The following is a 72,089-nucleotide window of genomic DNA, read 5'->3' on the forward strand; positions in this document are numbered from 1 at the left end:
AGGCTGAGGTGGGTGGATGGCTTGAGCCCAGAAATTAGACACCAGTCTGGGCAACATGGTGAGGCCCTGTCTCTACAAAAAATACAAAAATTAGCCAGGTGTGGTAGTGCGTGTGTGTAGTCCGGGGTACTTGGAAGGCTAAGGTCGAAGAATTGCTTCAACCCGGGAGGTGGAGGCTATAGTGAGCCGTGATTGTTTCACTGTACTCCATCCAGCCTGGGTGACAGAGTGAGACTCTGTTTCAAAAAAAAAAAAAAAAGAATTCATTTTTTTTACTAAATAATATTTTTTATTCCTAAACTCTAGTCATGTTAACATCAACTTAATTTCAACTTTGGTACTAAAACAAACTTGAGCTAGGTGTGGTTAAGGATTAGGAAAACTAATTTTAAAACCTCAAATGAATTCTAAAGTTAAAAACTTGCCTTTGCAGCATGGAGAAATTATAGTTTCCTTTTGTAATAATCCACAAATTCTGTGTATCTTTAAAATATTGATTTAATTTACTAAATAGTCAATAAAACCTTAATATCTTGAACCAATTTGGCCACTATAAACTCACTTTTTGAAAGAAAAACATGAATTCTTTTATACTTATATACAGATTCTGTGTCAGACATTAGGGTTATAAAAATTGAAAAATACTCCTGAAGTCTAGTGATAAGATAAGCAAAGCCAGCAGAAGGTTTATAATAGACATGATAAATGCTAAACTAGAATGTCTAATTTTCTGATCTTATATTGATTGTTCTTTCTTCTTGCTCACTATAGTCCAGTCACATTATTTCAATCACAACCTCCCTATCTCTTGAACATCTTCAGGTATTCATGTGTGAGTACCTTTGCACTTACTTTCTCCCTCTGATAGGAATACTCACTGATATGGTTTGGCATTTGGCTCTGTGTCCCCACCCAGATCTCAGTCAAATTGTAATTCCCAATGTTGAGGAATAGACCTGGTAGAAGGTGATGGGATCATGGGCGTAGATTTCCCCCTTGCTGTTCTTATGATAGTAAGTGAGTTCTCTCAACATCTGGAGGTTTAAAAATGTGTAGCACTTCCCCCTTTACTCTCTTTCTCCTGCTCCACCATAGTAAGACGTGCTTGCTTCCTCTTCGCCTGCTGCCATATTGTAAGTTTCCTGAGGCCTCCCAGCCATGCTTCCTGTGCAGCCTGCAGAACTGTGTGCCAATTAAACCTCTTTTCTTCATAATTTTCCCAGTCTCAGGTATGTCTTTATAGCAGTATGAGGACAGATGAATACACCCTACTCCCCCAATATCTTTCAACTTTTGCTTCTTATTCAGGTCCTAGCTCAAGTGCTGCCTCAAAGAGGCCTTGCCTAAATACCCCTTTCCTCACCGTCCCCCCAGGCATTCTTTGCCGGGTCATTTTGTTGTTGTTGTTGTCATTAATTTTCTTTATCTGAAAATGCCTTGCTTACTAATTTCTTTCTTGTGCCTTGGATTTGTGATTGTAATTATAGAATTAAGTTCCATTAGGACAGTGCAGGGGTCTATCTTGTCCACTGCTCTAACACTGGTGCCTAGCATTTTGCCTTGCAAATAGCAAGCAGATGCTCAATAAATATTTATTGAAGATGAAGGAACAGTTCTGTGGGGAGTAACCACGGCCATCGGGGAAGCTTCACGGTAATGCTTACACCAATGCTTGATGGATCCCATTTAAGATACAGGATTAACATCAAAGAAATGCCAATCAAAAACCACAGTAAGATGTCATCTCACACCAGTCAGACTGCCTGTTATTAAAAGTCAAAAAACAACAGATGTTGGCAAGGTTGCAGAGAAAAGGGAATGCTTTGACACTGTTGATGGGAAAACAAATTAGTGTAGCCACTGTGGAAAGCAGTTTGGAGATTTCTCAAAGAACTTAAAACAGAACTACCATTCGAACCAGCAATCCCGTTATTGGGTATATATCTGAAAGGAAACAAATGGTTCTACAAGACAGATACATACACTTGTATGTTAATTGCAGCACCATTCACAGTAGAAAGATATGCAACTCAATCTCCGTGCTCATCAAAGGTAGACTGAATAAAGAAAACATGGTACATATAAACCACAGAATACTACACAGCCATAAAAAATGAAATCATGTTCTTTGCAGCAACCTAGATGCAGCTGGAGGCCATTATCCTAAGCAAATTACTGCAGTAACAGAGATTCAAATACCACACCTTCTCAGTTATAGGTGGAAACTAAACATTCAGTACTCATGGACATAAAGATGGCAAAAATAGACATTAGGGACTACTAGAGGGAGCAGAGAGAGGGGAGAAAGGGTTGAAAAACCAACTTTAATGTACTGTGCTCATGACCTGGGTGGCGGGATCATTCATATCTCAAACCTCAATACCATGCAATATAACCAAACCTGCACATGTATCCCCTGAATCTAAATAAAAATTGAAATTATAATAAGAGCAAACAACAAAAGCAAGATGTGCTTCCAAAACAAATCAAACAAACCAAAAAGGCACAAAGTAAAATCTGTAATCTCCTTCTGCTCCTATTTTCTTGAGGCTACCACTGTTGACCCCCGGTATGTCATTCCACCTGGTTCTCTACTCTCTCACCAATTCCAGCTCACAGACATACAGAGAGGGGCAGCTTCTTTTTGTTTCTTTGCTTTAAACTGTTGTTAATGCCATCTTACAAAGTCTGATTTGTAATATGCATATTATCCTATAGATTTCTTTTCCCTCTTGACAAAAGGACATCCTTGTGGACATCCTCTAAGACAATAGATATAGTTCTAACTAGAATTTTAAATAGGTGCATTATATTTCATATTAAACATGTACCGCAGGCTAGGCACCATGGACCACACTTATAATCCCAGCACTTTAGAAGGCTGAGGCAGGAGGATCACTTGAGTCCAGGAGTTGAGACCAGCCCAAGGAAAACAGGGAGACCCATCTTTAAAAAAAATTAAAATATAAGCCAGGAAGGGTGGCACAAACCTGTGGTTCCATCTACTCAGGAGGCTGAGGTGGGAGGATCACTTGAGACTGGGGGGCAGAGTCTGCAGTGAGCTGTGATTGTGCCACTGCACTCTTGCCTGGGCTACAGAGCAAGACTGTATCTCAAAACAAAAAACAACCAAAAAGCAGCCATAATTTTTTAAAAAACACACAGCATTAGCACAAATTGGGGACAAGTGGAAGAGGGAGTTGAAGGTTTTCACCTTGATGGAGTACATGGGTGTGAGACCATTTGCATAAATAGAGAACAGAAAATAGTCCCAGCTATCCAAGGGAGATGGTAACCAGTTTTGGATTCGCTGAGTTTATGATACCTGTGGGTCCTTCAGGTAGAAATGTGCTGTGGACAATTAGACAAAGGGAAAGATGTTTATGTTAGAGAGGTTTCTGCTGCTGTTAAGCTACTCAGGAGAGCTGCCAGTGAACTACATCTGTGCATAGATTCTTCAGAAACTAAAAATAAGATTTATTTTTGGTGGGGAGGGGTAATTTATGGTACGTTTCGTGAAAATTACTGAAAGTGTGCTCAGACTTTAAAACATGAAAGTAAACTTTTAAAAGCTTAAATCCAGTTTATCTCGCTAATTTCTTTCCTAAATCTTCCTTCATATTCTGTCTAACCTCAGATCAGCCTAACTCAAGTTGAGCTCAAAGTTTTTGACTGCTTAGATTCCTGAAGATGTGTTTATGTGTTACCAGTTGAGGCTTTCTTCACGTGTGCATTCAAATTCTTAGGGTGGGAGGAGTGTTAAAGTAAATTGCAGTTTATGAAAAGTAGACAAAAAGAATTCAGGACATTTAAAACTGTATAACTGTACAAAGTAAATTTGTTGACAGAAGGAATGAAGAAGTTTCAGAACTTAGCAACCAATGAAGAATTACCACCCATATGATTTATGACCAAGAAAAAATACTTTCCTTGCCAAGCCCTTCCGAGGAAAATTCACTCACCCACCCTTTCTTGGGCCTTTGGCCCTTCTCCCTCACCAGAACCAGAAGGAAACCCATTTCCATGGAGGAGAAATCAGTGAACTGACAATTTGAACCTGAGGTTATGAGAAGGAAACAGCAGAACTCTAGGGGATGGCAGGAGAAAGAGGGAAGAGACAGAGGGTTAGGATGGCCTAGTTGACAAAGGGAGCAGGGGACTCAAGAAGAGAGATTTTTGGATATCTACCTGAAGTAGACTCGGAATGTGGGAAGCAGCTGAAGGTGGATAAGAGGGAGTAACATTGCCCTTCCCTTCACGCTTGTGTTCTTGGTTCTCTAACCATAAGATTTGTCTCTCTAATGAATAGCAGAGGCCTTTCATTACCCTTTCAACTCTTCAGGGCACAGTTAAGGGATTATAGCTGGAAGTTTTAAGACACTGCCATTTTCGTGCAAAATGAGGCAAATCCATGCAAATGGAAACTTGACAATTTTTCTTGGAACTGTCCTGATTTCAACTTTTGATATGAACAGTCTCAGAATTCTCTTAGGTCTTCCCAACCACAGAGTCAAATTCTTACTGCTTTATTTTGATGTCTTTGAGGATCAACCAAAGTAAAACTTTACAATGTTTTTAAAAAAATGATGAGGACACATGTTGACTCACAGCAAGTTGTGTAATTTAGAATGAAAAGGCTATATGCAACACTGAAATCAAGATGAACTTGAAGTTATGAAGTGCACTTTTAAAAGGAACTGTAATAATATGTAAATAATTATGTATGTGTAAAGTGGGGAGAAGGAACCTCAGTTTTTTAGTTCTGTTTTCTAACACTATTTCATTATCAGTATGTGGTGGAGTAAATGGCAAATGGTGTGATTCAAAACCAGTCGTGAAATAAATTAATCACCTAAAAAAAAAATCACAGGCTGATTTAGGGAGTGTAGGTGCCATTTTTACAAATTGTTCTGCCTGAAGAACCATTTCATACCTGGAAAATGCTAGAATTTAATGGATAGTAAAATGAAGATGAGTCAGCAAAAAAAAATCAAGAAGGAGAGGTCAAAGAAGAAACCAAGAGAACCAAGTGAAGCCAAGAAATAAAGAGACATCAAGGATGAAGCCCTAATCATGTCCATTGGATCTGCAAATTTCTAGGCTTCTAGGCACAGCAATGAAGGTGAGCATGATGGTTAATTCTCGAGCCAAACTTCTCCAGTGGAACTGGGTTCACATCCCAGCTCCACTGCTTACACTGTGTTAAGTAATGGGTTGGCTTAACCTTTCTCCACCTCAGTTTCTCATTTGTGAAGTAAGGATACTGACGATACCTATGTCACATAATTGGCACATAGGCTATATAGTTCTTGAGCTAACAGTGCCTGTACATGGAGGATGACTGCTTTAAATGCAACTTTATGAGAAATGAGGGCTTATGCAGTCTAGTCATGATTTAGATCTGGGGTCTCCAACCCCGAGGTACAAACTGGTTCTGTTCTATGGCTTATTAGGAACCAGGCCATACAGTGGGAAGTAAGTGGTGGGTGAGCAAGCGTTACTGCCTAAGCTCTGCCTCCTGTCAGATTAGTGGTGGCATTAGATTCTCATAGGAGTGCAAACCCTACTGTGAACTGCACAAATGAGGAACCTAGCTTGTGCATTTCTTATGAGAACCAAATGCCTGGTGATCTGAGGTGGAACGGTTTTCTCCCAAAACCATACCCCCAACCTTCCATGGAAAAACTGTCTTCCAGGAAACCAGTCCATGGTGCCAAAAAGGTTGAAGACTGCTGATTTAGACAGTCCAATCAGTGTTATTAACTAGAGCTGTGATCCTACATAAATCCCTTCATTTTTTTCTACCTCTGTTTCCTCATCTGTGAAATAGGAACAATAAAATCAGGTTCTCATAGCTTGTGAGATACATATTGAAATATTTTTATAAGTTAGTGCCACAAACATGAAATTATTATTAAAAGCAAACACCTTCATAATTCCTTATGTGTGTACTTCTATGAATTCCAGGGGACCATGCCATCTAATGTCTGAAGTTTCTGGCAGGGGTTTACCTTCTTGGGTATCATTACAAGAATAAAAATGTTACCCTAACATTTGAAAAGAAAAACCTCATTATTATTTTTTTAAGAACCTCATTCTAAAGGGAAATATTTTTTGCCTTTGATATAGTTTGGTTGTGTCCCCATCCAAATCTCATCTTGAATTCCCACATGTTGTGGGAGGGACCTGGTGGGAGGTAATAGAATCATGGGGGCAAGTCTTTCCTGTGCCGTTCTCGTGATAGTGAATAAGTCTCACAAGATCTGATGGGTTTATAAAGTGGAGTTTCCATGCACAAGCTCTCTCTTTTCCTGCTGCCATCCAAGTAAGATGCGACTTGCTCCTCCTTGCCTTCTGCCATGATTGTGAGGCCTCCCCAGCCACGTGGAACTGTAAGTCCATTAAACCTCTCTTTCTTTTGTAAATTGCCCAGTCTCAGATATGTCTTTATCAGCAGCATGAAAACAGACTAATACAGCCTTGAATCAGCCCTTTCTTTTTGGATCAACCTCCTCCTTCCATCTCTGCCTCTGAACTGAAGCAAATTCACAACTAGTGGTTGGCTGAAGAAGGTGTCTAAATGGAGTGCCTGAAACCGTAACCCTGGATGCTGCAGGCCCTATTGAATCCTAAGATCTGAGGCTAAGGTCAATGGAACAGGATAGTATTTTGCTTAGCTGTCAACATGCTTGAGTTAACTTCAAAATTATCTTTAGTATGTATGGAATTTGTTTTAACCATGGCATCGTATCAGGGGATATGTAAATCTAGAAGTATTTTTTGTTAATCCACCTCTGGGTTGGTAAGACAAGCACTACCTTGTCTATAACCAAACAGTATATATGTTATCAGCTTCTTAGAGCATGTTTTTGCATTTCCCCGGTGTTACAGAAAATACCCATTTGTAATTGTAAAATTCAAAAATCTTCTGGGGGGAACAAACATTCTCCTTTGTTAAAGCAAATTCGTAAACACAAATAAGCATGTGCGTGTGCACACACACTCACACAAACACACACATACACGCACAGACGTACTGGGTTTTTAAAATAATGTCTTTTTCTTGTTTTAGAACAGCATTAACTACCAGTATTATTTTTACAGTTTTGTACCATGATGCAGATCTCTTTTAAGGCAAGCAGAAGGATAATTTTAAAATATGTTTCATATGTTCTGTTTTGCGTGGTAGGATAATCTGGATAAATCTTCCTTTGAGACATTCCTTTCATTTATCTCTTTGTTTCTGCAACAACCTCCTTGTTCTTCACCTCCAGGAGGACAAACTTTACTTTTCCAGGGATTTACAATTATTTCCAGATGTTGAGTAAAATACAAGATTGAGAGCACCATAATTTTCAAACGTTCCTCACCTCTTACATTTGTCCTTTATCTTTTAAATGCACTGTTCATCATATTTTAGAGTTATGTAGCTTGTAAGTCCTCCTGTATTTGCTTTTGCATTCATATTTCAGTTTGCTAAGTTTACATCTATTTTTCCTCCTCTCATTGTCAGCATCCCCCATGTCAATGGCTGAGTTCTTGATATTTTGTGTTCCTCCCTGAGACTTACTGAATTCTCTAATACGAAGGCGCTGAACATACTCTTGGTGTGGGTTTCTCAGTGGTGAAGGGGAGAATCTCTCATCTGTGCTGCCTTCAGCAGCTGTGTAAATACAGCTGGAAACTTGAAAGTGGACAGGGTCAATTGTAAATCGGTTTCCTTTCCCTTCTGTGTTTTGGAATGCTGTTCTGAGAAAAACGAGCCGTGAATTTGAATTGAGCCCTCCCGACTTCAACTTTTATACACATATGTAAGCGACCTTCTGGGTTTGGGTAAAGGCCTGGACATATAGCTTCAGGCTCTTCCTCAGACTTTGTTTTGTAGAAAACAGAAAATACAGGAAAAGTGCCTATGGGAGGATCAGTGGGTGACACTGAGTTCAATTTTATACCTGTTGAGTATATAACCCACATATTCAATGATGTTCTAGTAGCTATCTTTGAGTAATTCTCTGATCACCAGCTCCCTTTTCATCATGCTTTCTTCCTGTTATGGGCTGAATTGTGTACCCTCCTCCCACACACCACCCCCAAAATGTACATGCTGAAATCTGAACTCTCAGTACCTCAGATTGTGACTGCATTTGGAGATAGGGTCTTTAAAGAGATAATTAAGGTAAAATGAGGTCATATCCAAAACCTTATGACAAATGCAAATATTACAAATCCTTTACTCTTCCACATGTTTGCTACAAGGGCGGTCTATTGGTTTCCCAGGGTTGCCATAAGAAAGTACCACAGACCGGGGGACTTAAACAATAGGCATTTATTTCTTTACAGTTCTAGAGACTTGAAGTCTGAGATCTAAGGTGTCGCTGGGGTTGGTTTCCTTGGTGTTAGATATCTTTCTTCCCATGTCTTCATGTGGTCTTCCCTCTGTATGTGTCTGTGTCCTAATCTCTTCTTAGAAAGACACTAGTCACTTCAGATTAGAGCCCGACCATATGACCTCATTTTACCTTAATTATCTCTTTAAAGACCCTATCTCCAAATGCAGTCACAGTGTGAGGTACTGAGAGTTCAGATTTCAGCATGTACATTTTGGGGGTGGTGTGTGGGAGGAGGGTACACAATTCAGCCCATAACAGGAAGAAAGCATGATGAAAAGGGAGCTGGTGATCAGAGAATTACTCAAAGATAGCTACTGGAACATCATTGAATATGTGGGTTATATACTCAACAGGTATAAAATTGAACTCAGTGTCACCCACTGATCCTCCCATAGGCACTTTTCTTCCTGTATTTTCTGTTTTAGGAAATCCCATCATCATCCAAGCAGTCACAAAGCCAGAATCTAGAATCATCTTAGATTCTTTTCTCGAGCTAATCTGCCATGCTTTGTGAACCCATAATGAGTCCTGCAATTCTACCTCCATAATGCAACTTGACTCCTTCCCTCTCTTCCTTTCCCATGGCCTCTATCTTAATTTGGGCCATTCATAATTACTCACTTGAATTGCTCTAATATTCTCCTAAATTGAACTAATTTCCTCAATTCTGCCCCTTCTTCATGCTCAAATCCATCCTCCAAATTACTCTCAGAATAACTTTCCCTGGAAAAAAAAATCTTGTCATATCACTTTCAGATTACATTTCTTCAACAGTTTTGTATTACTTTAATAATAGCATTCAAATTTCTTAAGCATGAAGTATAAATCTTTCCCTTCAGTCTGATTGGTTGAACTTAGGTCACCTGCTTATTAGCCCATTATCAGATCCAAGTAATTCAATACACTGATTTGCTAAGATAATTAGAATCTACTCCTCGGGGTCACCATCCCTGGATCTAGCAGGCTATATGGGGATGGATGGAGATGAGGACAAAAATCAAGATTTCGTTAAGGAGAATGAAAGGGATAATGGATGTTACATATGCGATGAACAATGTATACTGCAATCTGTTCCTTCATGGAATTTATAGTCTAGTGGTGAAGACAGAAAAATAAAGTCCAAGTTCAGGTGTAGAGTGATAAGGACAAGTGTAGAGTTCTGTACATGGTGCACTGTGACCACAAAGACTCCTTTCTAAATGAGATCAACAGTTCAAAGAAAGTTTCTTAAAAGGATGGTGATGCCTAAACTGAATTTGAGAAGAAGGAGCAGGAGTTAGCATATTGAAGAAGTGGGAAAGGGACCTTCCAGCAGGAGGAATAGCATATGGAAAGGCTCAAGGGTTGTGCAACAGTGTAACTCACTGCAGAAGTGCCCTCATTCAGTCTGACCAGAGAGGACAAGAGATGAGGCCAGAAGGAGAGGCGGGGTCCATCAGGAAACATCATATAAGTTTTGTCCTATAAAGCAGTCTATAATACCTATTGCTACTGTATATGTAATGTTAACTTATATGCTAAACACTGTACACAGTCTCACATAATACAACAATTGGGCACTATGGTATAAACTCCTATTGAAAGATGAAGAAACAGACTAAAAGGTTAAATGACTTATCCAAGGCCACGTAGAGCTGGCTCTAACCACTTTTCTACTAACCTTTTACCTGGAATTCAAACTCACGGAACTGGTTACCCCAAGCAGTGACACTGACCAAAAATTGATGAAGTTGCAGGAATATAAAGATTTGAGATACATTTAGCTATATTCAGGAAATACTTGAGAATGAAATAGCTGAGGGAGAAGAAAAATCCTATGTCTAAAGTACATCCTCTTCTACTATGCAAATCCTCTGAGGGACTATGCTTTGGCATACTTGCCAGGGACAGAACTCAAGAATCAGGTTCTGACCCAGAGTTTTTATTTTCTTATACCATCTGGATGTCATCAGTTATCAGTCAAATTTCCTAGCTCATGATCTGCCTCTGCCTCTGCTCAGAAGGCCCCTTTCCTCCTTCAACTTGCTGACTCTTTCTCATTCTTCACAAATTCAGTTTAGGCCTTACCTCCCTTACGAAACTTTCTTCGAACTGCTGGTATGATTTAGAAAGGAAACCTTGCATCCACAGTGAATACTGTGTAGAACTCTACAATCATCCTTATGATACTGTACCTTAACTTTGGCTTTGGCTGTCTCTCTACCCCTTCACCCCAGACGACAAATTCCATGAAGATAAGGACATTGCCTACTTCCCCTTCCTCCTGCCTACGAAAATCCTGATTTGGGTTAGGTCTCTGTCCCTCTTTGAAGGAAGCACACATAACTCAAGGGAGGCTACCTCTTTCCACCTCAGGAAATGGATCTGATTGTTAGAGCCAGTGGTTCTCAATCAAGGATGAGTCTCCCTTACCCCTTAGAACATTTGACAGGGTCTGGATACATATCTGGTTGTGACAACTGGTGTTTCCTACAGGCATCTGATGGGTAGAGGCCAGAGATGTTGTTAAACATCGTACTATGCACAGGACAGCCTCACCCTCCATCCTCACCCCGTTAAAGAACTATCTGGCCCCAAATGTCAATATAACTGAACGGTTGAGACATCTTAGCTGAAGTCAGTCTTTGTGTGACTTTGCTTCCTGACTGGTAATGGTTTAGGGATAATTATGTGCCCTAAATGATCAATCACAGTGAAGTGAAGGACTGATATTCTATGATTGAGAGATAGATGGTGAGGTTAGAAAGTCGGACCGTAGTCACCTTGTGGCAAAATACGGCCTTTATCCTGTAATGGAGCAGGGGATACCATGATGAAAAAGAAATTTTAGAAGAGTGGGTCTACCATACCACCTACAGGATAGATGGAAGGGGGCAGAACATGGCAGCTAGGACTGTGAGACAGCTATAGCTACAGTTTGGGTGAGGTGACATGGCATGAGTTTCTTATATATCCTTAAGTGATTAGCACAGCCTCCTACACCTAGAGGAGACTCAAGAATGTTTCTTGGATAGTTGGATGACAACCGTTTTCTGGAACACAACAGATAAATAAGCTATGAATCTGACCCAGTGTTCTTTTTTGTTTGTTTTGTTTTGTTTGTTTGTTTGTTTGTTTGTTTTTGAGACGGAGTCTCGCTCTGGAGTGCAGTGGCCGGATCTCAGCTCACTGCAAACTCTGCCTCCCGGGTCCACGCCATTCTCCTGCCTCAGCCTCCTGAGTAGCTGGGACTACAGGCGCCCGCCACTACACCCGGCTAATTTTTTGTATTTTTAGTAGAGACGGGGTTTCACCATGTTAGCCAGGATGGTCTCAATCTCCTGACCACGTGATCCACCCGCCTCAGCCTCCCAAAGTGCTGGGATTACAGGCGTGAGCCAACATGCCTGACACAGTGTTATTAATACTTAAAAATCTGTCACTGAATGTCTATGGTAACAACGAAGAAAAATTGGCCAAGAGAGGTGACTTGTGCCTGTAATCCTAGCACTTTCGGAGGCCATAGTGAGGATTGCCTGAATCCAGGAGTTTGAGACCAGGCAACATGGTAACTTGGTGAGACTCATTTCTAAAAAGAAAAAAAAAAAGAAAAAAAAAAAACAGGAAAGAAAGAGAAAAATGAACATTTCTCTGTGTTTTGAAAGAACATCTTAGGGAAGTTTTACATAAACGTTAAAGTCCCTGTATATGTATGCATGTATATGTATGTTTCCTCATAGATGCACCTTTTGCATAAATATTACTGGGATAGATTTTTGGTAGTCTTTGATTTGACGATGTGCCCTTGGGGTTCTTTTCCGGCCTGACCCTGAGGTGAATGCCAAAGATCTCAATGTTCAGGTGCCCTTGAGCAGTGTGTTGGGATTCCAGACTTGCAGAGCAGCCCCCAGGCCTCTCCCCTCTCCCACCACCCAGCCTATGCCTTACACCTTCCTTCCAGTACTTGCCTGGATGGTGAACTGACCTGAAGGGGTCAAGGGAATTTGTTGAATTTTATATTTCTTCCCTTTGTTCCTAGCTGTGACTGCCAAATAATCTTATTTTTGCAGGAAAATGACTGTGAAGTTTTAGATTAATTCAGAGAAGCTTTTAGTGTGCTCCTTAAACATCACACCCAGTGCAGTCTAATAGGCATTTGTTGTGGCAATGGCTTTGTAGTTTTTAAGGCGACCTAGAGTCCCAGCAACAAGCATAGAGAATTCAATGCATTCTTTTAGAATTGTTGAGTGTAAAGTATTGCTTTTTAAGGTTTGCTATTTCGGTACCTAGTATGTGAAATCCAAAACATCAAGACATTCTGTAAACACATGTTTAAAAATTGAGTTTCATAAATTTGCCTTATTTTCTTTGTTACAACGGAAAACATTGCTTCAGTGATTGGGGGAAAAGTGGATAGCAAATTCAGAAAACACTATGATCCTTTATATCTCTTTTTCTTGGCAAGGCAATTTAATTAGGAAATAATCTTCTCCTTTAACATCTGACAGTTACCATAAAATGATATCTTGCTTTGTTGGCAACAGAACCAGTTTATTTGAGTTTGTTGCAAAATTTGAGCTATTACATTACTATGAAAATACAGATTTTAAATAAGAAAGACGAGTTTACAAAAATCAGAAATGGCAAAGCACTTTAGTTTTCAAAGCAATCCTCGATTTTAAAAAGTACAATTTCAGAGGGACAGGCAGTGGGGGAGCATGTAGGGAAGGAGAAGGAAGCCACAGGGGAGTATGTCTTGGGCCGATCATGCCAGGCCGCAGCTCTGGCTGGCTGTGCGCGTGTGACTGTGTGCACGTGTGTGTGTGCACGCGCAGCCACAGGACCTCTGGGCCTGGCCTTCGGGGGCGCTCCCCGCCCCGGGCTTCCCCGCGGAAGGGAGTGGGGCGCGCGTACCCTGCCCAGGGGCAGGGTCCGACCTGGGCCGTGTGCAAATGCATGCAGCACGGGCTCTTTGTGTGTGTGCGTGCGGCTCCGCGCCGCCGCGGGCACCATTTTCTGCTTCGCTCAGGACAGGCACATAAAAGGAAGGCGGCTGCCGCCCGTCGCCGTCCTCTTTTCCTCAGATGCCCTCTGCTGCAGGTTTATTATTACAGTACGGGCCGCGCCGCCTCTCCCCACGGCCCTGGCGGGCCGCCGGACTGTGCAGCACCCTGGCCGCCTTCACGCCTGGCGCGCCCCCAAACCGCCTCCTCCGCCTCCTTATTTGTCTGAAAAGCAACCGCACGTCGAGGCGGAGAGGCTGGCCGGGGGTGGGGAGGCAGGCCGGGGGTTTGCGCGCGCCGTGCTCCCTGGGCGGGGCCGGAGCGCAGAGCTGCGGGTTCGCTTTGTCTCCCTGGGGCGCTGTGCGGCGCAGTGGGGGCAGCGCGGCGAGCGGGGCGCCTGGGGCGCGGGTGCAGGGTGTCGGGGCGCGCGCGCGCCTGTTGGCCGCTCGCCGACGGGGCCCCGAGCCGCCGATTCCTGCCGAGTAAGCAGTCTGGCTCCTAGGCGGCTGCACAGTGGCAGCAAGGCTGGGGCGCTGGCTCTGCGCCAGCTCCATCAGAATTAGCTCATTGTTCACTAGCACACTAGCGGGAGAGAGAGGGAAAGGGAGAGAGAGAGACTGTTAGAGAAAGAGAGAGACACACACACACTCTTGGAGAGAGAGCGCGAGGCAGGGAGATCATCTCCTCCTCTTTTTTCCAAGGCTGCACTTCTTGGAAGTGAAGCCGGTTTGGGTTTTGTTTCCCTTCCCCCTCCTCCCTCCTCTTCCTCCACCCCTTTCCCCTCCCCCCTCCCTCCCCCAATCCCCCCTCCCCCCCAAGCTGTCTTTCTAGCATGTTGCCCTTTTTCAACCACATTTGTGTTTCAGGTGTAGAGAGGAGAGAGTGAACAGGGAGCGGGGCTTTTGTCTGTAAGTATATGCCATTCCTATCCCCGGCTGGGAGCGCTGCTTTCTCTTTTGTGTGGATTCCTTGCCGTTGCTCTTAGCTGGACCCTTCAACCCTGCAGAGTTCATGCTTCTTCCCTCTAAATTTTAAAGACCTGAAGCGTGTACCTTGGAGAAATTTTGGCATTTTGGTCGTGCTGCATTCAGGCTGGAATTTGACTTGGGTTTTTTTTCTGAAATGTACAAGTTTAGAGGGATAAATGAATTCTTTTGGGAAGGGGTGGGGTTTTGTGCTTGTTGGTATGGTTAATTTTGTTCCTCTTGCTCCTAAAGCATTGTTAGAAACTGTTGTGTTTCTTTGCATTAAATGCACTTTGGTGCATGCAAGCTTTTCCAACCCTTTTATAAAATGAATTTGTGCCCCTCCGTCCTTACACTTGATTCCTCTTTCAATGCTGCTGCTTCCGAGGGTCTTCTTAGGCATTCGATCTTGCAGCACTTTTTTCTGCATTTTCTTATAAAGCAGTTGAACTTTGGGGGGGAGGGCCTTAAAAATAAATGACTGTTTTCTTCTTGGTGATGGTAATAATCTGATTTGCATTTATGTGTATCTATAATAACGTTATAGGAAAACTCTAAGAGCGAATGATACCCTTTTTGAGAACTTTTAGTTTCTCCATTCATCTTAATTTTTGTCATAACTGTGTTAACAAAAGAGCTGCCTTCTGATAACATAAAGGTTGAGGGTAAATCACTGCAGCAGTATGTACATTAATGTTTATTTGGTTTAGGGAGAAGGACAAATGGTGTATATTCCTGACTCCCCCCACCCCCCCGCCGTGTAGGGTTTTTTTTTTTTTTAAACACGGAAGGTTATGTAATGCAGTGCCATTTCCAAAAATATCCACTCTGAGGCATTACACTACACGGTGGAAGGCTGATTCCTATTCTGTCGTCTTGATTGCAAATATACTGCCAGTAGTATGTCTGGGAACAAAGAGCAGTCAGAAAACAATCTATTTTTATCACTTGGTTCTACTTTTAAGTTGCTAAACCTTTTGAACTCATGCAATTTAAAGATGAACCAAACACTAAGAATAGCCCAGGACTCTGCAAAGCCAAGTACCAGGGATTCCTTTGTCCCCTAGTTAAGCCTATAGGCCACTTGGAAAGCTCTTTTAGAAATCCCAGTAGTTAACAATAATTTGCATATAACTTAACCACAGAAAATGGTTATTCGTCTGTAGCCTCTAAAGAGGCATTTTTGGTTTGCTGACCTGTGGTGAGGCGATGTGTCTACTGTATTTAAACATATTTTGCAGGTTGGTCTCCCTGGACTGAAGAGAGGGAGAATAGAAGCCCAAGACTAAGATTCTCAAAATGGTAAGACTTGGTCATCAGAGGAGATTCTTAATACTTCTTACCAATCTATTACATATAAATATCAACCACCCATCTTCATCTGCCTCAACCCTTCATTGTTCTACACCCCATCTGACCTTTAAAAGGTTCTGTCTCCAGCTCCTGGGAGCGTTGCAGTACAGCAATTTATGTGAATTGAATGTGGCAAATTAGTTCTTTTGACTTGCAGTTTTTTTGAATAGAAAACTAAAATTCCTCTTTCAGAAGTGAGGATTTATTTAATTTGAACAACAGAAACTATTCGGTTCTTTAAGAAGAGTGATGTGTTGTGACATGCAAGGAGGTGGTGACAGCAGTAGGGCTCAAACAAAGCCTTGGGTCTTAGAGCTAGCCCGAACTTATCCAAAACTGAGGAGTCTGTCCCCCTGATCAAACAGCTACTGTATATGCTATCCTTTAAAGCAACATAGATGAAAAGGATGAATTTTTATATTTATGTACCCCATCTATTTAAATATACTGTTATTTTTCTTGATTTATAACTTCATTTATGAGAGACATGTACTCAATTTTAGAAGTCAAGCATGTTAACCTCTAAATAAAAGTATAACTATTTCTGACAAAGCTTATGATCCACAGAGAATGCAGTTTAATGTTTGATTACTGATTAAAGAAACAGAAGGAATACACGTTAAAAGCAGCTGAATAAGTGTATTAATCATCTATGAAAAATTTCCTCTTTGGAAATAAGATGAACTAAAAAAAAATAATAGAAATGTCATAAAACTTTTTAGTGAAGTACAGCGTGTCCTACTGCAGATGTTTATACTCTTTAAAACACCTCTTTGTCACTTAGAATGTGTGATATCCAAATTTAGTTTTAGTTTTTTTTTCTTTGAAATGAGGGTGGAATTTAATGAATCAAAATTTAATCTGATATCTTTGATGTTTTCTTTGAGAACAACCCAAGTATAAGCTTCCAAGGAGGAAAGTGAATCAGGCAGTGAAATGAATTCAGTTTGATTTTTATTAACAAGTGTTTTACTTTTTGTGTATGCCTCACTTGCCATTTCAACAAGTGGGTATCGAAGCACCACATGGACCTTATTTTGAAAATGATCAAATTAAGGAACTTAAGGTAGAAAGACAAAAGAAGTGAACATAAAATTAAGCTAATCAATGGATTTTGTGCAAATGGTTCCTAAATTCATATTGAATTCTTAATTAGCTGTTGTCATAGAATAATAGGATGGTAATAAAATCAACTGCTATAAAGTATTTGTGTTTACTTATTTTTTTACTGTGACTGGCCACATCACCTTGCCTCCAAGCTCTTTATCTCAGAACCTTACCTACTTTCTGTGAGCATAAATAGATCACAAAGGTTCATGTATGTTGCAATATGTCAGGTGACCAGTTTAAACATAAATATGACTACTGACCCTGCCAAAACTAACTCTATAGGTCAAGCTCAAAGACTAAGATATCATGGTTCTGTAGTAGTAAGTAGAATGAGCTTTGTAGAAGGTAAGCATGCCTGCCAAAGCTGAGAGTGGAAGTTGGAACCATTTGAATGCAGAAAAGCAAATGGAAATTATTATTACATGTTAATTTTTTTGCAGTTATCGTTTATGTATGGTGGCAGAATGGAAAATCACAATTTGTTGCTCCGGGAAGGATTTTTACTCATGAAAAAATTCTTACAACTTTTTGGTGATCCTTTCATCAAGATGTCAGTCCCTTTTGGCACAAGCCCATTGCCTGAAATGAAACCACTGACAGTTATTGTCTGTGGGTGATTCCAAGTAACTTTCTAGCAATTCTCTTTTTCCAGAAAGTCTAGATCTTAAAAGTCTTTGCACATATTAATGTGAAAAAAAAAAGTTTCACTTTTTTTTTTTTAAGAAGTGATATTAGAGGTGTCTTGTATCTCCTCTTTCTCCCTTTTGGCAAAATCAAGTTAGTTTTCTTTCCTTTATTAAAACTGGAATTACTTTGTGGACCTCTAACTGGCTTACTTAGAGTGAAGACTTAGCCCACATACAATAGAAACTGCTTCCAGTGAAGCAGTAGATTTAACTCCTTACACCTCTAGAAAATACATAAGCATGGCTTTCCTGTTAAACTTGCATTTCCAGTTACATAATTTAAAATGCTAAAGAAGATCTAATTTCAGTATATTTAACCTATTTAGTAAAGAGCTTATTTCAAATACAAATTTATAATCAGCTCATTTTAGCATAAGAAATTATCTAATAGATTCCAGAATTCATAACACAGTGATTCAATATCTAGACTTGTTACATACCTAAAATGATAATGTTTTACAATAACGTGGAGACACTTAAGGATTCTCGAGTGCCGTGGAGACACTTAAGGATTCTCGAGTGCCTTCTGTATCATATAATTTATATATATATATATATAAATCGTGCAGCTCTAGGAGGCACCAATCACATTGTGTTCTGTGTATGGGCCTCCTTGAGCACCACTGCAGGGAATGCTATTTATATAAAGTTGTACATGGTGGCACCTGGGGTTGTGCAACTCAAGAGTACTGTTAAAAGTGTCAATTTTGAGTATAGTTTGCTGTATCTTAGTTGAACGGAACATTTTTTTCTATAAGTCATTCTCCAACTTTTTGTTTTCTAGTAAATATGCCTCTCCCATGCCTCTCCCACCCTCACTTTTTTTTTTTTTTTAAATTAGTAGGATATTAAGTCTTCAGCACTTCTTTAATTTACATTTGGCTTTTTCTAAATTTAAATTGCTATGATTGTATTTTACATGAGTTCTTACTATTTATTTAGGTATTCTATTTTAAAGGTACTTGCTTTGGATAAGTTAATGAGAAGAAAACAATTCAGAATGAGTAGATGATTCTATTGACTAGTTTGAAAAAAAATTATTTAATCCAATGTCAAGGTTAAGTCCTGGTTTTCAACATGAAAACCAGAAGTTTTCTACACAGTAAACTTGCCTCTCAGTGTGTGTGTACCATGGACTCACAGTGACATAAGCATGGGCTCATTATGTTTTAACAGAGACCTAGACATTAGAACAATATAAGTTCTCTTTAAGACTGATGCTGAGCTTTTAAAACAGATGAGTTGACTCCATTGTACCATTCATAGAGCTCTGCTTTCTGTACAGTTTGTGAAGTGGCATTCATGGGCTTACAAGAAGACTCTTTCAATAATCTCTCCATTAACATAAGGTTTCCTTGTGTAAAGAAAAAGACAAAGATTGGGGAGGGATGTGGTCCTATTCATAGCTTGTGCCATTGGGCTTAGAATGTAAATATACCAATTGCTCAGTGACTCTTGATGGTGGAGATGCTGAGGAGTACCTAAGAGAGTAATTTTATTTGGTACTGTCTTTTTCACCACAGTTTCCAGTGAACAGTGAGGGGGAGAATTGGGAATCGTTTGAGGAATTAGGACAGTAGGGATAGTCTATTTGGGTTAAGCCCAGTCCAGCTTCCTCTTGAGCTATAGAGATAATTCAGGTAGGAAAAGGTATTTGAGCAGCAATCTTAGAATAAACAGCTGTTCTGAGTATCATTCCATTTTAACCTGATACAGTTCTTAAAAGATGTAAATCAGATCATCATAAATACACTGAAGAAATTCACTTTTTAAGTCCTGAGATGAATACTTCTAAAACAGGAAAATATAATTCTAAAATATGAATACTCTGCTAAACCAAATGAGCAATACCCAAATTTATACTTGGCTATTAATGAATTTTATACTTTGAAGTATTAATTTACCTGGTCAGTTAAAGACCTGATGTGGCATTCAGATACACTGGGCTGAGTAGGGATCCTTAGTGTAACTTCCTTGGCCCTACATTTTTAAAAAATTAGTGCTGTTCCTGGATGGAAAGTCTTTTAAGGCCATATCCTCATAGCCAAAGTGAAATGGAGGGTTGAAATAATTATCTGAATAATTATGCTCAAAAAATTGATTTTGTCTGATTCATCTTGGTAATTCAAAATGTTGCTGGAGTGATGTAGGAGTGGGAAGGATTTGCCTGAATTATCTGTATAATTCCTGTGTTATACAAGAAAAAACTAGGGATAAGGAAATCTTACCAGCAAATCCAATTTGAATATACCAGAGGAAAATGTATTGAATGTACTTGGATTGTGTCATCTTGGTTGATAAAGATATATTACAATATATCAATTTTAAAGGACTCCTCTACTTTGTACTGGGTAGCAGCTTAATCATAAATTCTTAGTCCACATCTGTAGGAATTATGATTGCTAAAAATATTTATTGGGTGTATATGTATTTGAAATGAATATTTCTAGAACATATTTTGTACCTAGGAAGAGCTTCAAGAATAGTTCATCTCAGTGGTGTAAAAAATAGCAGTGATCCTGAAATTGATCCATTAGTGCAAAAGTATTAACAGCCCTAATGGTTTGGGACTTATTAACATGGCTTTCAGCTAAATTCTAAATATCAATTCAGTTATTAGTAGTAATATCATGGTATTAACCAGGATGGCATTATTTGTTAGTTGGATCATATGCATTTCTTTCCTTGCTCAACTAAATTATAGCCTCCCAGAGGGTTTATAAACTTCATATTGTGCTTGGTAAAGTATTAAATATATGGTAGAAGCTCAATAAATATTTGGTCTATGCATATTGACATCTATTAAGTTGGATTTTTAACATTCATTCTTAATGATTTAATTATGTTTAGTTTTTGTGAACTAGAAGTAATTTGTATCTTTAACCTCTATTTTGAAAGAGGTAGGAAGCCGAAGTGAATGCAATTTTAGTTTACACAGAAACTTATTTTCCATTATTAACGGGATAAAACAAAATGCAGTGAAACCATAAGGTGTGGCACTTGCCAAAATTACGTGGCTTGCAATGGCTAACCTTTCCCAGCTTCCAGAGCCACACTCTGGCAATGTGGTGCGATGCCATCTCTCTGGGTTGGATCCAGCTGTGGTATTTAAAGCTCACACCAGCTTTTTCTGCAGCCTTTCCTGCAGCCTGGACCCAAGAGGAGCTTTACTCCCAGTATTGGAACTTTCTAGCCTTCACTTATTTCCGTAGAATCTGTTTCTGTGATTCTGTGAGGTGCAGCATACTTAACAATGTAAAACAATATAATCTAGTGCTAAATGGTATGAGTGATGTTAGTGAGGACTGGGGATTGGGGATAGTGGAAAACTTATATTAAGAAGGTAGAAATTAAGCTGGAGTTAAAAGTTAAAATTAACTTTTATTAAGAAGGTAGAAATTAAGCTGGAGCCAGAAATAGCAAATATATGGCTATCTCCATCACTAACTTTTATACCTGTGGGAGACATTGCTAATCAACCTTGACACTCATTATTATTCAGCTTGAGTATGATTTCAAAATCCTCAATACGGTGTTCTAGGATGCCATTAACAATTGATTGGAGTTGGCACAAAATTTGAAACCTAGAAGTGACTATTTGCTCCTTGAGAGTAAGTACTATGCTTTATTAAGCTTTTTGTTTCTAGGACTTAGGACCAGTCCTTATATTGAGTGAGTGAAGAATTAAGAATATTTGGGTAGATTTAGATGAGAGTGAGGAGTATTCCAGATAAAAGGAGTGCATTAGAGAGTTAGGCTTGCAAGAGGGGATAATACCTTTTTACTGTTATAGGGAAGATCTTCCTCCCTGTTTAGGACCTCTGTGCTGTCAAGGACAGACCTCAAAAACTAGACCTAGAAGTCAAAGACTTGATGTGCTAAGCAATAAGAAGCCACTGAGCAGGCATCTTAGAGATGGCCCAGGGCTCTCACTCAGGTTACCAACCTGTCTCAGGTTCTTTGCCTTTTGATTGTGCTTAACAGGAAAGAACACACACACTCACTCACTTACACTTTCTGGTTAAAGGTACAGCTTACTTTATTGCTCCCTCTCACTCGCCTTAGGCTGGAGTGGAGTGGTGGAGAGAAGAAAGGTCTCTAGCTAGAAGGAACTGGGAAGGGAAAAGGGAGCATGCTTATCTTCTTTTTCTTGAGAAAGTGGCAGCACTTTCATTGGCAAATCCCAGCAAGTTCAGCAGTGTCTGCTTGGCAGAGAGGATGTTGCTGACTTGCAAGCTCCCCGATAGAAGGATCATGCTTCCCTCCTGTGAGACTGACTGGGTGCTGGCATGTGCTAATCAGTTGTACCCCCATGTACCCAGCTGCTTTTCTCTTTCCATTTCTTCTCGATTAACCATACTTATTCAAAATGTAAGCCAACACTTATGTCATCACAATAAAAATTGTTTACAATTTGAGGCCTACATGCTGTTACTAATGTAGTCAGTGGTCTGGTGATCAACCAAAGGGAATCTCATCACATGATACATGAAAATCGAGGAAAGCCAAGTCCAAGAGGGACTTTTTTTTCCTGCAATCTCATTAACAGCACAGAATGGTTACCTTAGAATACATCAGCTGCAAGATTTTCAACATGAAATGATGTGACTAGCTCTTTTAACCCCTTCTGATGAGGTGGTACTTGTCTGTAAATCTCTCAGTAAAAGTGACGTAGGTAAGCATTGCTCCTTGAATTCTTTATGCCTTCTCCACTTCATACCTTTAAGTAATTTTTTTTTTTTACCTGCTATGTTTAGAACTTCCTAAGTTTTATTTCTGTGGCTTGATAGATATGCTAGGAACTATATTAATTAATCATTTATTTCTAGCTATAGTGGATTATATTTTATTAGAGGGACCAGGCCACTTATTCTAAACCTGCCCCAGGATTCCTTCCTTCTGTGCCTTTGCTTAACTTGTTTCTAGAAGGAATGCACCTCCTGACAAAATAAAGCCATCCTTCAAAACTGAATTAGAATGACAACTCCTCTCTGAAACTCACCATAGTACATCCAGCAGGAATCTTCTTATGTTCCTCTGTATACTTATCACACGTTTAACTTTCTTCTTGCAGCTGGCTTATTTCTGCATGTTTTTCTACTCTCCAAGTGTGTATACTTGATACAAGAATATTGACCACTTAGTAACTGAGCAACATCTTTCCCTTTTTGGTAGCAGTTGAGACTGTGATGCCTCTTTTTTTTCCATTTCCTCTATCAGTGGGATGGTGAATTCAGATGTAGAGACGTTTCATTACTGAGAGAGAACTCTCAGTAACGAAATCATAGAGAAATTGGTGTTCTCTTTCTACAAAGTGAAAGGAAACTCTTTCACTGACATTTCCTAATGAGACCTTGGAATAGATCCTACACCATGAACCAGTCTGATCTGTGCTCCCATACCTAACTAGGATCTGGCACATCCTCAGTGATCAACAACTGTCTGTGGAATAAATGAATGAGTCAGTGGTCATGGATACATGACAATCTGCTATTTCTGGGCAGGACCAGGTGGCCCACTTTGGTGTCTACAATGAGTTATGGCCGGACACTGTACTGCTGTGATAGCTCAGTTATAAGGCAGTCCAGGAAATGAAATGAACATACACTGATGAACAATTTCCTACTGAAAAGAGCCTCTCACTGAACATTTTAGAAGGCTCAAATGTTTGGGAAGTAAGGGGGAAGAGTTAAGTGAGATCTAAGCACACTACAAAAACAACTTCTAAATTCTGTGTTCCTTTCTTTTGCACTCCTTTAGGCAGAGGAGGTCCTGAGAGTCCAGAAAGCTAGGTTGGTATGGTCTGCTGAAAGAGGAATCTCACTTTAGAGTAGTGCCACACATCTTATCCAGAATATTGGCTGTGGGGCGCCATTATGCATGAGAGTATTAATGGTGCTTTTCCAGCGGGCAGCACAGTAATCTCAGTAATCGGACTGAGGCAGTCATGACAGTAGAGCAAATCTGCCCTGGTTTCACAGGGTAATGAAATCTTTTAAAGTAAAATTGTTGCCCATGACTACCTTAGAATGGTTCCTAATGTAAGCTTTTTGCCTTGAAAGTGTTATGATAATCTAGCTGAAGATATTTTAAAATCTCTGATTTTAGACTGCTTGGTTCAATGTTCCTCATTTTCATGGAGCAAAATACAAATATAACATATTCAAGAAGGAGAAGGAGTAAAGAGAGAACGTGGCATGAAAGGAAGGTCTGTTTGCCCCTTTTCACTGAAATTTGGGAACCAGAGCCATTGATTGTAAAGGAAGGGGTAATCGCCAAGTAGTTGTTGCCAATAAAAATGCCGAGCCAAAGACTCACCAATAGGTAATTAAAAGAACAGGGAGAGTCATAATGTGCACAGAAGTTTTGCTGTGGCTGCCAGCTCCATCTCTTCTCTCCTCCATCCCAGCTCTTACTCAGATCACCATCACACACCATGTCCTTTGATTACTGGGGCAGGTAACAGCCTTCCTGCTGAATTGAGTTTGATACAATTCCAGCAGGGAAAAGTACTACAGTCCAGTGGCTGAACAAGGAGAAATCTACAAAAGTTGTTTTGTTTAAAATGGGTCCAGGCATTTTGAGGACACTTTTATTGGATAAAGTTGGTGTCTGATATAGAACTTATTCTTGGATAGGAAAGAGTAGAAATTAGGAGAAGATACTGCTTTGCCAGCCAGCTTTCAGAGCATCAAGGGAAAGCTAGTCAGTATTTATATGGATAAAACTTGTTGACTAAGGTGCTTATAAACATGACCCAAGTAAGGGTTTGATATTAACTGTTTCCTCCACGAAGTACTGTTTCATGCCTCCCACTCAGTCATCCTAGTGAAAGCCACCCAAAAGGCTCATTGGGACCATGATGTCAAAGTCTGTTCTTGTGCTCATTTGACAGATGTTGTTGAGTGTCAGTAGATCAGTGTGTCCTGTGGGTTAGGCAGCACATGGCTGAACACTTAACCTAGTGCCTTCTGCATTGGAGGAACTCAGTTAATATTAGCTTAAAGAATGAATGCTGTTCAGGGAATGTACCCACTGTTTAAAAGCATGCAATATCGGAATTCCAGTTGTGGTGTTAACAGAATTAGAATTTGAATAGATACATCATATTAACTAGCCCACTCCTTTCCTGAATAGACTTCCCAGGATTTGCGGATCACGAGGTCAGGAGATTGAGACTATCCTGGCTAACACAGTGAAACCCCGTCTCTACTAAAAAATACAAAAAACTAGCCAGGCAGGGTGGCGGGCGCCTGTAGTCCCAGCTACTTGGGAGGCTGAGGCAGGAGAATGGCCTAAACCTGGGAGGCGGAGCTTGCAGTGAGCTAAGATCTGGCCACTGCACTCCAGCCTGGGCGACAGAGCGAAAAAAAAAAAAAAAGAAAAAATCTTTTTGGGAAAAAAAAAAAAAATTATTTTCTTTGCTACTTTGGTATTTCCAGCCCAAACTAATGGGACTTACTCTTTCATAAGATGCTAATTGTATAGGATTAAAAACTGCCTACGAAATATTCAATGCCTGCAGAAAATACTTAGTAAATATTTCTTTATTAATTGACCAGATAATTTAGATTATATACCTAGCCAATTTAGTTAATATAGGATCAGAAATTCTGTCCATATCTCTGAGCCCTTATCTTCACAATTTTAGTCCTTTATTATTTAGATTTAGCTTTTCCAAAACCTGGATGCTGTGGCCCAGAACTGAGTCTCCATTTCTTACTGCCCTGTGGAGTCTTGAGTCTAATTATGTATCATGAAATGCCCTGGCCTTGCATATTTTTCTCACTTCTTGATAATAGAATCATAAATTGTTCTGATCTTGTTATCAAAGTCTGGGAGACAAGTCTCCATATCTTTTCATTTAATCTTTATTAAGCCTATTTTTCCTTTTTTTTAAAAAAAAATGAGAACCACTTTTTGAACTTTATTATATGAGGCTTGCCTGTCTACACTGGCACAATCAATTCAATCAGAAATACAATTAAATTTGTTCTTTGCATCATAGAAACAATTCATCTGATAATCATTGTGAATTTTTACTAAATTGATCAGCTATTATGTTGTGTAGATGAAGTCCGAGGGTCACCACATCTTTGACTGTGATTCAATACTCTACCTGCAATATGAGGATCAAATACAGCATATCTAATTATTTGCTATTTGATACCTTTAGGATGTTAATAATTAGCTGTTGCCCCATCTCCATCTTTCCATTTGTCCATCTTTAGAACTGTCTGGATTTCTAATACATTAATTAAAGGTTTCCAAGTGGAGTCTGGTAACATTTATTTTTCTTTCTGAATTTAACCTGTCTCTCTTGTCTGATAAGTGTTTATTTTCTTCTCAATTGAAAGGAAGAAAAATACTTCATATTTTTATGCAGTATATGGTTTGTGTGTCTGCAGATCATTGATAAAATATTTTTTAACTAATTACTTTGTTTTTAAATTGAGTTAACATTTTAAAAAGCAAAGTTATAGTGAACAGGATTTCAAATGCATTTGATGAAAGAATGAATTGATTGTGCCAGTGTAGGCAGTCAAGAATTCTATACTGAATTAGATTTTCCATTGGTAGCCATCTAAGAAGAAACTGTTTGAGAGTTCATTTGGGAGTCATGAAACAACTTGGTTTCTCAGCAAATGCGTTCTGTTATTAGCTGCAATGATGCTACATATTTATATTGTGCTGGACATTTCCTTCCAGGGAACATTGAAAAAAGAAAAAAACTGATTCCTACTTTGCTTGGGTTTAATTAGATCCAAAGTCTCAATGTAGCCAAGTCAAAGTTGTTACTCTAAGACTGGTCTTTCCTCCACAACTGTAGCAACACATGAACACTGGAGACCTTGGGCAGGTTCCCTGACTATTCTCCCTCAGTATTCTCATCTGTAAAATGGTGACGATGATGATAATGGAAGCTAACACAGATCTGCTTACGTGCCCGATCCTGTTGCCGGCGCTTTATATATATATTGGTTTATATATGCGGTAACATTGTGAAGATTAAAAGAGTGCACCTAGAAAACATGCCTAAAGTTAACAAAACATTATAGTGGGCTGTATTATGCATTTCTACAGAAAACTGTGGGTTCCCAAATTTACATGCTCTGTCTCTGTGGGTTCCAACTACTCCTGTTTATTGCTCATAGTTCCCTTCTTTTGGAGAAGTATAGTTGTGGTGTTTGGTTTATAATGGAAGAAAGACTGAGGGGAAAAATATGTGGTTGAGGTCTTCTCTTGTTGTAGAATAGAGTCAGAATTTGGAAAGAAGGCCTGAGCTTCCACTGCTACCTTTTTCATATTAAACTACCGATGATTCTTTTTCTAGGGAACTTAAGCCTCTAGTTTGGCATTCTTTTTGCAGATATTTTCACAACTCTTGAAGCCTCTGTTTCTTTGGTGACAACTAGCCCTGAAACACATCTGTTTGGGTTGCCCTTCAGTCTTCTCTGCATCACATGGTCCTGCCTGACCGAATCCCTCATCAGAGAGAAGCCCTCTACTTAATCAGACTTGGCTCCACCCAGAGGGGTTGAAAACCCAGGTGATGTGCAGGGGCACATCCATTCTAAGCATATCCATTCTATTCCTCTTGTACTTTCAGTTTTCTGGCAGTTTTCTTGGAAGCCTCTTAGTGGCCTCTTTTTGTCCTGAGCATTTAAATAGCATGTTGATACAGATCTGGAGATATTTTTTCTTCTTTAAAAAAAAAGTCAGAATTCTTACCAGATAAGAATTCTGTACCCTGTGATTTACACCAATTTTAATTACATTCTTCTGCAATAGAAACCACTTTCCCTCCAAATTTAGTGATCTGTTATGATGCTATTTGCTATTGAAGAGATACCGGTTTTTAAATGACCAGGACAGTGCGAGACAAGCACTGAACTGTGAAATAACTTTAGCTGAATACTGAAGGGTTTGCAGTTACCAGTAGAAGAGGGTACATTGATGGAAAGAGTGAATAATTTCTTTTGGAATGAGCACTTCGGGAGAAAATGCAGACTTTCTGGAAAGCTCTGTCTTGCACATGTCAACAAGAGGAATGCTTTGAAATATCTTCAGACTCTTCAAAGCAACCAGCTATCTCATCCACCCAGACCAAGAAAAATCCAAAGTCCTACGTCTAAATAAATAATTATCAGCCCTTAACTGAAGGCTTTAACAAAAGAAATCGTATTTTTGAATAATTATTCTTTCATGTTGTTGGGGGAAAATTTTCATGAGATTTTAATGGATAGCACAGTAATTTTTGGACAGAAGGAAAGAAAAAATAGCATTCTTGGGGACTGGAAATTTAACTTCATATAGTTATTTGAAGGTGAAACTCGGCATAGCATACTTAAAATTATTCAAACCAGCTAATAAAAGCAAGTCTAGATGTTTCCTATTAACCTTGGAATGTGCTTGGAAAAAGCACTGTTACTCCAGATGTCTAGTATTAGAAAGCATATCAACAGCTTTTACTCTCAATTGTGAATAATACCGTTCTAAAATTCACAAGTGCAGTTTGGTGTGCTGGGGCATAATATAGAATTAGTATTCAAATTTTTCTTTCTTTTTTAATTCTTAATATATCTTAAAAGTAGGAGAAACATCACAAGATGTCATAGTCCTAATTTCTTGGTTACAAATTAAAACCAATTTATATAATGGAATAAGGTGGTCCAGACTTAGAACTCAAGATGTGTTAAGTAAATATTTATTCTGGTTCCACTCCAGGGAGGTAAAAGATTTTATTAACATATTTCTTGAATTAACATATTTCTTGAGGTCACGGGGGCAAAGAAAAGCTTATGCTGTGCTTAAATGCCTGAGGGGCCTTTTTGCTGTAAGCTAACAAAGACTGATTTTTTTTTTTTCTTTGCTAAAGAGAGGAACTATCTTGTATTGTGGCCTTTGTTTTCTTATTGTTCACTCACAACTGCATAATCTCAAACCAAGTTTTAAAAAGGTTGCTTTATTTTTTTCACATTGTTTGGAAAGACGCTTCTTAGATATTGTAAGATTTGTATCCAAGCTTTATTCTTTTACTTTTTCTCCTGGTTTACTTTGGGCTGTTACCAGCCATTTGCACTTTGTTTTCTCTTCATTGCTGAAAAGAAAAAGTGCCCATTAAAAGTCAAGATTTGAAGTGCTGAACTTAATTCCTTGAGTCCAGTCCACAGTTTGGCTCTGATTACTGTACCAGGCTGACCTCCAGTCCAAGGGAGGGTGCCTTGGCAGAAATCTGAGAATTCCTCGATCAGTGACTCCCTTTTTTGGATTTATGGAGTCTTTAGGTGGATTGCTTTGTGCTAAATGTGCTCTTATTGGAAAGGAATGGGGCTGGAATGAGAGGAACACGATGTTGCACAACATAAATGTTTGCAGCTGACCTCCGTGTTCACTATGCTTGAATTAGCTGGCCGTTGCTGCACCTGGCCTTGAACCATGTACCCTCAAAGCCCAGAAAACTCACGTAATGAATGGTTTTAAGTAGTGGTGAAAAAGAAAAGTCGGGTAATTCTGTTAACCTTTGTGGCTGGCTCCTAAGTTGATTTTTTGCCCCCCTTGAAAGTCTTTGCTATTATTCTTAGAAATAAAATTTTAAAAGATTCAGCAGCCAAACAAGTAGAATATTACATTGTGGAACAGAGTGACTGTGAAAGCGCTTTGTGCTGACGATTAATTTCACATGTAAACACTTTCATTTTGTTGCCAGCAAGGAGATTTCCTTTTCCCTTCTCTGCCTAGTTAAAGTCTAGAAATAAAATTCCACAGCTGTCAGGTTCCCACATATTCATCAGTGGCCTCTCAAGATGGCTTCCCAATGAGCAGAGTGAATTTAGAGAATTCCACTATTAAAGTCTGCAAAGCTTGTTTCAGACACCCCAACTCACACAATCAAGAATTGTAAATCTTTTGCCTTCCTGACATGTAATGTTGGACAGTAACATAATCTGTGGCATAATATTAATAAAACATGAACATTTTCTGTGCCCGTAGTGGGAATATGCACCCGAAGCGAAGCTAATGCCACTGGGTTTAACCAATTAGTGAGCCATCATTGTCTTCCTTATTGAGACATGTTGCCTCCCCCAACCTCTATTTGTGCATGTTAAGGACTTAGCAGGCTATGAGACTCAAGAAGTGTCAGCAGGAGCCACAAAGGCCTGCCTTTCCTTTCTAGCAGGAGGGCATTTATGACTATGGAGTGCAGTAGTTGGGTGTTCATAATGCATACTCTGTAATTACCCATTGTTACCACAGCCAGCTCTAGTGTATGTATGTGTCTGTGTGTGTGTGTGTGTGTGTGTGTTTAAATTAGGTCAGTGCATGTTTCATTTAGCTCCCAAGCCAGAATACTTGCCAACCTAAGCCCCAACACTTTTATTCTGCTTTCCAGAATGTGCAGAGGTTACATACATCATTTGAAGGGCCCAGTGTTCTACAGGTTTATCTTTTTGTCTTCCAGTGGCAACGTGTTTTCCCCGCTGTGTGCTGCTTCTTCAAGCAGCATTCACAAGGTTAGGCAGATTTCTAAGACTACATCTCTAGAGAGACAGCACAGTGCATCATCTTTTGGCACCGTCTAATCTTTGATGTAATGTTGTTGAGAGAACATGATCCTTGTAGCTCATTTATGGTTTCAGTTTACATTTGGCCCTCTCATATGACCAGTAACACCTGGGAGCAGAGTGGCTTTTGAGGGAGATTCTTTATAGCACCACTTCAAAGGGTTTTTGCAGAAAGGAAGTGTATGTATATGCACATGAATTCTCCTTGAATTACAGTACTAGGTTTCACAACCTCCTGACCAATTAGGCAGAATAAAACATGTACACATACAGACACATACTATTTAATTGGCAGAAAGATTATGAAATGCACCCCTTTGCTGCAGAAAGGATTGATTATGCAGGTTGGACTCCTGCTGCCCTAGTTGGCTTTCCTAATTGCAGGAGATAGATACCCATCCTGTTAAGTTATAAAGGACCTGTGTGTGCATTCTTTAACCCTGTATGACCCCATCAAGGATAAAGAATAATATTACAGTTATGGTCCTTAACAACCAAACCATGCAACATATCTTCATGGCAGACTTCTGAAAATGTATGTTAACTAATGAAGTAAGCAGCATTTATGTGTGTGGTGTATTTAGCCTCTGCAAAAAGATATAACCCTGCCTTTAAGTATCATTCTCATAGAACAGTCTCCCCCAAAGAAATATTGATAAAGACAGTAAATGAACAGAGGAAAATACAAACTTAGAAACAGGTAATAAGTAGATATGATTCAAATTTTACCTGCAGTGTAGTAGAAGTGATAGGAAACATGTCAGAGAACTTTTAGATTGATTCTGTATGTGAACCATGCCATTGAAAAATAAATAGCAGATTTTGAAATGAAAAGCTTAAAAAGTGTTTGAAAAATAATTTAAGCAATAATCTAGTTTGCATACTTTTTAGGACCTTGGAAGACTGGTCTCTGAATTTTCCTACATTTCATTTTTCTAATTTGGAACACTAGTTGTCTGCTATTAATAACAGTTTATGCTAAGCAATAATTACTGGTAAGCTAATTACTTTATAGACTTTAAAAAATGCAGTTATTTTTCATGATGCACTGTCCAAAGAGTAAAACAAGCCTCAAAAGAAAGAAAGGAAAGAAGGAAGGGAGGAAGGAAGGAAATGAGGGATAAAACCCTGAGTATTTTATTTCCAGTTTGTATGCTGTGATAGAATATTGTAACTTACCTATCAATACATTTAAGAGAATAAGTAAGAAATAGCACATTTCGTTGTAAGTAATATTTAAATATATAGTGGGTTTAAGTATATTAAGTATACTCGAAAGCATAAAATTGGTTTTTTCTAAGAATTGCTCAAGGATATCTAAATACATGTCATGATTAGTGTATTTTAAACCACTGTGGTTCTTTATGACGTTCTGTTGTTTTTCAACCTAATTGTCAGTGAGATAAATATAGCATTATAGAAAAAAATGCATTAACCAGTATATTCAGTGACAAGTATAAACACTCAAACTTTCCCAGAATTCAAACAAAACCGTTGCAAATTCTTCAAATTAAAGTAACAAAATTTTCCTTCCCCCTACCTTTTTTTTTTTTTTAACTAGCATTTTGTTTTCTCAACTGTTGAAGGTACGATTTGCTTTTCTGATTTTCTAATTGACTTCTGGAAGAATAGTATTCTAGAGGGTTTTGAGGATTTTATTTGGGCAAAAACAATTGTTTATCGTATACATGGAAAAACCGGTTTTAAAAGAAGACATACTTTTTGTGAAGATTAATGCAAACTTTGGTTTGTTTAATAAAACAACAGTTTTGAGGTATTCCCATACCCAGAATGCTTAAATTTTCGAGATGCAAACCACCGAAACAACAATAGAGTATTCAATGAAGTGTCAAAAAGAAAGTTAATTGGTCTTCATGAAAAACACAAACTTGAATTCAGACAATGAATGAATGGAATGCAGTATCAGCCACGTGCCCATGTTTGGCGTGTCAGTTGATGAGCACCAAGAAGAATGGGCAGCTTTACAGTTCAGCAAGCACAGATGGACTCTAGAAAGATGGATCAGCTTACCAGTTTTTTGATCCTCATATTATCAGCACTCAGAAGCTTCAGTCATAGGGTCATTGTCAGTTCCTAATATTCTGAACTAGTTAGGAAACTCATGGGTTCATGTGGGTCTTGCTACTACTGTGGCCCCTGGGAGCTGCAGGGAGACCTCCTGGCCACAGGGCCACCTGCCTGCATGGAGCTCATTATGCACTTATCCCTCACCCTTCTATCTGATTCTGACAGCCATCAAATGCCCTGCGAGATGCACTCACTGCCACCCCCATTTCCTTTGTTGACAGCACTACTGGATATTACGCTAAATGTTGGTTTTGTTTGTTGTTTAGTCTGTTGATACATGTTCCAGCAGCTATTACATTTGACATAACCTATATATTTATTTTTGTTGTTGTTGCCCTTAAAAAGCACATTGTGTTTAGTTTGTGAGGGCTGCCATAACGAAGTGCTACAGACTGGGCAGCTTAAACAACAGAAATTTATTTTCTAACAGTCTGGAGGCTCCAAGTCTGAGATCAAGATGTTGGCAGAGTTGGTTTCTTCTGAGGCCTCCCTCCTTGGCTTGTAGATGGCTGTCTTTTTCCCTGTGTCTTCATATGGTCTTTCCTCTGTGTGTCTGTGTCCTAATCTCTTCTTAGAACAACATGCATGGGTCACTTCAGATTAGGGCCCACCCTGATGTCCTCATTTTAACTTAATTGCCTCTATAAAGATCCTGTTTCCAAATACAATCACATTCTGAGGTATTGGTGGTTACGACTTCCCCATATGAATTTTGAGGTGATACAAGTCAGCCCATAACACACATTTTTAAAAGTAAATTTTTGTGGATTGATCACCCCTACTGTACCTTCCCCACCCTCAGACTTGAGCATATGGAAGGCAGGAACTCTATTTCTCTTGCAATCCCCAGAACCTAACAGTGTCCAGCACTTTGCAGCTATTTCATGAACTCTTGCGGCATAAATGCACAAAGGTTGGTAAGAGACATGAAGTTGAAAAGTGGCACTATTTCTGACTGCCAGAAGTAGAACCTGGTGAGTAGACTAGAATATGTTCCGATGAGAAGAAGCGGCAGAGAAAATACAGTACATTTAAACCGAGACAGCTTTTGACAGAAAGACAAATGACTGTTGTTTGGACACCCATTCTCTATATCCAGCTCTGGGAAAGGAATGGAAGTTGAGGCCCTTGTGGAATACCAAAGGTCAGGTCTGAATCATTTGAGAGCAAAGGTAATTAATGATTGTCAATAGATCTTTTCTCTTAAGCTCTTCACTTTAGAGTCTGAAAATACTGCAGGTATAAGAAAGAACAATGTTGTAATGCAGATAGATCGTATTTGTTTCCAGTAATTTACCACTGTTTCTTAAAACCAGCTGTGCTTAAAAAAAATGAAAAGTTTAAATATCTCCTTTAGATACTATGTCTAGGGATATGCTGAGTTCTTAGACACCAGCCAAGCAGGTTTTAAGAGTGTAACTGAGACTCCTCTGTCCCTGCCATTTTTGGCTTAAGGTTCTGAGGTGAAGCAGATTGGAAGACTACCACAAGGCCAAAGCAACGTTCATTTTTCTAAAAGTATACAATGATTATGATTCAAATACTAAAAAATGCCTGATGTGCTAAAAATGCCTAATAGTAAAAAAAAAAATGCCTTGGTCAATGTAACAAATATGAAGTGAGGGAGAAAGTTTCCTTAGTCATGTGTGTTTTGCTGTTGGGTATTCATATTCCCAAGTTCTTTGGCAAAAGTTGTTGGCTTTTTTTTTTTTTTAATTTATTAAGCAAATGGACAGTTCTTGGAACAACAGATTGTTAAAATAGGTGTAATAATTTCAGAAAGGCAAGCTATTTTTCCCCTACAAATCAGACTTGGGTGCTTTTGGTATTGATGCTTAGAAGTTAAATGTTAAAGCAGTGTCATTTTGTTAAAATGGAATATCCCAGAAAAGCACAAGAACACAGGAATGACAATACTTACCTGACCTTGCTTTTCATTGCTTCCTATGCCTACAAAGTTTGTACATGTATTTTTATCAACATTTTTGGTTTCCAATGTAACTTAATTTCTCACTAATATTTTAAGACTGCACTTAAAATATGATTTTTAAAGTGGCAATATAGAAATGTAATCACTTTATATCCATTTATATGAAGTGAATTTAACAGTAGATTCAAACTTAGGGTCCCCTCAAGTTAAGCCGAAACTGGGCTTTTGTGTGCTGTGACTTGGTTATAAGTCTTGAAAAAAGCTTGTGTATTTGAGATTATTTTGTTTTCTTCACCCCTTCCTGGATAAAGGAAATGTCAGAAGTGGCTGCTTGTCCCAAACAAGGCAGATGGTGGAATACTTTCTGAAGGAGCTGGGCAGAGGAGAGGAAATATGTGGAAAAGTAAGGTGGTTGGGGTGGGGGGAACCACATGGCTCAGAAAACTAGACCCAGTCCAAAAAGAAAATAGTTCCAGCTCTTGCAGAATGAGCTCTCTTGAAGACCCAAACGTGGGTGGTGGCTGTGGACTGGTGTAATTTTGAGGGAGTGGTGGCAGGCGATTTGCATTCTGGGATAATGTGAGGGCAGCAGGATAGTGGAAGGAACTGAAGTTTAGAATCTGGAAACCTAGTGTGAGTTTCAGTCCTACCCTACACTGCCTGTGTGACTTTGGGCAAGTCGTTGACCTTTTTGAGTTTCAATGTCTTCATTTGTTTAATGATAAGACCAATATTATAGGCTTATCATCAGGACAAATTAAGTAATGTATGCAAAATTGCTTTGTAAGCTAGGATGTGCTCTAAATGTCACTGGTGTAGATCAAAGATAGGTACTGTTCAATTATTCCGAAGAGTGAACACTGTTAACCATCCATATTTCCTACCCTAGATCTCCTGACAAAATGGATTGATTGGAGTATACCAAGTATTACAGTCAACTCAATGATTAGGTTACCTCAATCAGGGCTTCCAAAACCAAAATCGAAACAGACATCTAAGTCTGTTTGTTAATCTGTTAATGAGGTGTGACTCTTAATTGTTGTTTATTAAATGTGAAGCTTATTTATTGTAGAATGTGGAGAATCAGATCTGGAGGGAATCTTACCTAATTTCACTCTGCTTTCAATCAGGACTATATTAAATGTGAATTAGCTCTGAAAGATGGTTGCTGGATTCTGTTTCTAAATTTTTTAAAGAAGATTTCACAGTTTTTCTCTAATTTCTTTTAGTAATTTAACAATTCTTATGCTGAGTTCTTCCTTAGAGTGACCCAAATCTTAGTTGTAATTTTAAGTCCTTTCCCCCCTCCTGTCATTACTGAAGATGGAGAACAGCTGGTCCGCAACCTTATGCTAATCATCCTTTGTATATTTAAAGAAGAGTTACTCAGTTCCACTCCCTCGCTCCACCCCCTCCCACCACCGAATTCATCAACTAGTATTCTCTGAATCATTCATGGTGATGACACCTATCTCCCGCCCCTCCCTCAGACACTTGGCTGTTTCAGGCAGCTGGGCAGAATGTGTTGTCACTGGCCACATGGACTTGGAGAGAATCTGGGCTGCTGCTTTCTTTCCTCTTTTATTTTGTTCATAATCTTTGGCCTTCTAATAAATGATCAGAATAACCCTTAACAGTGTTTGATGGAGTTTTGCAAGGATACTTATCATAGAATCCTTTGAAAGTTAGACCTCCCTGGTGACTTAGTGCACTCAGCCAGACATACCATTAAGCTGCTACTTTGCCTGCTAAAAATAACATTGATTGATATCTCTGATTTATTGGACTTAATCTTGGCAGACATTGAGCTGAAACTCTCCTGAGTGCAGTGTGTGTTCAGAAGCACACTAAGAGTTTGAAAGAGTTAATGGTTTCCCCAGTGCTCTAAGTTGCAGTTGGGAATAAGTGACCATTGAGGAGAATGGAGCTCATTAAGGTTATCCCATGTAGTTTCAGAGTGGATCCTGTTTTTAATCCGAGTGTGTATGCTTTTGTGTCTCTATAGGTTTATTACCCAGAACTCTTTGTCTGGGTCAGTCAAGAACCATTTCCAAACAAGAACATGGAGGGAAGGCTTCCTAAGGTAAGATCCCTAGATGCCATTTTGTTAACACTATTTTCAATATTGAAACAATTGTTTTAAAATATCAGAGCCTTTTCATTTTAATACCCATTATAGGCTGCTATAAGAATCCATCAATCTGATACTATGATGACCTTGGAAATAATGTACTTTTAAAAAATATCATAAAGTCCTCTGACTTAAAGTTCACATTATCTTCCTTTCTTCATAAATAAAAAATTTTCATTTAAAACATGGAATTAGTTTATCAAATGTACAATTACAGGTTTTAAATCTGTTCCATTCCTGGTTAGACAAACTCAAATACAATGATCAAACTGAAAGATTTATTAAAAGTGTAAGATGATGACATAATTGCCTGCTAATGAAGTCTGAAGGTCTGATAAGATTATCCATGAAGCAAAAGGGAAGACCAAAAAACTGTTACATGTCTTTCTTCTAATTTTTAAGCCTAAAAACCATTTTTTATAAACATGGTTTCATTGTTCTGACATCTTAGGTACGGCAGTTCTCTGCCTCAAAATTTGTAAAATTTATATTTTAGATTTTAGCATAATTTCTGAAACAAACAACAACTACTTCCCAGTTTTTACTGTAGATACTGAACTGTGCCTCTTAGGGTAAATACTTATTTGACCTCAAGCAGGAAGAGTGTACTTTTTAATGACTTACTGATTTTGCAGTTAATAAAGAAAAACAGAATCCACTGAAAATAACATTTCTATTTGAAAGTTTCATAAGTGTAATAATTGACTAATGGTGAGGCCTCCCCCAGCTATTACTGGTATTTCAATGTTTAAGAAATTATTTTATTTACACTCAATAGTCTCAACAATTCCCTGTCTTATACTGGCAGGCAGAAACTGAAGAGGTTGTATCAACTGGCAGTTTGCACTGAAAGAAAACAATCTTAAATCACTTTTAATCTTGCAGAGCATTTTTGAAGGTCAAGGTTGAAATCACTGGCAGAGAAGTAGGTGAACAAAATGGTTTGGCCCTGCCTGAACTAGACTTGCTCTGATTTGTAGAGCTGGAGTGGAAGAGAGCTAAAATAGTAGCGCTTTCCTTAAAACACACCCACACCCCACCACCTCACCAACAGCACACCAGCGGCAGCAGCAGTATAACCGTAGACATTCATCACTGTGCCAGATCAGGGCATCATTTTCTTAAGGCAGCTGAGGGCAAGATGTGAAAACAAAGCAAAGTATAGCCTTCGCATTAATTCTTGCCTCATTCAGGCATCCAGAGGTCCTCTCTTTGATACTGGTGACATAAACCAGAGGGGCAAGACTAGGCACATTCCTTGATAAGCTCAGTGGTGCCTCCCCCTACTCTTAGAAAGCCAGCCCTGGTGTGCTAGGTCTTGTCCTACACAAAGACATGCTCCCAGGGGTGGGCACAGTGGATCACGGTGTTCAGGTCTTCTGCTATTTTCAGTTCTTTCTTCTCTAAATATGTGAATAATATTTTAAGCATAGTGTATTTATTCTTTTTCCAGAAGTTCCCTTCTGGAAAAGCATATCTTTGCATAATTGTAGGAAAAATAATCTTGACTTACTTGGTCCAAAGCACATTATTAACTGGGGATTAATTTCCTAGTAGTCATCTGTCGGGAGGGCTGATCCACCCCGAGGCACATTAACTGGCATGACTTCCAGGGCAGCGGGGCTGTGGGAGCCACTGGACACATCTGCCCCCCAACCCCTAGCCTCTTGAATTACTCAAGTCCCTCAGTTCTGTTGGCACAAATATGTGCTGGATGATAGAACAACTGTTTTTTCCATGGATGGACTTTTTTTTTGGCTTAAATTCTTATAAGGCCTGACTTCTGGATCTGGAGAAAGAAGACTTCTTTGTGTCCCATCTTCAAAATGCCTCCTCCATTTGTTGCAGAAGCCTAAAATTCCTTTAGTGGGGGCAGAAAGCCTATTATTATTATTTTTTAAATAGTGGGAGGGTGTGTGGATTGAAATCAGTTGGGGGTAGAGGGTTGACATCTAGTAAATCCAGGACTCCATAGGGAGGATGCACAGAACTCGGTCTCCTCAGGAGCACCTCTCCCCACGGGCATGTTGGGCTCTGGGCCCTCAGGTTGCTGCAGTATCACACCTCCCTGTGGGCCCTACTACCATTGCCTCATCAGGGTCCAGTCTGTATGCCTGTCTTCCACACAGCAAGTTAATGAAGGGTGAGATGGGCAGGGACTGTTTTTGTTTCTGTTTCAATCTCTAAGCTTAAAATCAAATAGAGTACTCCAGCCATAGTAGGCACTCAGAGCATGAAAGTGAACAAAGAAATATATATTATCTGGCACCTTGAAACAGAAAAGATAGTAAAAATGGTAAATTCAAATCTGAAATAATCTTCACTTTCTTTTTTTCTGGAGGTGCCTCTTCCCAAATCCTTTGCTCTTCCTTCCTTTTGTTTTGTTGTGTATGTTTCATGGAGGTAGAAGATTAGTACTGTGAGACTAAGATTTAAATAGAGAGATACACTAACGCTCTGTATATTCACTTTTGAACAGAGTAAGTCTGGACAGGAGCAGTTTTAAGGCAAGCTGTGTAAAGAGTATAATTGTTGAGTTAACATTTATCAACTTTTGGTTTTCCTTTTCTTGCCTGTGACAATTAACAGCCATTGAACTCTTCATTTGTCCAAAACCTAAGTTTGTCCTATCCTGAACCATGGTAACTGGTTGGCTGTGGGGTGAGATGGCGTTGGGCTGGCAGCATTATTTTAAAGACACTGGTATTACAGTGGATTTCCTTTTTTTGTTGTTGTTGTTGTTAATTTTGGGATTGTGTACCAAGATTCCAAGATTGAAATTATTTTCAGAAATGCAAGTAACTACCCAATATTATGCTTTTGGAAATTGAATCTAGACTCTTAACGGTGTGTGAATGGTGAATTATATTTGTATTTAATTTTCTGGTTTGGTCTCATTGGTATTTAATGACACCAAAACAACCTCTAAAATCACAACCTAAGATTGGAGTATTAAAGTACATAATGGTTATATATGTCCAAAAAACTGTTGTATGCTCTCAAAGTCTGAGACTTTTAAGCAAAAAATTGAGGCATACCAGATGTTTAAATACGGAAAATTACACAGTAAGTAAGACTTTTTAAAGTTGAATTATCTGTTGCATTTAGTTCACCCCGGGTTGCTGAAAATATTTATTCAATTTCAAGTTGTTTGGAAGTTACTGGCTTCTGAATTCTTAAAAAGAAATTTAGATGTGTTAATTTATAGGTCGCAAAGTAAGATGATCACTTTAATCCAAGTACTTTACATCTAGTCAAATTGGCTTATTAAAACTGTCTTGTTAGAACATGTGACTTGAGCAAAAAAACGAAAACAAAAAAAGAAAACCCACACATCTTTTAAAACCACAAAGGATATTTTTTTCCAAGAAAATGTGAGTAATTAAAACTCCAGAGTTCAGCTAAAAGAGAGACTATCATCAAATCTTCACTATGTTCATACCTGTATGGGCATAAAATCCATCTGTTGTAAATTAATACCTTTATTATGCATCATGTGGGCAGGTGGGCTTCACTGTGCTGTGCTTCTGCTGTCTGGTTGTGATGGAGAGCTCCTCTCCACTGTTGGCGCTGCAGCAGTGTGTCCGGGAAGCCACATGGCGGCGGATCAGCAGTCACACTGAGATTGAGTTATTCTAGTCAGAAACACAACAACAACCTTACTCATCAGGATTGTGAGGAGAGACTTAGAATAGCCCCAGTCAGTTCTGGCCTTGGTTTCCCACTAGCCCCCTCTCTCCTACATCCGCTGTCTGGGCAGCCTCACATTATTTCTCTCCCAGACACTTCCCATCTTTGGTACCCACTTCTGGCATGTACCAATTGCATGTAGAATAAGCCATACATATAGATAAGATTTATGCAAGTTGGATGAGTTTTTAAATATTTTTATTACATATTCGAAAATAGACTATTACTCTTCTTCATCACACCCTCTGGACTTTTTTTTTTTTTTTTTTTTCCAATTATCGACTGACCCTCCTGTGAGTATCTATCAATCACCCAGTCTAAGGTTGGGCCCCATCTGATACTAGAAACTGTCCCAAGAAACCTGACACTGGGGAATGCTGCCTCACACATGGCTGGCACCACCATGACAGAAGCACTTCATTCTACTGAAGCAAAGGTGGCTAGTGTTTAATTACTTTATTTCCTCACAGACCTAATATTTACATTCAGGTGAACTGTGTTTAATATGTAAACTCTGTTTTGCAAAACAGCAAGAGTTCAAGGGTAAAATGTGGGCTGGGCAGGAAAAGCAAAATTTTAAAAAATGGTTTCAGAAGCATGACTAATTTTGTCTTTTATGTGTGTGTGTCTGTGCGTGGGTCTGCCTGCTTTGCAGGGAAGACTTCCTGTCCCAAAGGAAGTGAACCGCAAGAAGAACGATGAGACAAACGCTGCCTCCCTGACTCCACTGGGCAGCAGTGAACTCCGCTCCGCAAGAATCAGTTACCTCCACTTTTTTTAATCGTAACACCTCCATTTGTATTACATATGGTGTATGGGTATTGATGAGGTCATGGTATCATATATGGGATTTTTTTCTGTGTAAATCATCAAGTATAAGAAGAAACTATGGGACTCTGAGCCTTGCTTTAGAGAATTTACAGTGGACAAATAGGTATCATCAAACCAGTTTTTAATCATTCTGACTCAAGTGAAAACGCTCAGAATTTCACACTGTGAATCCACGTTTACAACCCTTACAGGTGGGCCTTCAGGCCTGGTTCGCTACAACAATGTCTTCCACAACTCAAACTCCCACCGCGCTCACACAACCGGTCCACTCCTGCCTTTTCACTCACACAGCTCCCGACTGCTTCTTGCAGAGGCTGAGAGTCCCCCCCCTTTTTTTTTTCATTTAGATGTAACAAACCTAGTAGTTTATGTTCATCAATTGTCTGTATATCTCTATATTTTATCCATGTACTCTTTTGATGTATAGAAGTAGTTTGAAACTCATTGTTTCCTTGTGGTAAGTGACCGAGATGCTGCCACAGGACCTGAGACACTGATGAATGGTGCTATTTTGGACTTTCAACATGCTCCTTGGCGAGGTAGCTCTGATGGAGTTATTTTTTATTTCCATGTTCTAAGAAGGTGTTGGTACTCTGTTTCCCTGAATGTTGTTCTCTAGACTGGATTGACTTGTATTCCTTGTGTCTTCAGTGTGGCTTTCTTCCTCAGTGTTGTAGGTTGAGCGAATGCTACCAGAGTGTGAGAGACGATTGTCTCGTTGACTGGCACTCACGGACATGCAGTCACGGTAGCGGGAGCAATCACAAAACTGTAATTTACTTACCAAATCTCTTCCTTTCCGTAGCCTCGCCTGCCTGACTTAGAGAAAGAAAAGCAATAATTTTACAGGCATTTTGAGGTGTCTCTTTGGGTTCTTTCTGTTTGAAAGGATACTTGTGGAAAAAAAGAGCAAAACCTTTTTAAATAAACTCCCCCTGAAGAAAACCCAAAACACTGGCATCTGAGTAGGAATATGAAAATGACACCTTTTCCAAATATTAAATTGGAAAACAATGTCTTTACAAAATCATAATGCTTTTTTAAAAGGCAGAGCACTCTTTTTTTGCCAATTTTGATAAGCAAGGTGTAGATTTACATTTTTGTCCTTGCTCCCAACGAAATGGATAAACAAAAATAAAATACCATCTACTCATGGAATGTTGTTGTGTTAGCCAGTCTGAAAGCCCACCTTAATTTTTATATAACTGTCTTTTAGCTCTTCTTTTGACAGGGCAGGCCTTGTTCTGAACTGTTTCGCTTCTGACTGTTAAACACCGATGACGCATGCACTGCACTTCTTCGTTTTCTTCTTGCTCCCCCATTGGCCTGAGTTTCTTGTGCATTCCTCCTCTCCCTCCTTCGTTAGAATAGGTATATCAGCTGTGTAAATAGAGCAAGAAAACAGTATTCTGCATCTGTGGCATTTATGTAGAGTTGCAGTTGTGTACTGCTGAAAATGCAGGCTTTTGTAACAATGTGATCTTTACTGATGCACTCATGACAAGTACCCAATGTATTTTAGCTATTTTAGTAGTATTTGTTCAATAAATATGCAAGCTGTAAAGTAACTGTCTGATTTGGCTCATCATTGAAGAGGCCTAGTTTTGAATGCCTTCTCTGGTTCTCGCTAATTCGTGTGTTCCCAGAGCCCCAGAAGTCAGGCCAGCAAACCCAAGGGCAAATATCAAAAGAGAGAGAATCAGCTCTGCCTTTCATGCGTTTTCCCTTTTGAGGATTTTATGAGATTAGGGGCTAGGCAGTGGCTCATTAAGATGGTATTTGCAGAGCTGCCTCTGGACACAAAGGAGAATTAGACCAAGATCCTTTTATTTCTACACTTTTTCTCCCTTCCAAGGCATTCCCCTACACTTCAGAACTTACTTACTTACTCTTTCTCACGCCTTGCCATTAAGACCCACTCTGTGGTATTCTTTATCCCTGCCAAAAGAGATCTGACCTCACTTCTTCATGGACTATTTGCACTTTTCCTCAGACAAAAAGCGTAAACTTGTAAGAGCATACAAATTTGAGACAGAATTTAAAGTCATTAAGACTTAATTCATGTGTACCCAGATACCTGGAACCTAGCAGATGATAAGGTGATGGTGAGCAGAGCCTTGTAGAGGTCTCATGTGACCCTGAAACCTGGCAGTTCAGGGGATTCATGTACTCTCTGTGCATGAGAAATGTCTTCTGGTTTCTCCTCATCCATTCTGGGAGTGAAACTTTTTAACTTGGCTTGTACACAAGTTGCTTATTTGGCTGGTTGGGTTCAGATGACATTGGAGTTTCACCTCAACAGAGACTAAGGAACAGACCTCTGAGATAAAAGCAGAGAGAGAAAAAACAGCCAAAGGGAACATTTCCCCTGCAGTGGGAGCTCAGCCTCTGGAGAGTGGGCATCAGATTCTCTCTGAGAAATCTTGGGTCTTAATATGTGTGTTATGTCAGGAAGGACTTTTACATTTGGGGGTTACTGAGCTTAATTTGAAATGAATGCACCTCTCAGATTTTGGTTGAGTTTCCTATTTACCCTCAACTTTTATTAAGAGAAAGGAGCCTTAGGGCAGAACCAAATTCTAGCTGCTTACCAGATCGTTAGAATTTGTTCATTCTGAAGGAAAATTCTTAAAAATGACATACCACCACCATTTTGAGTATTAACCTCTGGATATAAGGGAAGTTCTCCTTCAATTTAATTACCTTTCTTTTAAAAAAATTTTTTATTAAAAAAAAAAAAATCATCTGAAGACTTACATGGGGCTGGAGAATCTGCTCCCAATACAGGTTAGTCCATGGCTGTTTGAAGGATGCCTCAGTTCTTCTACTCATGAGCTTCTCCCTAGTGCTGCTTGAGTGTCCGCATAACTTATGGCTTCCTGAAAAGCAAGTAATTCAAGAGAAAGCTGAGAGCAAGCTAAAATGCTATGACCTATTCTCAGAAGTCACCATCATCTGTCATATTCTGTTCATTAGAAGCAAGTTGCTAAGTATAGCCCACACTCAAGGATGAAGGAAATTAGTTTCTACCTCCTGAAAGGAGGAATACCAAAGAATTTATGGACATGTTTTTAAATTAGCACATGATCTGAAGTTGAAGAGCTCAGGGTAATTATAGGTCAGAGTCTGGAAGTAAGAAGGGCCGAAACTAGCATCACAGCTACTTCTTTCTATTGAAAATTTTTTACAGTCCTTGGAAGCAGCATATGAGGACAGCATCCAGGAACTATAATACTGGGATTGCATAGCCTCCATTGGTTAATCCATGTTCGATCAGACCCAATACTAATATTGAGAGAATGTTATGAGAAGCTGTAAAAACAGGGGAGCTGGAATAAATGATGTTTAAAGTTCCATCCAACTCTATGGATTGTGGGGTTTGCTGATGACAATTCCTCAGCCTCCATAAAGCTTAAAGTAATAATTGACTCTGCACTTTAAACTTGAAAAACTCGTGTGAGGATCCAGCAATGTTTTGTGAAGGGTTATAAGAACTGGAGAGATAGCTGGGCTCACTTCAGAAGACCCAAACTTTGATTCAAGACTGCTTTGTTCTCTCACCAGAGGCAAACATACGACCATGTTGCCTTTGGGAGGAGACGGCTAACAGCCATTGAGCTGACATAACCTGGAGATTTGTTTTGCAATGTGTTGTATAACAATGTTGATTTAATTGCCTACATTTACAAATCAGGTGACTTTACATGAAAATCCAGGTAGAAAAGTGGAAAATATAGCAACAGTGGGATTAGAGGTGAATAGCTGCCTCCACCTGTGGATGAGGCACGTCCTCTCTTTTATCAGACTCTCATCACCTCTTTTCTTATATCCTGTCTGCTTGATTGATTTATATCATCTGCTTGCCTCTGTTGGTATGGCAGTTAGCAACACTAATCTTCTGGTTTGGGGAGGATGGTACTGCACTTATTTTCACCAACAAAGGCCCAGGGCACCTTTTGTACTCATTGTTTGATAGCAGGAACACTTGCAGGATGATGAACACCAGACTGGAATCAGAATTTCCTCAATGCTACTCAAAACTTCTCTGCTGCAATTCCAACTCTACCTCTCTGGGCCCTCTTTAGAATCCTTTGATTATCTTCCTCCAGGGATTGAGATCACATGATAAACAATCTTGGATTGGGTCAGGTTAATTTATATACAGGTATGATAGATTCATAATTTTCAAACAGATATGTGTACCTAAAGGTATGTGGTGGCTTTTCACAGATTGCATGCTCAGGACAGTTTTCAGGAAATTAATTTCCAGATCCTCTATATACACTCTTTCCTTAAATTGATCTGCTGAGAATGAGTCTTTGTTCATACTGTTTCTTTTCCCACATGAAAAAAAGATACAGGGCTATCCATCCCATATCTTAATATAATACATTGCTCTTAATATGATACCAAAAACCTCAGATGTAGCAAACAGACGAAAGGTTTCTTTGATGATTAATCATAAAACCATAGAGCCTTGGGCTTTCACCTCTTATACACATGTTGAAGCTATGATGTTAGATAACATAGAAATTGGGGATTTGGACTCAAAAATAGATTTTTGGAATTCAGATATATGATAAAGTAGAGTAATGGTAATAATGACAATTTTTTTTTTTACAGCTTTTTCTTTTTCTCTTCCTGACTCTTGTCAAAGAATTTCTTGCTCTTGAGGGAGAGACCTGGGAGACTGAAATAAAGAAAATTAGTAGAAGGCACTGAATGCCAAAAAAAAGTCTTCTTCATATAATTGTAATCAATTATTTCCACTATTGTCAGTGTCCTTCCATAGGATGTATCTTGACTGGGAAAAAAAAGTAACTTGGAAGAGCTAAAGCAGTATAGATTTGCCATGCTGATTATTTTAAATGTAACCAGAATGCCCTCTGGGAATGCCAAATTTTTAGAAGATGCAGTAGATAGAACCCAAGGATAAAAAGTTTCACATGATTCTTTCAGATTTGATGTGCATTCATTAGTAAAGTTGTCAGAACCCATTGTATCAAACCATAACATGAAACATTCAATTATATTCTTGTCTTAGTCTGTTTTCTGTTGCTGTAACAAAACACCAGACTGGATAATTTATTTCAAAAAAGAAACATTCGACTCATGGTTCTGGAGACTGGGAAGTCCAAGAACCTGGCACTGGAATTTGCTCAACATCTGGTGAGGGCCTTCTTGCTGCCTCAAATTGTGATAGAAGGGTGGAAGGGCAAAAAGTGCATTTCAACTCAGGTCTCTCCTCTTATAAAGCCTTGGGTCCCATCATGGGGTCTACCCCATCAACATATGAATTTGAGGATTAATTTTTCAACATATGAAACTTGGGGAATACATTCAAACTATAGTTGTTTCTACCATTTTAACTTATAACATATTTCTTGTTTAATCATTCTCCAAAGCTAGTCAGCAGCATTCAATACCTGTACATAATTTTACTAGAGATATACCATGCCTTTTATCATTTTCCTACTTTATATGAGAAATAGTGTATTGGTCATCTTGTTTTTATAACTTAAACATGGAAAAATCAATTATATTAGATCTTTATCTTAATTGTTTTTAGTGATCAATTTCACAAGACATACTTTTAGTTCTCATTGATTTTTATAATATTGCTGAAAATAGCTATTTGAATTGAAAAATGAAAAACTTTTTCTGACAGAAAGTGTATCTGATTTGGCACACCGGTTTGACAGTGAAGATTGGCCCTGCCAGTGAGGTTTTATGACAGATATTTGTCATAAATGAGTTAAATCTGCAACTCCAAATTAGTGGCAATACATTTAAAACAAGAAATAAGATCAAATCATTTTATGAAAAAGCATTGTTTTGGCAAACATGTAATAAAACTAAAAATTTGTTTGTTTTTCTTTCCTGCCATTTCTGGTGATATGGCTTTTAAAAGGTGGGCCTAAGTACAAGTGTTACAGCACAATTAACAATAATTTGATAAATCTTAGTAAAGCTCTCTTGGTGTACTTCCCAGAAATTGAGAAAGTAAATTATTCAAATTGCTGGAGAACAAATCTCTTTGCTAGTCAGGTGCTTCCTAGTTCACTATTTAAAAGAAATGAAGAAGGACTTTATCAAATTGTCATGTGACTAAAGATTAAAAATATTTTCTAATACACCATTATATAAATGTTGACATATAACATAGAAGGAATTCAAAGAACTGAATTACATTGCTGTAATAAAACACTCTCAATTCCTTCAACTTACATCTATAAAAACAAAACAAAAAAGATATATAACTGATACCCCTTATTTCAGCAGTAAGTAATGTTCATCTACAGATAAATGAAGTAACTGAAAAAAGTTTATCATCTCATGAAAGGATGCATTTGCAATATAATTTTACTTTTTGTGTTTAATAATTAATACGTATGTTTAATCAGTAGTGTATTGATAATAATTGCATAGATTTTTTTAATGTTCAGAGCTTTATGGTAACAAAATAAAAGTAAAAAATTGAATTTAGGCAGATAAATGTGATGATATAAGTAGTATTTTCAAACAAAATTATGTTACATTAAGGTAAAGTTCTTTGGAGGAAATTGAATAAAAATTTAAGTTCGAGTAGAAAAGGAAAGTCAAATTTCTAAAAGTTATGGAAGTATTTGTTTTTAAAAATGGAATGATGGTGGGTTATCCGTTGTCATGGTGTTTAGATTCAATTGTATACATTATAGGAGAAATTCAACTTTCATTTTAACATGAAAACATTTATAATATGCCCCAAATTACATCCTTTAAAGTGTTTAAATTTATGATGAAAGACATTACTATTCATAAAAGTTACATGACGGTACATACTTTAATACAATTCTTATAGGGGATATAAAAGCAAAAGAGTTTGAAAACCTCTGAGCTAGGAAAGAAACCTAGGTGCTAGGTTTTGAGGAAGTCACTCCTGGACAGAAATACTTCCCATCTAGTCTCAATGCCTGAAAATTCTCCCATTAATTCTTTTTGATAGAAGCCTTCAAGGGGACTGGCTATTAATTTACTATACTGCAGGGACCAAGACCTGAGGAAACAGCACCAGTGAATTTTGATGGGGAAGGGAAAGAAAGATCCAGACTCCCTGTCAGTGGTCAAGCAGGAAGGCTAGATGGCTTGGAGGCACTGACCACACAGGGGAGTGATCAAAGAGGGTCCCAGAGAAGATGTCTTTCTGGGCTGCAAGTTCAATGAGTGTATAACAGATCAGCAACTCTTCTTAGAGCCTTTACATTATTCCTCCTTGACACAAATCTTTCTACTGCTACTTTTTTTTCTTTATTTCTCCAGATTCTTCACCGTATCTCTATCCAGCATATTCAAAAGGGCTGAGTCAATGATTCCTCCCGTAGGAGAAGCGAGCACAAGTCAGTGAGAGAAGTGGTATTATACCTCAGGTCGCAACCCTGTAGTACTTGAGATCCCAGTACCCCTAAGAAAAGCCTATACAGCAGCAAGCAGCTCATGAATCAGGGCAGAAAAAGAGGGTCATCTTTTCTTTTACTGCATGTCTCCATTAGGCTTCCTTCTGAACATAACTTCGTAGAAGGAATATGAAATTAATCTATCCCCTTGCACAGTACATGGTGCCATGAATGCATGGCTTAGCTATAACCAGGAGGTCCATGTGGCTATGTGAAAGCCTCATAGAAAGATAATTCTAATCGCTTGTAATCTTTTTTGGCTAAGATCAAGTGTAGTGGAGAATTCTAAGAATGCATTAATTTGCTGATTTCAAGTTGAGCAGCTTTATTTATTAGCTGCAACCTTTCTGAGCCCAATGCTGCTATTAATTTCCACCAACACATTGGTCCCAGCTGAGCACAGGGCTGCACAGAATGAGCTGGCTCTTTCTCCAATGCAACAACCTTTCACATCCTGTTCCCCTTGTCCTTTTAGCAACCTCAGTTCCTTTAGGCAGTTTTTCTGTGACTGGTTTTCTGGGACTTTCACCACCACTATTGCCCTCTTACACAAACTCTTGTTTGCGACTGACCCAGCTTCCTTTTAAAAATGATAGCTGAGGCCTGGAAGGAATCAATGACAGAGGCATCCAATGGAGGAACACACTGTATGGTGCTGTGGTTGTTAGGTGGGTTCTAAGACATAACTAGGTAGAAGAGAGTTATGAGTCCTATTAATGTCTAAACAGCTGCTGTAGAGCCCCAGGTGCTGTGTTCCACCTATCACTTTGGACAGTCCCAATCCTGAGCCAGGTCTCTACTGTTTTCACACTGCTATAAGGAACTACCTGAGATTAGGTAATTTATGAAGAAAAGCAGATTAATTGACTCACAGTTCTGCAGGCTTGACAGGAAACATGACTGAGAGGCCTCAGGAAACTTACAATTATGGTAGAAGGCAAAGGGGAAGCAAAGACCTTCTTCACATGGTGACGAGAGAGAAAGAGTGAAGCAGGGGAGTGCCACACACTTTTAAACCATCAGGTCTTGTGAGAACTCTATCACAAGACAGCACTAGAAGGATGGTGATGGTGATAAACCATTAAAAATTACCCCCATGATCCAATCATCTCCCACCAGGCTCCACCTTTAACACATTGGGATTACAATTCCACATGAGATTTGGGTGGGGACAGAGAGCCAAACCATATCAGCCCCTTACTATAGTGTTGGTCCCATGGCACCCTGAAAAAAGGAGAGACAGTCACTTCTTTTCTTGGGGGCCACAGACCACCTCCTGTTTTCTCTTTTCCCTGGGCTTTGTGACAATGCAACCGGATATCTGGGAGAAGGGAGTAGGCAAAGAACATCAGGCCTACTTAGGGACTGTCTCACTGGCTAATTCCTTAAAATCCCAGGGCTAGTTTCTGAAAAGCAAATGTTCCCCACAGAGCGGAGGAGTGCTGCTTTCTAGGACAGAGAGGTAACTGGAACATTCCAATTTGTCATTAATAGCTAGGATTTGCTTTGTCGGATGTGATAATGAGGGGTATTTGATGGGAGTTCTTGAGGAGGACAGTTAGCTCAGAGGGACATTTTTAAAAGTGTGACAGCAGCACCCAGGAAGGGTGTGAAAAATAGCTGCTTCCTTTTATTGCACGTGCAGGACACTTGAGGGGTTGTCATATCTATCATTTCACATATGGGCCTTCCACAACACTGTGAGGTCACCATGATTGTCTCAGTTGAGGGATGATTAATTGCTCAGAGTGAAATATCTTATCCAGGATGGCAGAGCTAATCTTCACCTTTTCCATGGTACCACTTAGGAAACCTAACCTTGCCATTCAAACTTCCACTTTTTCATGACCTTTCTTACAGTATTAGAAGAAATATTAGAAACTTTAAAAAAGTAGTCTCCAGAAAAACAGATCCAATAAGATTTATTATAAGGTAATGGCACACACAATTACGGAAGATGAGAAGTCCCATGATCTGCCATCTTCAAGCTGGAGACTCAGGAAAGCTAGTGTTGGTGTTTGAAAGCCTGAGAACCAATGGTGTAGATTTCAGTCCAGGTCTGAAGGCCTGAGAACCATGAGTACCAATGACAGAAGATTAATGTACTAGCTCTGTCAGGTAGAAGGAAGGTGATTCCAAATTCCTCTGCTTTTTTGTTCTATTCAGCTATCAATGGATAGGATAATGCCACTCACACACTGGGGAGGGCCATCTGCTTTATTCAGTTTACCAGTTCAAATGCTAATCTCTTCCAGAAACACTCTCACAAACACACCTGAAAGGAATGTTTAATCAGACATCTGGGTCCAGCCAAGTTGACACATAAAGTTCACCACCACACTTCCCTCACATGTAAACTTGCTCTCAAAAAGTATCTGTAATTCTTTTGACATAAGAACTGAAAACACTTGTCTTGGTTTTTATAAATGTATATGTATAGCAGAAATCCTTAAACCAAAGAATAGGGTGCTAATGGTGAGATTTCAGGCATCAAAGATGGGAACTGAGAAACATGGGGCAGGATTTTCACCCCTACATACATGGCAGAGAAGCTGTGGTCTTCTCTGAGCCTGACTTTCAGTAGAGTGGTGTCAGCCAATTGTTTTTGGGCAGGAGCCCTCATGGCAGAAAAGCTTTTTCCCCTAGATTCCAGACTTCTACGGTGTATTTATGAAGTGGATGTGTGCACCATCTGGTTGGGACATCTGTCACTGTGCTGATCTGCAGGGCTGATTCAACTAATCTGGCTGGTTAGGTGGCTGTCCCCATTCTCCCTCACTACTCCGCACAGCTTCCTCCCAAAGTGGTGTGGCAATTTGACCAAGAAGGCCACTCCCTGGTCAAGGACACCTATCAGCTACACACAGAGAAACTTCTCTGGCTTGTTTTGTTGAAAAACTAATAGTGGACAAAAACAAATAATCTTTTACTTTTTGAAGGAGGGAATTGAAGTGACAACTTTTTGTTCTTCCATGTCCCATACTATGCCTTTGTAAGGCATAAAAAGAGACAGCATTTGTCCCAAAACTGCAGGCATGACAGAAGCAGATATTATCAAAGCTCACACCTGACTCCATCTCTGATACAGTGTTATGTGGGTTCTATCCTCTTTAGTCAGTCTGCGTCTTCCTTGTTCTTATGGTGAAGTGGGGAGAGGGACTTTGTCCCGCTAGTTAACTCAAGACTTTCTTCTGATACAGGCATCAATGCTACAACTCCCACCTCAGTCATCTTCATAATCTTAGGCCAATGGGTATTCCTGACACTTCTCTTTCTATTAGTGAACTATCAAGAACAGAAAGCATTATATATAGTGATTCTGAGAATTACCAGTCTTTCATCTATCCATGATTATGTTAAGGAAGTTAACGATGATAACATTGGGCCAGCCAATGATGTTTATGTACAAGGTATCTGATTAGATAAGGCATAAGTCACTACCTGAGCAGAAAAATGGAGACTAATGTGGGAGGGATTTTCTGCTTTCTGCAGTCCTACATGATTTAGCTAGAAGTCAGAAGCAGCATTGGCCCTGCTCTTTTTTTTTTTTTTTTGAGACAGAGTCTCGCTCTGTCGCCCAGGCTGGAGTGCAGTGGCTGGATCTCAGCTCACTACAAGCTCCGCCTCCCGGGTTTATGCCATTCTCCTGCCTCAGCCTCCTGAGTAGCTGGGACTACAGGCGCCCGTCACCTCGCCCAGCTAGATTTTTGTATTTTTTAGTAGAGACAAGGTTTCACCATGTTAGCCAGGATGGTCTTGATCTCCTGACCTCATGATCCACCCGTCTCGGCCTCCCAAAGTGCTGAGATTGCAGGCTTGAGCCACCGCGCCCGGCCTGGTCCTGCTCTTAACCAGCTGCTCTTTTATCTTGACAAGACTTTTTTCTCATTTGTTGTATAGGAAGAATAATACCTGCCCGTCTATTGGAAATGTATGCTATGAGAATAGAAGGCATGTTCCCAGAGTGGTGGGTGTGTGGGTTGTGCATTTTTCTTGACCACTAAATGAGAGGTAAAGGAATGAAGGACGGATATGGGAAAGGGTGGCAGGCCTGTGGCAATCATCCAGGTAGACAGCCTAGGAGACTGAATATTGGAAAGGTCAAGATGGTAGAACTGGCAGAGGCAGGAACAGGAAAGAAGTCAGAAAACAAAACAAAGCAAAACAAAACAAAACAAAAAAAACTTCAAGCAGGTGACATTGTGTGTCAACTGCAGAAAGTCCTTTGGCATATGAGGAGAGGAGAAAATAAAAACAAATCTACAACCTGCATCCAATTTTGTTCTTGTAAGTACATGGAAAAATAGAGATAGAAGGCCAGGAACACAGGCAGCTTCCATGGGCTGGGGGTGTGTGGAGTGAGGAAGTAAATGGCAGGAAGATCTTTCCTATTCCAGAGTAGGTGCATGTCAGTATGATGGCCCACAAAAGTGTGATGTGGAAAGCCTGGCTATTGCACAATTTGATGAGCCCTGGGGGCTATGTTTTGCCATCTTATTCCTATAAACAGAAAATTTGAGGAGGGTCTCACATAAGTAGAAATGCCAAGTTCACTTTGAGCAGTAGCGGGAGAAACAGGACCAGAATGAAAGGAACAACTAAACCTATTTAAATCAAAGCTTCAGGAGTGGGATGATGAATGCAGAAAACTTTAATCATCACAGATAAACCATCTTCTTGGGAGACAGTCTTTGGTTTAAAAAAAAAAAAATTGCATGCAATTTCAGTCATGAGGAGTGTATTCCAAGTGCTAAAGATCATGGCACAGTTACAGGGCAGCTGGGATGGCTGGCATTTTCAAGAACTTGGCATAAAAGGAGGACTGGAGCTGAGCAGGGTACCTGTACCCAGAATACAAAGAAACTACCTGGGATGATAAAAGAAGCAGAGGCACTAAAAGGACTTATGGCAGAAGGAGATAGATAAGGAGTAAAGGTGATATGTGCAGAAAAATAAACCTCAATAAAGACAGAATATTCACAAGAAGATCAACAATAAATCCATAATTAGAAGGTGGCTCCTGTTAAAGAAAAGAGCTGGGAAATATCAGCCATATCAGGGAGTAAACCAAGCTCTTATTTTGGGAAGAAGCCAACTTGGAATGAGTAGGAAAGGATGAAAGTGCCCTAGCAACAGTTGTAGCAGGTAGAATATCAGGCAGAGGATGTCAGGAAGAAAAAAGGAAAATGAGAACCTGTGCTCGGCTATAGAAAGGGCAGAGGAAAAGTTACAGGATCATATTGATCAGTGCAGAAAAATCATTTGATGGAATTCAAAACTCATTCATGAAAAAATATTCTAAGAAAAATAGAAATAGAGGTGAATTTTCTCGACTGGATATAAAGCATCTATAAAAAGCTACAAAATTATACTTAATAATAAAAGACTGAGGGTATTGCTGGCAAGATGGCCAAATAGGAACAGCTCTGGTCTGCAGCTCCCAGTGAGATCAACACAGAAGGCAGGTGATTTCTGCGTTTCCAGCTGGTACCCTGTTCATCTCATTGGGACTAGATAGACAGTAGGTACAGGCCATGGAAGGTGAGCAGAAGCAGGGTGGGGTGTCACCTCACCTGGGAAGCACAAGGGGTTGGGGAACTCCCTCTCCTAGCCAAGGGAAGTGATGAGGGGCTGTGCTATGAGGAACACTGCACTCCGGCCCAGATACTAGGCTTTTCCCACAGTCTTCACAATGTAGACCAGGAGATTCCCTCTTGTGCCTACGTCATTAGGGCCCTGGATTTCAAGCACAAAACTGGGTGGCCATTTGGGCAGACACCAAGCTAGCTGCAGGAGATTTTTTCTTTTTTTTATCCATACCCCAGTGGCGCCTGGAATGCCAGCAAGACAGAATCGTTCACTCCTCTGGAAAGGGGTCTGAAGCCAGGGACCCGAGTGGTCTAACTCAGTGGATCCCACCCCCATGGAGCCCAGCAAGCTAAGATTCACTACATTGAAATTCTTGCTGTCAACACAGCAGTCTGAAGTTGACCTGGGCTGCTTGAGCTTGGTGTGTGTGGGGCGGGGGGCATCCACGGTTACTGTGGCTTGAGTAGGCGGTTTTACCCTCACAGTGTAAACAACGCTGCTGGGAAGTTCCAACTGGGCAGAGCCCTCTGAAGTTCAGCAAAGCCACTGTAGCCAGACTGCCTCTCTAGATTCCTCCTCTCTGGGCAGGGCATCTCTGAAAAAAGGCAGAGCCCCAGTCAGGGGCTCATAGATAAAACCCACATCATCCTGGGAAAGAGCACCTGGGGGAAGGGATGGTTGTAGGTACAGCTTCAGCAGACTGAAACATCCCTGTCTGATAGCTCTGAAGAGAGCAGCAGATCCCCCAGCACAGCGTTTGAACTCTGCTAAGGGTCAGACTGTCTCTTCAAGCGGATCCCTGACCCCTGTGTCTCCTAACTGGGGGACACATCCCAGCAGGTGCTGACAGACACCTTATAGAGGAGAGCTCTGGCTGGCATCTGGCGGGTGCCCCTCTGGGATGAAGCTTCCAGAGGAAAGAACAGGCAGCAATCTTTGCTGTTCTGCAGCCTCCACTGGTGATGCCCAGGCAAACAGGGTCTGGAGTGGACCTCCAGCAAACTCCAGCAGACCTGCAGCAGAGAGGCCTGACTATTAGAAGGAAAACTAACAAACAGAAAGCAGTAACATCAACATCAACAAAAAGGACATCCACTCAGAGACCCCTTCCGAAGGTCACCAACATCAAAGACTAAAGGTAGATAAATCCACGAAGATGGGAAGAAACCAGCACAGAAAGGCTGAAAATTCCAAAAACCAGAACGCCTCTTCTCCAAAGGATCACAGCTCCTCACCAGCAAGGGAACAAAATTGGAAGAATGAGTTTGATGAATTGACAGAAGTAGACTTCAGAAGGTGAGTAATAACAAACTTCTCCGAGCTAAAGGAGCATGTTATAACTCAATGCAAGGAAGCTAAGAACCTTGAAAAAAAGTTAGACAAATTGCTAACTAGAATAATCAGTTTAGAAAAGAACGTAAATGACCTGATGGAGCTGAAAAACACAGCACGAGAACTTCGTGAAGCACACACAAGTATCAATAGCCAAATCAATCAAGCGGAAGAAAGGATATCAGAGACTGAAGATCAACTTAATGAAATAAAACATGAAGACAAGGTTAGAGAAAAATGAATGAAAAAGAATGAACAAAGCTTCCAAGAAATATGGGACTATGTGAAAAGACCATATATATATTTGATTAGTGTACCTGAAAGTGATGGGGAGAATGGAACTAAGTTGGAAAACACTTTTCAGGATATTACCCAGGAGAACTTCCCCAACCTAACATGACAGGCCAACATTCAAATTCAGGAAATACAGAGAACACCACAAAGATACTCCTCGAGAAGAGCAAGCCCAAAATACATAATCATCAGATTCACCAAGGTTGAAGTGAAGGAATAAATGTTAAGGGCAGCCAGAGAGAAAGGTTGGGTTACCAACAAAGGGAAGACCATCAGACTATCTCAGCAAAAACCCTACAAGCCAGAAGAGAGTGGGGGCCAATATTCAACATTCTTAAAAGAATTTTCAACCCAGAAATTCATATCCAGCCAAACTAGGCTTCATAAGTGAAGGAGAAATAAAATCCTTTATGGACAAGCAAATGCTGAGAGATTTTGTCAACATCAGACTTGCCTTACAAGAGCTCCTGAAGGAAGCACTAAACATGGAAAGGAACAACCGGTATGAGCCACTGCAAAAACATACCAAATGGTAAAGATCATTGACACTATGAAGAAACTGCATCAACTAATGGACAAAATAACCAGCTCGCATCATAATGACAGGATCAAACTCACATATAACAATATTAAATGTAAACGGGCTAAATGCCCCAATTAAAAGACACAGACTGGCAAATTGGATATAGAGTCAAGACCCATCAGTGTGCTATATTCAGGAGATCCATCTCATGTGCAAAGACACGCGTAGGCTGAAAATAAACGGATGGAGGAATATTTACCAAGCAAAGGAAAGCAAAAAAAAAAAAGCTGGGGTTGCAATCCTAGTCTCAGACAAAACATCTCTTAAACCAACAAAGATCAAAAGAGACAAAGAAGGGCATAACATAATGGTAAAGGGATCAATGCAACAAGAAGAGCGAACTATCCTAAAATATATGCACCCAATACAGGAGCACCCAGATTCATAAAGCAAGTTCTTAGAGACCTACCAAGAGACTTAGACTCCCACACAATCATGATGGGAGACTTTAACACCCCACTGTCAATATTAGACAGATCAATGAGACAGAAAATTAACAAGGATATTCAGGACTTGAACTCAGCTCTGGACCAAGTTGACCTAATAAACATCTACAGACCTCTCCACCCCAAATCTACAGAATATACAATCTTCTCAGCACCACCTTGCACTTATTCTAAAATTGACCACATAATTGGAAGTAAAACACTCCGCAGTATGCAAAATAATGGAAATCATAATAGTCAGTCTCTCAGACCACAGAGAAATCAAATAAGAACTCAGGATTAAGAAATTCACTCAAAACCACATAACTACATGGAAACTGCTCCTGAATGTTGTTTCCTACATGGAAACAACCTGCTCCTGAATGACTACTGGGTAAATAACAAAACTAAGGCAGAAATAAATAAGTTATTTGAAACCAGTGAGAACAAAGACAAAATGTAGCAGAATCTCTGGGACACATTTAAAGCAATGTGTAGAGGAAAATTTATAGCATTAAATGCCCACAAGAGAAAGCAGGAAAGACCTAAAATTGACACACTAACATCACAATTAAAAGAACTAGAGATGCAAGAGCAAGCAAATTCAAGAGCTAGGAGAAGACAAGAAATAACTAAGATCAGAGCAGAACTGAAGGAGATAGAGACACAGAAAACCCTTCGGAAAAATCAATGAATCCAGGAGCTGGTTTTTTGAAAAGATCAACAGAATTGATAGACTGCTAGCAAGTCTAATAAAGAAGAAATGAGAGAAGAATCAAATAGATGCAATAAAAAATGATAAAGAAGGTATCACCACTGATTCCACAGAAATACAAACTATTATCAGAGAATATTATAAACAGCTCTATGCAAAGAAACAAGAAAATCTAGAAGAAATGGATAAATTCCTGAACAATATACCCTCCCAAGTCTACCCCAGGAAGAAGTCAAATGCCCGAATATAACAATAACAAGTTCTGAAATTGAGGCAGCAATTAATAGCCTACCAACCAAAAAAAGTCCAGGACCAGATGGATTCACAGCTGAATTCTACCAGAGGTACAAAGAGGAGCTGGTACCATTCCTTCTCAAACTATTCTGAATAATATAAAAAGAATCCTCCCTAACTCATTTCATGAGGCCAGCATCATCTGATATCAAAACCTGACAGAGACACAACAAAACCAGAAAATTTCAGGCCAATATCTCTGGTGAACATCTATGCAAAAATCCTCAATAAAATACTGGCAAACCAAATCCAGCAGCCCATCAAAAAGCTTATCCACCACAATCAAATCGGCTTCATCTTTGGGATGCAAGGCTGGTTCAACATATGCAAATCAATAAATGTAATCCATCACATAAATAGAACCAATGACAAAAACCACATGATTATCTCAATAGATGCAGAAAAGGCCTTTGACAAAATTCAACAGCCCTTCATGCTAAAACCTCTCAATAAACTAGGTATTGATGGAACAAATCTCAAAATAATAAGAGCTATTTATAACAAACCCACAGCCAATATCATACTTAATGGACAAAAGATGGAAGCATTCCCTTTGAAAACTGGCAAAAGACAAGGATGCCCTCTCTCACCACTCCTATTTAACATAGTGTTGGAAGTTCTGGCTAGGGCAATCAGGCAAGAGAAAGAAAGCAAGGGTATTCAGTTAGGAAAAGAAGAAGTCAAATTGTCTCTGTTTGCAGATGACATGATTGTATATTTAGAAAACCCCATCATCTCAGCCCAAAATCTCCTCAAGCTGATAAGCAACTTCAGCAAAGTTTCAGGATACAAAATTAATGTGCAAAAATCACAAGCATTCCTATACAACAGAAAGAGACAGACAGCCAAATCATGAGTGAACTCCCATTCACAATTGCTACTAAGAGAATAAAATACCTAGGAATGCAACTTACAAGGGATGTGAAGGACCTCATCAAGGAGAACTACAAACAACTCTTCAAGGAAATAAGAGAGGACAGAAACAAATGGAAAAACATTCCATACTCATGAATAGGAAGAATCAATATCATGAAAATGGCCATATTGCCCAAAGTAATTTATAGATTCAATGCTGTCCCCATCAAGCTACCATCGCCTTTCTTCACAGAATTAGAAAAAATACTTTAAATTTCATATGGAACCAAAAAAGAGCCCACATAGCCAAAACAATCCTAAGCAAAAAGAACAAAGCTGGAGGCATCACGCTACCTGACTTCAAACTATATTACAACGCTATAGTAACCAAAACAGCATGGTACTGGTACCAAAACAGATATATAGACCAATGGAACAGAACAGAGGCCTCAGAAACATCACCACACATCTGTAACCATCTGACCTTTGACAAACCTGACAGAAACAAGCAATGGGGAAAGGATTCCCTATTTAATAAATGGTGTTGGGAAAACTGGCTATCCATACGCAGAAAACTGAAACTGGACCCCTTCCTTACACCTTCTACAAATATTAACTCAAGATGGATTAAAGACTTAAATGTAAGACCTAAAACCATAAAAACTGAAGAAGAAAACCTAGGCAATATCATTCACGACATAGGCATGGGGGAAGACTTCATGACTAACACACCAAAAGCAATGGCAACACAAGCCAAAATTGACAAATGGGATCTAATTAAACTAAAAAGCTTCTGCACAGCAAAAGAAACTATCATTAGAGTGAACAGGCAACCTACAGAATGTGAGAAAACTTTTTGCAATCTATCCATCTGACAGAGGCCTAATATCCAGAATCTGCAAAGAACTTAAACGAACTTACAAGAAAAAAACAACTCCATCAAAAAGTGGGTGAAGGATATGAACAGACACTTTTCAAACAAAGACATTTACACAGCCAACAAACATGAAAAAAAACTCATCATCACTGGTCATTAGAGAAATGCAAATCAAAACCACAATGAAATACCATCTCATGCCAGTTAGAATGGCAATCATTAAAAACTCAGGAAACAACAGATGCTGGAGAGTATGTGGAGAAATACGAACCCTTGTACACTGTTGCTGGGAGTGTAAATTAGTTCAACCATTATGGAAGACAGTGTGGTGATTCCTCAAGGATGTAGAACTAGAAATACCATTTGACCCAGTGATCCCATTATTGGGTATATGTGCAAAGGATTATATATCATATATATCATGCTACTATAAAGACACATGCATATGTATGTTTATTGTGGCACTGTTCACAATAGCAAAGACTTGGAACCAACCCAAATGCCCATCAGTGATAGACTGGATAATGTGGCACATACACACCATGGAATACTATGCAGCCATAAAAAGGATGAGTTCATGTCCTTTGCAGGGACATGGATGAAGCTGGAAACCATCATTCTCAGCAAACTAACACAAGAACAGAAAACCAAACACCATATGTTTTCACTCATAAGGGGGAGTTGAACAATGAGAGCACATGGACACAGGGAGGGGTACATCACACACCAGGACTCATCAGTGGGTGGGGAGCTAGGGGAGGATAGCATTAGGAGAAATACCTAATGTAGATGATGGGTTGATGGGTGCAGCAAACCACCATGGCACATGTATATACCTATGTAACAAACCTGCACATTCTGCACGTGTACCCCAGAACTTAAAGTATAATAAAAAATAAAAATAAAACAGTAAAAAACTGAATGCTATACCCTTAAGATTAGGAACAAAGTAAGGATATCTGCTCTTACTCCTCTAATTCAATGGAGTGCTAGCTGGTGAAATAAGGTACGAAGATACAATAAAAGACAGACTGAAAAGGAGGAAATAAAATTGTTCTGATTTGCATATATCACAATGGTCTATGTGGAAAATTCCAAGGAATCTACACAAAAAATTTCTACAGCTAATAAGGGAGTTCAGCAATGCTGACAGATATAAGATAAACAAAATCAATTTTATTTTTATATACCATCAGTGAGTCCATGGACCCAAAATTAAAAATAAAATACCATTTATAATCACCCAAAATAAAATATTTTGATGCAAATCTAACAAAATATGTGCAGGACTTGTGTAATGAAAACTACAAAATGCTGATGAAAAAAATCAAAGAATATTATAAACTTAGAGACACACCATTTTCATAGATTGGAAGATTCAACATAGTAAAGATGTCAATTCTTTTCAAATTGATACATAGCTTTAACACAACTTCTACCAAAAGTAGGCAAATAGTATCAGCAAGACTATTTTTAGATATAGACAAGAGTATCATAAAATTATATGTTAAGGCAAAGGAACTGGAATAGCTAAAAGAATTTTGAAAAATAATAAAGAAGGAATGAGGCTCTGAAATTTCACTTATATAACTACAAGACTGTGTAGCATTCACAAGGGGATACATTTGTAGATCAATGGAACAGACTAGAGAACCCGAAAGAAACTTATATATATTTGCCTGGCTGAAGTTTGCTCAAGATGGAAAAGCATTTCAATAGACTAGGAAAGACAGCCTTTACAAGAAAAGGTGCTGAAGCGATTGGACATCCATATGGAAAAAGAATGAAACTCTACCTGTCAGACAACTTATATGTATATTAATTCAAAATGGATCACAAACTTAAATGTAAAATACAAAACTAAAAATTTTTGAAAAACACATAGAGGAAATATTCAAAATCTAAGGCCAGGCAAGGAGTTCTAAAACTTGACTATAAAAGCATGGCCCATAAAAGGAAAAAATTATAAATTGAATTTCATCAAAATTAAAGTCTTCTGTCAAAGACCCTATTAAGAGGTTGAAAAAAATAAGATATAAACTGAGTAAAAATATTTTCCAACCACATTTGAAAAGAAATAGTATGTGGAATATATAAGGAACTCTAAAAGCTCACCTATACACTCACACAATTGCTGGGAGGAATGTAAAGTGGTGAAATAGCTTTGGTGAGCAGTTTGGCATTTCTCCAAAAATTAAACATAGAGCTATCATATGACACAGCATTTAACTCCCGAATATATGCCCAACAGAAATATGTGCACACACAAACTTATATATGAATGCTCATAGCAGCATTATTTATAATAATCCCAAAGTGGAAACTATTTGAATTATCAATAAACAGATACACTAAATGCGGCATATCTATAGAATGCAATATTATTCAGCAATAAAAAGGAAGTACCGATACATGCTACATCATGGACAAATCTTGAAAATATAAGCCAGGTAAGAGAAGGTAGTCTCAAAAGGCCACATACTGTATGATCCCATATATATTTAATGCATGGGATAGGCACATCTATAGAGATAGAACGTAGCTTCAAGGTTGTTCAAGTATGAGGGAGGCAGAAATGGGAAGTGATTGCTCATGGAAATGGAGTTTCTTTTGGAGTTGATTAACTTGTTCTGAAAGTATAGAGTATGTGATGGTTACATGACCTTTTGAATATGCTAAAACTACTAACTTGTACATTTTTAAAGGGAGAGTTTTATGCTGTACTAATTATATATCAATTTTTAAAAGTTAAACAATAAACAAAGCAAACAATTCAATCCTAAATCAGCAAAATTCAAATGAGATTTCACCAAAGATAATATGCAGATGGCAAATATGTACATGAAGATGTTCAACATTATTAGCTATTAGGGAAAAGCAAGTAAAAACCACAATGAGCTATTACTACACACCTATCAGAATAACTAAAATAAGAAATAGTGACAACATCAACTGCTGATGAGGATGAGGAAAAACTGGGTCGCTCATTCATTGCTGGTGGGAATGTAAAATGGGACAACCCCTCTGGAAAACAGATTGGCAGTTTCTTTAAAAACTAAATGTCCAAACGGCCTATGGCCCAGCAGTTGTACTCCTGCTGTTTCATTCATGTAAAAGTCTATACATTAAGCAGCTTGATTCATAATAGCCCTAAACTGGAAACAATCCAGATGTCTTCTAACGGGCTAAATTGGGTACACTTATACCGTGGAATAATACTCAGCAATAAAAAGGAATGAATTGTCAATACATGCAACAACTTGAATCAATCTCCAGAGAATTCTGCTGAGTGAAAACATGCCAGTCTCCAAAGTTATATGCTGTATGATTTCTTATATGCATTTGTCATGTTTTCTTTTATAGTTTTGCAAACTGCTTTTCCAAAAGTATATACCATGTTAAACTCTTTATCAATAGAGTAGGTATGGATGCCTGTCCCAGAACACCTTCATCAGGTGTGGAGTGCACAACTGGTTTTTAATTTCTGCTAAATTTATAGGTGAAAAATAGTACTCTATTGCCTCTGGGCTTATTTATTATTGACGCTGACAATCTTTAAATGTTTTTAAATCATTTGTATGATTTTATGATTAGTCTATTCATCAAGGACCAAGGGATTCCTCTGGCTCTTCATGCGTGAAGCAGTGGGCACAGGAGACACTATGAGCTGGTTAAAATTGGTTATAATTTGTTAAAAGTTACCATGAAACTAACAAACAGGTTTGAGTGTCAGGGGAATCCTAAAGTGAAATATAACCCAGAAGTCAAAAAGATGACCAGTACACTAACACAAAGTCAGAGGTGGGGTCCAGACAAGATTTAGGCCTGATGGGGGTGGTCAGGAAGTGACTTATTTATAGACAGCAATATTAGAGCAGGAATCTTGTAAGCCAAGAGCTGAGTGTAGCTTTTTCTGGTGGAAAGAAGGATCAGGGATGCAGGTAAATATACAAAAATTGTGCAAGAATCAAATAACATAAAAATACAAATGGCAGAAAGCTAGAGAGGCAACCCCAGGGCACAGTTTTAATTCCAGAAACAAGGCTTTAGTGTTTCAGTAGAGATGTAGCCTTTAAAACAAATACGGCAGTGGGGGTGGTTGTTTGAAGACATTTGTGATTACGTTGTAGGTTGGGACATGCAAAATGTGAGATTGGTGAACGTGTATGCACTTTCATTGGTGAATAAAAGCAGAGAACTTACACTGCTTAGGAATGAAGATGCTGAAGAAATGCTGACTGTGCTTAAGAAAAAGGGTATAAAGTTAGAAGAAGAAAAAGTGATTTCTATACACTAAGTTCTCAGTCTATAAAATTGCAAGATTAGAGAGCCCTCCTGTGAATACACATGGATGAACAGGATCTAAATTATACCTACAAGGAATGAAAATAGGCCAATATCCCAGAATCTCTATGTTGGACAGCAGTAGAGAGATCTCTAATTCTCTGCCCTCAGCATCAATCTCTTCTGAAATATTTGTTTCTGTTAAGACTTTGAATAGCTTCTCCTTATGTTCTACCCTTGATAGAAATTTATTTCAGCAAAAGATAACCTAATCTGTTTTATAATACTATGATTTCCAGAAAATTTGCACTTTAAATTGACTCATTTCTGTTCTCCTTCATAAGTGCTATCACTAGCTCTCCTTCTGGAACCACATGAAACAATGGCAATAATACCTTTATATTTAAAAAGTTCTGACTATGTGACTCTATGTACACTATATTTTTTAGTTCCCACAACATTCAAAATAGGCAGTTTTTATTATCCTTACCTTTCCTGTAAAGAAATGGAAAGCAAAAGAAATTGTGTAATATTCCCCAGTCAGTGCATGGTGACAACCAATATTTGAACCAAGACTTCTGTCTCTGTCTGTGTCTCAGGCTCTTTTCTCTTGAGATTTTGTTAGGTTCTGCTAAACTGCCTTACAAGTCTAATCCTGTATCCTTGCGAGAGTTAAATTTTGGAAGCCAGCTGTTCCATAAGACTTATAGATTTTTGCCACTGAAATATATTGTCACATCTGGTTCTAGTGATTTCTTTATGAAAAAGTATGGCCAGATTACATAAAAGAACAGAGAGCTGAGATTTCAGATCGTGTGAACTGTTTGGGGTCTGCTTATCAATAGATGTTTGTTTGATAATCGTTTGGGAGATGTGTGGCAGAATTTGGTGGGAGATGTGTGGCAGAATTTGATTGGAGACCTGCTTTTGTTATAACCTGGTAGGGATTTTGTGAGAGAGTAACTAATATCACTAACCCACTCACCACAAACTATTATCTACCAAAGTACCCACCATTATCCACAAAAATAAAGAACCTCAGAGTCAGTGAATGATCACGCTGGCTCAGGGCAATTAGCAAGAGCTGGTTGGTCTTCAAGTCAGGTTTTTCAGGAGTGATCATAATAGACTAAGCGATCAGATTAGTGTAGAATGGAGGCAAGCAATCAGCTTCCTCCCTCTGCACACTCTCCTCTCCTTATAGCCTAAGACTGCAGCAGCTCTTGGCAGGTTCAGCATTCTGTAATCGCCAATGGAGCCTTGAGGACTTGACCTCCATCCAGGCCACTTTCATACTTGTTGAAGTTCCATCTCCACCCTGGGCAAACTGCTGGGAGTTTTTTTGTTTCACCCAAAGATAGCTTTTCTATCTAGAAAAGACTATTCAGTCATTCATTTTATTTTGAAAAATTGATATTCACTTTATTAAAGTCACCAATTTTTAATAACCTCATTCTTCCTTAAGCTTTAAGTTCAATTTATAAATCCTGTTATTCCAGTTATACCTAGCACTTTAGCAATCACTCTAATTGCCTTTGAACAATACTTGATCCCATTAAAAAACTAGTTAAATACTTTCACATATTTTATACTGCATTTACAAGTTTAATGCATTTTATTTCTCTTTAGAGTAATTCAATTGCCCAATTGGCAAACTTTCCCAAGGACTAAGTAATCTATATAAATCTAATAAATTAAGCTTATAAATATCGTGAACCCTGAGTTCTCTTAAGTACTACATTATATTATACATATAGTTAGTAAGAATTTCACTGCAAGCCAGAAGTCTGAATTAATTACTTAATTAGACATTTTAAATTGAAGTTACAATGCTATCACTCAAATGCAATTTCTAAACATTACAATAAAAATGGAATATTTTTCCATAATTCAAAAGTATTAATATTGCTGGGTTTTAATTTTCTAAAATATTTCTCTACTTAATTTGCAATTCTGAGATTGAAAGATGCTTATCTCTTAAGGAGGGATAGAACCATCCTAAAGTAGGTACAAATGACCAGAATTTTTGGCTTGGGCCTTAACAGGATGCAATAAATCTCATTTATATTTGATTCCATAAATTCAAGGAAGGTGTGGCACATGGCCTATGTCTTTGGATTTAAGCCATATACATTACCTACTTCTTCCTTAGTCTATTTACAGAAATCTACAACTCTCTTGTTCCTGCCAAAATGATCACATGATTGACTCTTTGTCTCTCAATATATGAAATGAACTTCCTGCCCAGGCCTAAAGATCTTTGACCATGGCTAGATCCCTGCATTCTTTTTCATTGATTTTCTAATATTACAAATATTAAAATGAATTTTGGATGTTTCCTATGTGACTGGAAGTCATAGTTGATATGGAAATTTTACTGACAGACTTGTTTTTAACCTAATCTTTGGTTTTTATCTGACTTAGTATGAAATCATTTTGGATCCTAACTCTGCTCTCTTCTCCAGTTTCATGTCATCCTTGAATTTGATAAACTTGTCATTGTTATCTAAGGTATTGATAAGAATGTTGACTGAAACAGAACCCCATATGGCACTTTGGGAAGACTCTCTTCAGTTTGTCTTTGGTCCATAAATCAGCTCCCTTCAGGGATGTCATACTCGCCTGCACATGGAACTTATTTGGACAGCTTACTAAAACTCAACTTTTGGACTTCACTCTTTAGCCTAAAGGGTTGTAGCACAGGCATCTTGAACTATTTAACAACATCCGTAGGTGACTCTTAAGCAGCTGTTTTGGCATTAGTCCAAAGACCAGCTTTCAAAGCTGCTGCCTCTGTTTCTCTGTCTTGACCAAGGACAGAACTTAGACATTATCCAGTGCTGTAAGTCCAGACTCACTAGGTCTACAGTACCCCCATCCACCTGTTGATTAACCACAGCCTTAGAAGAAATAACAGTCTAGCATTACTTCTCCTTATAGTGCAGACAGATTCTAAAAGATCATCTCCTATCTCACCATGTGCTCAGAAGAATCCCCAGAGATCAATGTTAAATCCATTCACTAGTGTTCAGTCTTCATTATCTGCTTTATTTTCTTATGAAATTAGGTCATTTCCTCCCTTCGTGCTATCCTCCTCCTCTACCACATCCTCTAGTATTGTCCCTGGTCTTCATGGTTGGTTTCTCAACAATTATCTGTGGTGGATTAGTGATCTTATTGTCAGCTTTCTCTAACCCATGAATGTAAGTTTTCTAGACCTGGGGAAACAAACACTAAATAGTTATATATTTTAAAACTAGTAAAGCCATATCAAAGAGAATTCCAGCATAAAGATGCACAAATTAGGCTTCCAATCAATAACACTAGTTGTCTTCAATATGCAAAAAACAACTTGTCTGGTTTTCATCTGAATACTTCATTGACAAAATGATCTTTCTGCACTTATGGTTGATAATGACTACTGTGCTCTTTGTGTTCTTATTTTGTTTGGTATTCCCACAAACTTGGCCTTTTTTTTTTTTCCCCACACTGCCTATTCCTGATACCCTCTTTTTCCAATCATTCTAATCTAAACATTCATAATAGAAATGCATTTTATCTTATGAAAAATACTGTCACCAGAACATCACCTCTTAAGAAACTATCTTTTCCCAATCCCCACTTAACTGACCATTCATACATAACTGGCCAGTCCAAGATGTCTGAGCATACACGTCCTGGATTTGGAGGAAGAGTGATCCAGGAGACCTAAGAGCTAGAGGGTCTGCACCAAAATTGGCCGGGGATCATGGAAGTTTCAGTCCTAGATAGTATGTGTCCAAGGGCCAGCAGAGGAATCAAGATAGTTCTTGCAGCTCCCCCCAAGTCAAGGTGCAGGAACTCCTGTGCACCTTGCCTCACATTTGTCCAGTGCATGCTGGCAATGTGAAATGAGGTTCCCTTTCACATACAGCCTGGTAGTTGACAGACAGGGACTTTACTTTCACTTCACTGCTGGGTTCTTCAGCAGTTTCCTCTTTTGAGATTTCAGTTAAGCCAAGCAGACATTTTCCAGGTGTCAGGTTTTTCTTGTAAACACAGCCTTCTACTACTAGAGTAGGTGAGAGCTATATGCCCTCTTTGAATAATTCTCTACCTATGTCTATAATAAATACAATTAAAATGTATTACAGTGACTTAGTCTCAGACTCAGTGTTCCCTCACTTACAAATCTTTGTAAGCAAAGAGGTACCAAAACAGTAAGACAATTCATTCTCTAAACTTGCTAAAGTCCTCACTCTTCATTCTTACTGGTTTCTTAACACACACTATACAAGAAAGGTTTGTGCTGAGTCAAAAGTAACAATGTTGATGAGGCTCAGCTAGCCTTCAGGTAGAATCAGGCAAGGGAATCATTTTCTAAGCGTCCAGGGAACACAGGACCAAACAGCATTCCAGATCAAGGGCACCATCCCCAAAGATGTTAGGCTGCTAGGTTTCCTATAACTCACTCATGCAGGGGAAAAACATCTGCATAAATCTTCCTGACCAAACATCTATCTTGAAAAATCTCTAATTCCAATATAGAAAAAGTATTTGCTAATATGCTTTGCCCTAATTAAAAACTCTCTGGTGCATATTTAGATAGCAATATTTGGAGCTATTGCTCATATGTGGATTTCTGATTAGGGTGTTTCATATGCTAATTAACACCCCTAGAGTAGATATTAAGGTTAATTTGCAAACACACATGGAGCTGTATAGACTGACATATTTTACAAAAACGACAGAAATGATTATCTCTTGGCTGGGTGCAGTGGCTCATGCCTGTAATCCCAGCACTTTGGGAGGCTGAGGCAGCTGGATCACGAGGTCAGGAGATCGAGACCATTCTGGCTAAGACGGTGAAACCCCGTCTCTACTAAAAATACAAAAAATTAGCCGAGTGTGGTGGTGGGCGCCTGTAGTCCCAGCTACTCAGAAGGCTGAGGCAGGAGAATGGCGTGAACCCGGCAGGCAGAGCTTGCAGTGAGCGGAGATTGCGCCACTGCACTCCAGCCTGGGCAACAGAAAGACTCCGTCTCAAAAAAAAAAAAAAAAAAAAAAAAAAAAGAAATGATTCTCTCTTTACAGAGGTCCTTCTCAAGGTCTCCTGCCTGGTTATCCCTTGATGATTGCACTGCTCCTGGTAGATCCTCCACCTCGTTCAGGGTTCCCTTCTCCCCTCCCTTCCTTTTCTTTCCAGCCTCCCTAACTTTACTCCAACTTCTGCTTTATCCAAAAGCTCAATCGTCTTTATTTTCTCTCACAAAAGACCTTAATGGCCCAGTAAGAGACTTGACTATGTTTAAACAGGAGCCTAAATCTTCAGCATCAAAAAAACTGGCCTTACTTCACCAATGTATGGAGGTCTTAGTCCTCAGAAACATAATCATTCAATCCATTTGATGTCTGGGATGAACAGGGGATGTTTGCATTCTACCCAGAGGAAGGTCACTTTATATCTTAGAATGTGCCAAGAGGTAGTGAGTTGAGATTTTATCCCCAGAACAGCTTAATTCATATCCTGAATCATCTGCAATCAGCTCACCTTTATAGGTGAGTGGACAGGTAGTAAGAAGGTGAGTAGGGTAGGAGGTGGGAAGGTTCATGAGAAAGGAGGGCGCATGGGTGGAAGGTGAGAGGGTATGGGGGTAGGGGGTGGGATTTTGAGTAGTACTGTGGAAGGCTGGGCCTGCCTAGGGCCAGGGAGATATCTGTAGCGCTCCAAATCTATTAGAATTCTCTGGTCCATTATATCTTATAATCCAACTGCTTAAATCCCTTCTTTCTTTTTCTCCCTTAAGCTTGGAGTCTTTGCTTAGCATGCTGATAAGACTTCTATGATTCTGGAGAAAAGGAAGCCATTTTAAGTAGAAGTAAATGGAACAAAGTTTTTGTAAATTCTTACTATGAGAATTGTGCGAGGTACTGAAATTCTTACCTCATTATAGAAGACATTGTATGCAGAGAAGATGGCCAGTGACAGAAATGAGACTCAGAGAAAAAAAAAAAAAAAATCAAACCAGCAGTGTTTCTGAATGTTGAATTAAACTGAAATTCTGAATAAACAGGTAATAGAATTTATCATTCTGTAATAGAAGCCTCATATTGCCAGGCAAGCTAAAAAAGTATAATTTTGTGGTTTTCATTCCTGTGGGAGTATTATTGACTCAAGTAAATGAAACTATGTTCACAGAGAAAGTATCTGTAAAACCTGTCAATTAGAAAATTATTGTTGAGAGTCCACTGACTGCATCTTCTTGGTCTCCTGGAATATTTGATTTTTAGCTACCTTCAGGAAGACAGTGAGGTTGGGGTCCACCATCCATCACCCACACATGTACGTGAGCCACCTAACTTCATAGCACCGGAACCACCCATAAGGCTTGATTTCAAATTCAGGGAGATGTTTTTCTCATTAAAAAAATTTGAGAGTTTCTGCATATATTTGCATGTTGACTTTTAAACATATGAAATCTTATGTACAAAAACAAGTTTGATTGCATCTTACTATTTTGTAGGCCAAACTCAATTGAAAGAATTGGCATGTGTGAAGAATTCTAAATTGATTAGTTTCTGAAATATAGAAAAACAAAAAATGGGATACAGGGACTTAAAGAGAAAAGAGAAGTCATTTTAAAACCTTCCTAAATTCAGAAATAGAACCATCTAAAAAGAAATTTAAACCATAAACAGGCTAATTAAATCCAAACTTTCAAAATATCCTTTTGTTTAATATGACTGTATTCCTGTATTCATTTCAATAACAGAAAGACCTTTTTTCCTCCTCACCCTGGGAATTATAGAAGATTTCCTTAAGTTTATTGTCAAACTGCAGAAGCATCTGAAAAGAGTAGACACTGACTGCAGTGGAGTCTTGACATTCTAACGTCATTGAGAAACATTTCTATGTGACTGCTGTCACTTGGTGGAAATGAAAATAAATATAAAGCAGTTGATTATAATAAGATTAACAAAAGGGTGCTTGCTCCTTCTTGGTTTTAAATTTCCTCTGAAAGAAGAATGCCTTGTGTTTTGGTTTCTTACCTAATACCTATGATTGACCTCCCTTATTTTCAGAATTTACATAGCATCTGTTACTATATTTTTCACAAGTAAATTTATTTTTCCAACTATAAAGACAAAACGTAACTGGGAAAATAAGTTCAAATGTTTTAAGAAGGTGAAACCATACCTAAATCACATAGTCAAGAGACAACCTCTTTATTTTCCAGATCTCTCTGCTTACATATATAACTTATTATACATATCTCATGATTTTGATTTCAAAAGTCAAATTCTTTTAGCTATACTGCAGGCAACTTGCTTTTTTTTTAACTGAACAACATATTGTGAACATTTTTTCATGCCAGTTTATGCATCTCTCTCGTTTTTAATGTCTGCTTAGTATTCTGAGTTTTCCCCTGTATCATAATTTAATTAACTAGTATCATATTGAGAGACTTTTAAGTAATTTCAACTCACTCATTATTATAGACAATTCTGCAATGAAAATAATTGCGTAAATTATCTTTGTGACCATGTGTAGGCACTGCTGTAGCGAGGCAAGGAAATGGATTCTCCTCTAGAGCCTCCAGAAGTAAAATTGTAAGGAAAAAGAATAGGCAAAATTAAACTTTTCAAACCTTTTACCAAACTACCCCCATAAAGATTGTACTAATTTATACAACCACTAAAAGCAAATTTGAGGGCTCTAGTATATTTTAAGCTTCCTGTGTATAGGTGCATTGTGCTAAGCCATTGCAGATGGCATGATGCCATATCATGAGTACCTATGCCATATGGAGCTACACCCTGGCCCTGCAGAGTTCACAGGGCCGCATGTGCAGCCCCACTGCTCTGGAGCACAATTCAGTCAGCTACTGCAAGGAAAGCAAACATTTCTATGGCTTGGCTTTCAAATCAAGGAAGCCCTTCTTTGCAGTGGAGCTGAAGTTTGGGGCTCTGACTCAGAGCCACTGGACCCATTTACAAGTTATTGGTGAAATACCAAGCCTGAAACCTCAGAAAGCTGATGTTTCTAAAATGGAAGGGAGCCAGGATGGAGAGGGTTGTGGTTTACTTAAGCCAACCAGAAACTTAAGTTCTACTCCTAATTTCATTGTTGAACCTTACTGAGGAGGAACAAAAAAGAAGTGTAGCTTTAATGGCTTTCAAACTTCGAATACTTTGAAATACACACACATACTCACCTACACACAAACATATATACACATACATATCCCCCCAACAAACACATACATACACACACACTCACCCACAAACATATACAGATACATACAGAGCATAGAAAGTACATTTATTCATTCATTAATTCCCATTCACCCAACACTTACTAAGCTGCTATATGCCAGGCATTGTACTAGATAAACAGAGAAGGAGGAACTGGTGGGGAACAAGGCTTGTGGCCAAACTGATGCTGTGAACCCATCTCTAGTGGCCACTAAATGTGTTAATTATTCAGAACCACTTTTCTCTACAGAGTAGAAATTTTTCTTGAGAAGGTAAAGGGCATGACTGTTGAGCAAGGCCTGGGAAAAAGAATGTGGGTCTTGGAGTTTCAAGCATAGTTGGGTGAAGAAGTGGGAGGGGCACTCTGTATGCAAGGAGACAAGTACACAGCAACAAGAAAGAACAAGTTAAGGAACAACTGTGGAGAAAGCAAGCAGGGAGGTTTAGGGCA

The 72,089-nt window shown here is 39.0% G+C and overlaps 1 protein-coding gene across 8 annotated transcripts; it reads left to right on the plus strand.

Moving 5' to 3' along the window:
* The first annotated feature begins 13,216 nt into the window (after window positions 1-13,216).
* Window positions 13,217-42,290, plus strand: NREP (neuronal regeneration related protein). 8 transcript variants are annotated; one of them, XM_033178940.1, is made up of 6 exons: window positions 13,370-13,482; window positions 14,239-14,280; window positions 15,579-15,639; window positions 34,382-34,473; window positions 36,076-36,153; window positions 40,547-42,290. In XM_033178940.1, the coding sequence occupies exons 4-6, from the start codon at window positions 34,420-34,422 to the stop codon at window positions 40,670-40,672; spliced, it is 258 nt and encodes an 85-aa protein (XP_033034831.1). In that variant the 5' UTR covers window positions 13,370-13,482; window positions 14,239-14,280; window positions 15,579-15,639; window positions 34,382-34,419; the 3' UTR covers window positions 40,673-42,290. The 8 variants fall into 8 exon arrangements, 6 of the variants coding, with proteins under 6 accessions (XP_033034834.1, XP_033034831.1, XP_033034830.1 ...); XM_033178939.1 differs by lacking the exon at window positions 13,370-13,482 and adding an exon at window positions 13,653-13,854; XM_033178941.1 differs by lacking the exon at window positions 13,370-13,482 and adding an exon at window positions 13,873-14,098.
* Window positions 42,291-72,089: the final 29,799 nt, after the last annotated feature.

This window comes from Trachypithecus francoisi, unplaced genomic scaffold (assembly GCF_009764315.1).
Source record: "Trachypithecus francoisi isolate TF-2019V2 unplaced genomic scaffold, Tfra_2.0 Lachesis_group2, whole genome shotgun sequence".
NCBI classification, from domain to species: domain Eukaryota; kingdom Metazoa; phylum Chordata; class Mammalia; order Primates; family Cercopithecidae; genus Trachypithecus; species Trachypithecus francoisi.

What these genes read in the sequence shown, in the direction of transcription:
- NREP (XM_033178940.1), top strand. Translation starts at nt 34,420, where the DNA reads ATGGTGGAATACTTTCTGAAGGAGCTGGGCAGAGGAGAGGAAATATGT. An exon ending in GAGAGGAAATATGTGGAAAA is followed by an intron (nt 34,474 to 36,075) that starts GTAAGGTGGTTG and finishes GTGTCTCTATAG; the next exon opens with GTTTATTACCCAGAACTCTT. An exon ending in TGGAGGGAAGGCTTCCTAAG is followed by an intron (nt 36,154 to 40,546) that starts GTAAGATCCCTA and finishes CCTGCTTTGCAG; the next exon opens with GGAAGACTTCCTGTCCCAAA.